The sequence below is a fragment of the Drosophila innubila genome (genome assembly GCF_004354385.1).
Source record: "Drosophila innubila isolate TH190305 chromosome 2R unlocalized genomic scaffold, UK_Dinn_1.0 1_C_2R, whole genome shotgun sequence".
In the NCBI taxonomy this organism is placed as follows: domain Eukaryota; kingdom Metazoa; phylum Arthropoda; class Insecta; order Diptera; family Drosophilidae; genus Drosophila; species Drosophila innubila.
Window position 1 is genome coordinate 21,093,326 of NW_022995374.1, and position 71,574 is coordinate 21,164,899.

At 37.5% G+C, this 71,574-nt stretch overlaps 7 protein-coding genes across 9 annotated transcripts; 4 read left to right on the top strand and 3 right to left on the bottom strand.

The window, feature by feature from the left end:
* Nucleotides 1-333: 333 nt before the first annotated feature.
* LOC117784208 lies at nt 334-21,214 on the top strand. Its single transcript, XM_034621875.1, has 8 exons — nt 334-426; nt 632-703; nt 15,987-16,530; nt 16,588-16,691; nt 17,524-17,655; nt 17,720-18,050; nt 18,110-19,793; nt 19,854-21,214. Exons 3-8 carry the CDS (start codon nt 16,003-16,005, stop codon nt 20,171-20,173), a joined length of 3,099 nt encoding a protein of 1,032 aa, XP_034477766.1. The 5' UTR covers nt 334-426; nt 632-703; nt 15,987-16,002; the 3' UTR covers nt 20,174-21,214.
* A 144-nt stretch (nt 21,215-21,358) lies between these two features.
* LOC117784211 (mitogen-activated protein kinase kinase kinase 7-like) lies at nt 21,359-24,415 on the bottom strand. 3 transcript variants are annotated; one of them, XM_034621883.1, is made up of 9 exons: nt 24,280-24,415; nt 23,852-24,163; nt 23,606-23,776; nt 23,475-23,540; nt 22,863-23,143; nt 22,476-22,796; nt 22,244-22,414; nt 22,038-22,174; nt 21,359-21,988 (listed from the first exon to the last, which is right to left on the bottom strand). In XM_034621883.1, the coding sequence occupies exons 5-9, from the start codon at nt 23,127-23,129 to the stop codon at nt 21,847-21,849; spliced, it is 1,038 nt and encodes a 345-aa protein (XP_034477774.1). In that variant the 5' UTR covers nt 23,130-23,143; nt 23,475-23,540; nt 23,606-23,776; nt 23,852-24,163; nt 24,280-24,415; the 3' UTR covers nt 21,359-21,846. The 3 variants fall into 3 exon arrangements, with proteins under 3 accessions (XP_034477774.1, XP_034477773.1, XP_034477771.1); XM_034621882.1 differs by having other exon boundaries at nt 21,359-21,992; nt 22,042-22,174; nt 23,399-23,540; XM_034621880.1 differs by having other exon boundaries at nt 23,399-23,540.
* A 755-nt stretch (nt 24,416-25,170) lies between these two features.
* On the top strand, nt 25,171-27,832 carry LOC117783203. Its single transcript, XM_034620473.1, has 2 exons — nt 25,171-25,338; nt 27,106-27,832. The coding sequence occupies exon 2, from the start codon at nt 27,118-27,120 to the stop codon at nt 27,325-27,327; it is 210 nt and encodes a 69-aa protein (XP_034476364.1). The 5' UTR covers nt 25,171-25,338; nt 27,106-27,117; the 3' UTR covers nt 27,328-27,832.
* Nucleotides 25,198-27,039, bottom strand: LOC117783201 (probable hydroxyacid-oxoacid transhydrogenase, mitochondrial). Its single transcript, XM_034620471.1, has 5 exons — nt 26,929-27,039; nt 26,787-26,868; nt 26,352-26,726; nt 26,155-26,296; nt 25,198-26,099 (listed from the first exon to the last, which is right to left on the bottom strand). The coding sequence occupies exons 1-5, from the start codon at nt 26,976-26,978 to the stop codon at nt 25,357-25,359; spliced, it is 1,392 nt and encodes a 463-aa protein (XP_034476362.1). The 5' UTR covers nt 26,979-27,039; the 3' UTR covers nt 25,198-25,356.
* Nucleotides 27,833-28,075: 243 nt separating the features above from the next.
* Nucleotides 28,076-28,481, top strand: LOC117783204. The gene has a single exon (XM_034620474.1). It carries the CDS (start codon nt 28,154-28,156, stop codon nt 28,316-28,318), a length of 165 nt encoding a protein of 54 aa, XP_034476365.1. The 5' UTR covers nt 28,076-28,153; the 3' UTR covers nt 28,319-28,481.
* A 121-nt stretch (nt 28,482-28,602) lies between these two features.
* On the bottom strand, nt 28,603-44,477 carry LOC117783200 (kazrin). Its single transcript, XM_034620470.1, has 11 exons — nt 44,394-44,477; nt 43,599-44,090; nt 42,522-43,035; nt 37,605-38,498; nt 37,478-37,538; nt 36,728-37,413; nt 35,627-35,788; nt 35,331-35,475; nt 31,640-31,751; nt 30,282-30,305; nt 28,603-30,217 (listed from the first exon to the last, which is right to left on the bottom strand). The coding sequence occupies exons 2-11, from the start codon at nt 43,710-43,712 to the stop codon at nt 29,780-29,782; spliced, it is 3,150 nt and encodes a 1,049-aa protein (XP_034476361.1). The 5' UTR covers nt 43,713-44,090; nt 44,394-44,477; the 3' UTR covers nt 28,603-29,779.
* Nucleotides 44,478-46,543: 2,066 nt separating this feature from the next.
* LOC117783202 lies at nt 46,544-47,312 on the top strand. The gene has a single exon (XM_034620472.1). The coding sequence runs from the start codon at nt 46,582-46,584 to the stop codon at nt 47,119-47,121; it is 540 nt and encodes a 179-aa protein (XP_034476363.1). The 5' UTR covers nt 46,544-46,581; the 3' UTR covers nt 47,122-47,312.
* Nucleotides 47,313-71,574: the final 24,262 nt, after the last annotated feature.

Below are 71,574 nucleotides of genomic sequence, written 5' to 3' on the forward strand. Positions count from 1 at the left end.
GACAAAGCTTCATTTGAACTTCGATTTATTCGTATATTAAATAAGTCCATAATTAATGAGTGCACTAAACGCGTTAAGCAAAATGTTATGATTATCGTAAAAATAACTCTATTTTATCGTTGCGACGGCGCACTTAATTTAAAAGTAAAATGAAGGTATTTTCTTAATCTAGTTGCAAAATTATGAAAAAAAAAAAAATGATAATTTTTGGAAAAGGTACTGAAATGAAAAATGGTACAGATCATATTTCAACGCTGCCAGACGCTCCAATTAACGTATATTTCTGCAGCCAGGTGGCAACGTCTAGTGTGTATTTTCTTTCTTCTTTTGAATTTTCAAAGCGATCAGTCGTGTTTGAACTTCAACAGGTGTTAAAACGATTTCGTTCCGAGAGAAGCGGTTACTTCTGCCGTAAACGAGATATCGGTAACGGATTCGTTTGAGTAATTTTATCAGTTAATATAAAATACTTACTTAAGTTTTTAAAAACGTGACAAAATATAAATTTAATTAAAAATATCGAGCAAATATTGCTTACACAAAATATAAATATATGCACATACGTATGTGCAGTGCAAGATAAAACCTTTTGCTTAAGTTTGTGTTTGTTTTCGTTTTGTGTTTATTTTAGCGATCATTTCAAATTTTGGATTACTTCGCTTCAATCGAGAGCTACGCATTTTCCGCTGCCTACAAACGCACGGTAAGTGTATCTTTAGGTATATACCCAGCTCCTGCGATAGAGATGCAAAATTGGTGGCAAGTGCAGTTTCTGGCTCAAACCAGACATTGAATTTGAATGAAAATTGAGGGATGAGATTTCGTCATTTACAAGTAAACTTCAAAAGAGTGAGTGTGACAGTAACAGTCATCGGTCAGAGATCATGCTTCTAGTGTGTGTTCGCTCTAGCGCACGTGCTTTCCAAGCCACTGTCGCATATGCTGGTGTGTTTGTGTGTGTGTATGCGTTCAGTCGTTTGTCGTCTACCTACCTGTGGCTTCTCTTACCTTTGCTGTGCCATATCTAAGGCACAGTCAACAGCTGCAATGTGTGTGTGTGTGCGAGTATTTGTATTGGTGACATATAAATTTTCAACTTAAGTCGGCATTATCTTAACATTTGCTGTTTCAGTACTGCGCCAGTGCTGGCCCAGTTCTCTTCACCAGCAATTTCACAGTATTATCAACATACAGACCAGTCCGAGCATAAAATACAGCCCAACTTTAACTTCAAAGTTATCTTTTGCACACACAACACATGTGTATCTATGTGTACACACTTACACACCTTAAGGCCTTTTAGATGTAGCTCAAACTGCAGCCAACACTCGCATTTCGGATCTGTCTCCGATCTGACTGGATAAATGTGCAAATATAAAGAGTGCGGGAACCGGGGAGAAGAATTGACAAACAGTAGGACAGATAGACAAACAACGGTTACAGGCTGCGTAATAAAACGCGCTTTATATTCACAATAATAATCTCCCTAAGATACTACGAATTGATCAGGCTCTTCCCACTTTAAATTCAAAACTTTATTAAAAGGAAATTTTTAACAGAATACTACAAATTGATCATACTGTTACCATTTTAAATAGTTTAGAACAGAGATGGGAATAGTAAAAGAAAATGGACAGATGATTTATCCTTGAATTCAGTTTATGAACGAGGAAAACAGACTCTCATTTAACAATAAAAAGCTGACTCAGTTCGATAAGTCGACTCTTCATAGACAGCTTTTGTCTGGTTCATGTCAAAGCTGTTTTACCCGCCGCAAGGGTATGTAAAGGTAGATAAGATTACACCTGTGTGTGAGTGCTGGTACGTGTATGAGGAGTAATGTGTGTGTCTGTGTCTCTTTCTCTCTCTGTACATGTACACATACTCCATTGCTCTTTCCTTTAAAATGCGATGCAGAGACTCTCGTTCAGCCGGGTTACTGCAAGTTTGTGGGCAAGGGGTTTGAAACCGATGAGCAGCGAATTGACGACGCTCAGCGGTTGCGGCTGAGCAGAGGGAAGGGGATGAAAAACCGGTAATGCATTCGAAAAGAAGTCACCTTCATATACTTATATATGAAACCCAACTCGAATCGCCAAAGGCACCCAGAGGTGGCAGAGGCAATGCGGAGACGAGTACAATCGTAACGCCCGTCAACCTGAACCCGATTCAATATAGACTTTAACATTTCGCTGACATTCACCAGAAAACGACAAACTGCAGCTGTGCACTTAATAATTAATGCATTCCTCTTGTTTTCGCAAAATGTTTGTTAAAATTTGTCACATTTCGGATAATAGCTCCTTCCTACATCCATTGAAAACAAATTCAATAAATGTACATAAATAATTCAAAACAAGTTGTGTTTATATATTTCTGTATTTATTGGAATTCATACTCGCGGTTAGAATTTTTTATCAATTTCATAGCTGAGTGTAATATAACAAAAAACTACGATACATACGTACATACATGCGTGATCGTACAGAAATGTACATGCTCGTAAAATAATGGGACATTTGCCCCATCAAGAGATATGAATTTATGTGTATGGGGATTAATGTGCATGTATTAGTAGTTTGGACAGTTTCGAGGTGCGACAAAATTACGTTAGGCAGACTGAAAATAGGTGTGTTGCAATTCCATGAAAGCTACGAGTTGATTTCTGTATGCAAATTGATTCGTATACAAGTCAATTAGTCCGGACTCCGGACCGAAAGTCCTCGCAAAATGCGACAACTCTGACTACAAACATTGTTGCTACTCTAACTTAATTTTAATAGGCTTATGATCAGTTGAAAATTCATCAAGGCAGAGACCTTTCCATCATGCCACTGTCGCCAGGCCTATAGGCGACATTATCTAATCTGGACATGTTACCATAAGCCGGCCCGCAGATAAAAAAGACGGCGCAAACATAAGCGAGTATACGAGTAGTAAAAACCCACTCCGACTCCAACGACTCCATCTCCGATTGGCTTTTCGTGTGCCGAGCTAATGAGGTCATAGCGCTCGGCTCTCCGACTTCCACTTCAAGTCGGCTGGGTCTCATGGTCCACGATTACAGCGGTAATTGACTAGATGCCTATGCTGTACTTGTGTCAACAGCTCAGGGAGTTGTTAACAGCAAACATTATACTTAGTTGCCACAGTCCAAGTGCAAGTCGAACTGAAGCTTGTTGAACTCCGTTTTTTTTTTTTTTTTTTTTTGGGAGGGGGAGAGTAAATTATGAACACTGTGCTTAAACTTTATGAGCAGCTTAACGAATTCGTCAAAGTGCCAGACAAACATTTGGCAAAAACTAAATGTTGTTCAACGAGCTGCCAGCAATAACAACAAACAACAGCAATAAAAACGACAACAAAAAAAAAACAACCAAAAACAACAACACCAATTACACATTGTGTGTAGGCAAACTCGAATAGTTGTTTTTGCATTCACAACACAGAAACTTAAGTGTCGGCACATGCGGCGTATGTGTAATGCCAAAAATACCCTGTACAAGCAGGTACAATAGCTATTATACTTTAAGAACATCTTTCAATGCAGATCACGAATATATAAAACCTCTTCATTAGTTTGTTTGCTCCACATCTGGCTTGAATGGGTAAGATCTTAAATTATTTATTTCCATATTGATTTAAGCAATTCCTTTGCATTTTGGAGTTATTTTATACTCTTATCGTCTAGCTTAGAAACTTTCGCAGGGTCTTCGAGTTGGTCAGCGTACTCATTTGTTTATTGCCGCTATTGCCTAGTTAGAAAATCGGCGCATGACTGTCATGCCAAATAAGCGATTCTTTAAATAGCTGAGTACGTACTCGGAGTAATTTTTGAGTGCTTTAAAAATGATGTCATAAAGTCGATAAGCTCGAAAACTTACTCTTATTAAAAGCCCAAAGAGTTTCAGAGTGTGAGTTAAGAGTTCAGAGAGTGAGTCAAAGTCGAATGCACTTCACCAATATACACATATATATATTTTTCTTTATGTCGTATACGATTTTTTCGATTAACGTATGTTTAATTAGCCGTGAAATTTCAAAGCCACAATACGGTCTAGATGAGTAGCTATGAACGAGATATACGTATGTAAACTATGTTTCTGTGACATTTACCTTAACCCTGAGTTTAATCAATCAAGCCTGACTGTGAGAGCGACCGATAAATAAATAGACGAACTCAGATCATTAATCACTTTTGGCAACAGACGAAACCAAATCTGTCAGATGGTCCACACTTGGACTTGGCGCCAAATTGAAACACCATTCTCCACCTCAATCCGATCAAGGCAAGTGACAAACAAGAATTCATATTGCATGCACCATGCATGACGTGTGTGCTGTGGCAGTTGCAGTTGCATTGCCAAGGCATTTGTTAACATACCCATAAGTGAGTGCAGCATAATTGAATTTGAACTGCAACGACTTTAAAATTTAAACTTTCACTGTGTAAATAAATATCGTATCTATTTCTATTTAGCTTAACCTGAACCATAAATTCCGGAAACTACCAACTTTATTGTCTGAATATCGATATGTAAGCGACTTAACAATGAGTCAAATACAATGCACGTCACTTGAATAGGTTCAGGGCATTTCTATATAAGTTGAATAGTAAAAAACTTGTGCATTTTGTTAACCTATTTTTATGACGTGCATTGTATGCTGAACCAGCCTAACAATCTTGACAATTTTTAGATATTTGTGCTTTTACTTTAAGTTTTAAAAGTTTTATAATAAAATAAATGCTTTTGAAACATTGGAAAAATAATAATGAATAAGATTCTATAACAAGTTATATATAATTATAAGAAACAATATTTATTTGTAATAAAAATTTCTAGGTAAAATGGAAACCAATAGAGAATGATTTATAAAATTAAACCAACGAACCTTGGAGGTTTGATGAAAATTGTTGGGAGGTCTCGTGCATTAAAAATTAGCTGTTTTTAAAATTTCCAATTCGAAATGGAAGATCTATGTTAATACTTTCTCAGCGCAGATCATGACAAATGCCCGAACTAATAGATATGGTTTGAGGTCTGTGTCCCCACATGCAATCATAAATAACGTATTAAGTCAATGACAAGCTCTTGGCTGAAATGCTCTTATGACCATAACAGAGCTTGGCTCGGCATATGGTTGTGGTTGTGTGGTTGTGTGTTTGTGGCTAATGAAATGAAGTGAATTTGATTTGCGTCAGACGCGGAGAATTGCCTTCAGCATCGTTGCCTTAAGCCCGAAATGAGTCAGAGGCGTATGAAGAGGGGGATGAACAATGGGGAGAGGGCAGGGGAGAGAGTTACGTTACGTTACGTGCACCGCTAGCCGTCTGTCGATTTGTCCAATTTGGAACCGGCAACTGGTACGTGCGGCGTGGCTGGAATGAGGAATGTGGACGTGGCCAGCAGACAGTGTTGGCTTTGGCTTTGGGCCTGGTTCTGTCTCTGACTCTGATTATGGCCTGTGGTGTACGCCTGCGCTTGCAGCTACAAAATGACATTTAAGATTCCATTTCTGCACTTCATTAATTCAGAGATCGTCGAATTGCAGACTCTTGTTCGGCATTCAACTTCGCAGCATGCCAATGCTAATATGGTAACCAAACAAACCAACAACAACAATCGAAGGGCAGGGTCCATGTAGAGTTTACACGCCTTAGGGTTTTGTTTGAAATAAAGGAAAAAAATTTAAATTTCAACAAAGACTCGCTGATAATGGCAGCAATTTGACAGCAAACTTAATGTCAGTCAATTGGAATAAAATTAAAGATATACATATATGTATAAATTGTCAATGGCGTCAATAAATATTCAGTGCAATGTATTAGCACGTTGACAGTTTCATGAACTCCGTTAAAGCCCCTGCAATCTGCAATCTTATGAAACCTCCTACGTGCTGACAGGCCACTCAGGCATTGAATGATATACCTGGTACTACATAGTAAACCCCTTCAGAAACCCCGATACAAAGGCACTAGGCAACAATGACGATGCCTGTGGAAACCAGAAACTCAGGTGTCAAAGCTCAACCAAGAAATTCACACTGCGGTGATGAAAAATCTAGTTTCTAGGCAAACAATAATAACTATTTTAATATGCATAGTTCAACACAGTGTGACAGCGTGGAAAACGTGAAGAGTGTACTCCTTATGTGGCATACACCACCTGGAGGGGGGCAAAACCCTACTGAATGCCAAGTTCTTCAAGTACACGCTAATGAACCGATCGCCTTAAGGAACTGAAGCCGGTTTTGTACCTCAATTTATGCCTTGTTTCCTGTCAATAAGCAATGTGCATATACTTATAACTATATATGCATATTGCTATAATTAAAACAAAGCCCAATCATTCGTATTTACTTTATATGGAAATATCGATCCAAATTGGAATCGGGAATTACACTGCTGTCCAAAAGTAATGAACATAAATTGTGCATTAAGCTTTCGAAATGTTTTACCCAAACAGACGAAATCAATTAACAATATTGTAATCACTTTCTGGTAACTACCCAAAACCAAAAATATAAAATTAAAAAACAAAAACAAAAAACACCTGAGTTATCCAGGGGAATGGAAAAACCTGTTCGCTCCTTTCTCAGCTCCGATAACAGAATATAATGCACTTTATCAGCAGAAATATTGTGGCAGAAAATGCTGGGCAATCAAAGTTTTAAGCTCAATTAATCACATGTGTCGACAGACATCAAGCAACCATCTATAGTCCAGCAGGCCACGACTTCCAGACCGGGATCATTCAACGATAAGCAAAGACCCCTTCTGTTGACAGCTGCCAGTTGACAGTGTTGGGTTTATAAACAAATGGAGTATGTATAAGTATGTTCTTATATACCTCACAATGTACTCACATTGGTTATGATTTGTCAGCAAAAACAATGGAGCTAGGAGAATGCAATCCTCATGTCTTACAGATCCAAACAAAGACCCCATACATATTTCATCAGCTTGAAAAACAACTTAAATTCCTACGCATATTTATTCGTTTCACAATGCTAGAAATATTTCGGAAATGTTTAACAGCTTTAAACACGAGAGTGACGTGATCTTTCACCATTCGAATAAACATGAAAATAAATATATATTTCAATTCATTACATATTACTATTACGAGCATTAGCTATTCTTTAAGAACTATCAAGTGACCTGCATTGAATCAATTTATTTTTTTGGTTGGAATAAACATAATGGAATACATTTCGTCATTGAATATTAAGTATTATATTCAACACATTCAAAATAAGTTTACTATTGTAATTATCAACCTGAAATCAAGCATGTGTTATTATCCAATTATTTTCTTCATTAGCACATTGAGATCTTTGCAGTATGGATAAAATTATACACTCGGACTCTTTCACAGAAATCCGATTTCGGAGTAGCATTTTTATGGCACTTTAATAATTCAGCACATGACTGCTAACCATCATTATCATCAACAACAACATCATTATGATGAGCAGCAAATAGAAATGTCTCCATAGTTGTGTGTTGCCAAAGTAAATACATAAGGAACGCTTCGGACACTTAAGTTTAGCTTTTACAATGACTGAAATGCCTTTTTTAGGTAGTTTCGTCTTTGCAAAGTAAATTGAAATTGTTTTACCAAGAATTTTCAAACTCAACAATATCATCTTGACTTGGCTCAAACTCAGACTCGGACTCAGACTCGGACTCTGGGTTTGGTTCGGTTTCTTGGCTTTGGGCTCTGGAGGTCTGTGATGTTTTCGTTGCGACAGCGACAGCGACAGCTGCTCGAGAGTTGGCTTCGACTACTGCGGTCACTGTTAACGCTTCGAGTCGCAATTTCCAGCCAAAAACCAGTCTGGCCATCTCTTTAAGCCGCTTTCTTGTTGTTGTCTCGGCAGTTTCCCCCTTTTTGTGTGTGCCAGTCTCTCAGTGTGTGGTGTGCGTGTGTGTGTGTTTGTGTGTAAGAGCTTATGTGTGTGGTCAAATGTCGGCATTTTTTATGTGCACGCCTTGAGCAATTTTTCCATTGTACAAAAAGTCTGTTGCCGTTTTACGCTCCTGCAACTCGCAAACAACTTAAAAGTTAACGTTGCAGAAATTATGACTTGTAGTCGGAAGATGAGCACAGACTACTATATATATATTATATATATTTCAGATCTGTGAGATGAATTTGTTTGACTTACATGCGATACACACTGTTTGTGGCAATGAGTCTCTCAGCTTAATATCGGATTATAAAATATATCACGCTGTCTGGGGCTGCTAATGAACTGTCAATAAACGAGATTAAGTCGTGATCAAGGTGCGGTAAAAACCTGAAAAGCTGATATCTAAACGCGTTGAAACGCTGTTCTATATACTGTCATTAAATTTTTGCTCGATTGCATCCCTGAGATACATATGTATCTTGCAGTGCGGAAGCACTTCCGTTGCAGTTTTTCAATCATCAAGGGAACATTCTGTTTGTGGCCAATTCTTCTACCTGCTTTCGATTATTCGACAACATGCTGAAAGGTGACTCGTTTCTCATTTCACTTCCTGTTTTAAATCGAATACTTACGTCGACCTGGCTATTTTTACCAAGACAACTCAATCGAAACTCAACAACACCTACACACTGATACAACTGTGCGTGTCTGTGTGTGTGCGGGTTTTTCGTATGAACTTGTGAGTTCATATGCCAACATTTAAAATTTGAAATTTGAAATCTTAAGCCAAAGTCAAGGCGAAACTACCTATGTTACCTGAACTACCAAGGACTATTCTTACCAAGTGAACTGAAGAGACCTTGTGATAGAGATCGGTAGAGAGTTGCCGTATGCAGCGGAATATTTAGATAACTGTTGTCGATGCCATTATTAAATCGATCACAACATTGTTTGGGGAACATGCCGCACCCAATTTTGATTTGACAACCGACTGCGCCCAAATTATTGTGATAACTTTCATGGGGCAGTCACCAGCTGCTGCTCCACATGCAGTCACCAGATGACATTTTGTTATTGTCTCCGTTGCCGTCGCCGTTGTTGTTGTTGTTGCTTGTAACATGAAACTCGAGTTGTTGGTGCGGGGGATATACCCGAATGCGGGTACCCTTCCAAAGCCACATGGGAATTGTGTATCGGTCAATGCGACCATCAGACTGCGGTCTGTTGACAAACCCAAGCTGACGCCTAGACTGAGTATCATTTGATCAAATAAATAACTAAATTCGAACTCATCGAACTATCACTGCGGACGGCAGTTCGCGTTAGTGACGAAAGCAGCACGAAGGGTGCGAAAGGCGACTAACTATATATACAGCTAAGTTGGAAAATTTTCTACGACTGTCCGATCAGCTCGAGTTATATATTGATCGAAAGGTTTAGTCTTAACTTACAAAATGGCATACTCAAACTTTTTCAAACCAGCCTGGGTCATGAGATACGGGGATGTAAGTGGGAGGGGAAAAATGTAAATGATTGTAGCTAATGGGGCTGTTGGGGTTTTTTGATAAAATTTTTTATTTTTTAAAAATTTTACTTAAAAATACGCGTCGATTGATACCTCAATCACCCAAATCCGATAACTGGTTCAAAAGATAAATAAATTTGAAAATTTTAGTGGACTTCTCAAAATGAAATGAAAAGTCAGTTTGTTTGTCTATTTGTCTGTTTGTCTGTTTGCATCAAAGCGCTAAAGAAGCTTAAATGTAATGATGGGGATTGATTCCTTTTCGAAAATCTAGAAATGTTTGTTCTACGACTTTTTCAATTTCCCGCTAGTTTGGCGGGAAAACGCTAAATCCCGCTAAAATTAAAACCTTAACAGTTTCCAAACCATAGAAGCTACAGATATGTTCTACATATCATTAGAAAGGTGTGTTTGAGGGCTTTTAGGCGTACCTTAAACTTTTTTTTCTAAAGTACTCAGGTAACATTTTACAGGTGAAATAAAGTTTTTTAGCTTACATTTTGGCGATTTCTGATAAAACGGCTCTAACGATTTCTGTTAAATTTTAATATGTTGTAAAACGTACAATTTCGCGTTTTTTGGTATATGAAACATAAATTTTGGTTGAGGGGTTCGGAAGATATTACCTGTTAAGTGAATAAATACATTTTTCTATCGGTCGAAATCACGTTTTAGTACGAAAAACTTTTTGGTTTTATGAGATATCTCAACCAAACTGATACAATATGCATTTAACTTGGTTTTATATATCCTGACAAAAGTTGGTTTAAATCAGACCACTATATCATACAGCTGTCATAGAACTGCTCTACAAATTATTTAATATTTATCAATTCATAATATATATAATAACTAACGAGCCGCGTATTGGCGAGCGAAGCGAGCAGGAGGCGGAGCCCTTTAGTAAGTTATAAAATGACAGTCGATCAAATCGTATTTTTTCAATATTCATATTGAGATCATTGACAACAATTATTAAATATTCACTTATTTTTTAAACACCATATATTCCTAAAAATAACAGTTCAAAGTGCGCTTAACTTGAATGGAAATAAACAAATACTTTTCTTAGAAAACTGATTTTCTTAGAACAAAATAAACATAACTGGGTTGAAATATTTAATTACTGAGGCAGTTAAGCACATTATTCTTTAAATATTTATTATCTTAAGCTAGATAAAGCTTAATATTGAGAAAACATTGTATAACTTTCGTTTCCTTATAATTTATTCATTAATTACTTTCGAGCATTGGTTTTACTTATCGAAAAGAATTTTGACCCGTATATTTGATCGAGAATAAGTATTTTTATGGGTTGCTCTTATCGAATTGTGGTGTCATTAATTTTTATACTTAATTTTTCGGCGAATATTAAACATCTGTACTGATTGAGAATTGAGCATTTTAATAAATGCAGAAAATGCTAAAAACTATTACATATTCCCTATTGAGTGTAGATTCTGCGGCTTGATAACTTTCCAGTCAAAATTCAGAGTCTGAAGGGGCAGCCAAGTGTGGGCATATAATTCAAAACAATTGTAGCCCTTTGGGACCCACAACAGCGTCCAGACATTAGGCAGAAAACCATTAAGAAAACACGCACAACACTCTGCTGTAGCTGGAGTTATAGCTTGGGTTGGAGCTGAAATTGAAATTGGGACCTCAGCTGGGAATGGGTTAAGTGAGGGGTAAAGTGCTGGTGATAAATGCCAAAAAGCCTCCAAGCGCAACGTCGATAAAGCCGGCGCTGCCTTGGACCATCGTCATCAAGGCTGACTTAGGACTGAAGTCTTGACTGTGGTCTTAGGAACCGACATCGGTGCAGAGCTCGGAGCTGTAAGCTTATCAAAATACGCGACGAATGAGCAAGGAATTTTATTCATGAAATATTTTTCACAACACGCAGTCGGACGTAGAAACAGGTTCAAGTTCTAAAGCACTCAGGTAACATTTTACAGGTGAAATAAAGTTTTTTAGCTTACATTTTGGCGAATTCTGACAAAACGGCTCTAACGATTTCTGCTAAATGTTGTACGTACAATTTCGCGTTTTTTGGTATATGAAACATAAATTTTGGATGAGGGGTTTGGAAGATATTATCTGTTAAGTAAATAAATACATGTTTCTATTGGTCGAAATCACGTTTTAGTACGAAAAACTTTTTGATTTTATGAGATATCTCAACCAAACTGATACAATATGCATTTAACTTGGTTTTATATATCCTGACAAAAGTTGGTTTAAATCAGACCACTATATCATATAGCTGTCATAGGACCGATCGGTCCAATATTAAGTCTTAGTATGAAAAACTTTTTTGTTTTACTAGATATCGTAACCAAACTAATAGAATATGCATTTATTTAAGACTTATATATCCTGAACAAAGTTGGTTCTAATCGGAACCACTATATCATATAGCTGTCATAGGACCGATCGGGTGAAATCCAAGTCTTAGTATGAAAAACTTTTTTTTTCATAGTAAGTACGAGGTCTCCGACAGTAGAGTATGCTCGGCTGTAGCAACGCGAGCAATGCGAGCAGGGGGCGGGGCCCCCTAGTTTTTCTTTATAATTAAGGAAAAAAATTTTTTGAAATATGAAATACGTTCAACAACTAAATTTTTATATTTTACTATTTGCCTCCATTAATGATAAAGTTACAATGTCAAGAGCAAAAGCAATTGCAAAATTTCTGATATCCACAAAACCTCTAAACGAGGTAAAGTCTAGTGACGAGCAATTTCTAGACCAAAATTTCTGATATCAATTTTGTGACGAACAAAATTCAGTTTAATCTAAAATTTTTAATAAAATATAAATTAATATAAAAAAACGAAAATTGGCATTCGGCACTGCGCAAAAAGTTATTTTTATGTACAAAGAAGATCACCCTTTTTACTCACAGTGCACAATGCCAATTTTCGCTTTTTTATATTAATTTATATTTTTATTAAAAATTTTTAGATTAAACTGAATTTTGTTCGTCACAAAATTGGATATCAGAAATTTTGGGTCTAGAAATTGCTTTCGTCACTAGACTTTTACCTCGTTTAGAGGTTTTTTTTGTTATATTTGATTCTTCCGCCTACCACGAACAAAACGTTGTTTTGTCTACAATTTTCTGACACTCGACACTTTTTGAAGTTAACAGTAATTCACAGAAAAATTCCGTTTTTTTCCGAGACTCCTAAAGTTCTTAGCGTAAATCATTACAGAAGTAAGGCGCACCCAGCTAAGCAAAGAAGTAAATATTTTATAGCTCATAAATTATTAACTATATAAATTAATTATTAATACCATATTCAATGCAAGATATTGAATATTAAGACTGTTTTCAACTGGTTTCAATTAATTTAAGAATCATACACACAAGCATTTTCAATCAATTATAAAAAAAATTCATTTCCATAAAGATAATATTTATTTAGCATTAGGAATACTAAACATTAAGAGTATTTTGAACTGGTTTGAGTTGATTTGTGAATCATATGAATACTTATATATATTAACATGAAAACCACTAACATTTTTAATTAATTTAAAAATGTTTATGCCGAGAAAATATTGTATTATGAAGCTGTGATCATGCTTATAAGAAAACGTTATTGTTCTGAACTCGTTAACGATCTGTTGACTTGTGGCCCTGGAGAGTGTTTGTCTATAAATATTAACCGTCTGAACGTTAGGAATGTTTGTGAGCGTGAGCTAATTAAATGCAAAACACAAAAATCCACTTGAATTTATTTATTCATATCATCTAACCATTTAACTCGAAAGTAAACAAATCCGTTGTGGGGAGCACATTGAGACAGATGATCGAATGGAAAAGGTGAAAAGGGGAGGCCTTCAGACAGCTGACTTTGTTTTTGCTATAAGGTTGACAGATATTGCAGATGTAGCGTGTGCCAATGTAGATACATTCAATCGTACACAAAAAGATACACATGATGAATTGCTTGACTCATGATTTCCGACTGAATACTGATTTGCATACACGTTCAAGTATGGCCAGTGGCGGTACCGGTTTTATTATTTTCTAAACTTGAACACGGCAACATCGACATCAAAGCACTGCAATAGCTAACAGCAATGGCAATAGCAATAGCAAATGGAATTAATTATGGTATCGTGTTGACGTCGACGTCCAGCTCCTCCACTGAAAGCAAGCTGGCAAGCTTCAAGTTGGCGACAATGCGACGCAGTTGGACTCTGTCGAAGAGCCAGCCGAATGGAGTTCAAAGCGAGCTTCGTGACTCGACGAAATGCTGGCAATAAGATCGGCTAAGACCCAAAAACCTAAACACGTTTAATGCCGGGTCCAAAGCGCAGTTTTCCCTCGACACTGCCAAAGAGCGCGACTCCAATGGCAAAGAAGGCGCTGTGAGGGGGGAACATCTCAGCTTTGTATCTGTATCTGTGACTTCACATTCATTATGCTATGTGTGTGTGTGTGTGTGTGTGAGACTGAAAGTCATAGCCGTTCGGGCGTTGCATGCATTCGAGTTGACACCCACGAAAATTGTGGCAGACAAACTGGGCAAGACCAAAAGCGATCTCATGGATACACGATAAGTATCTACATCTACGACTGAAAGTATCTAAACGTCTACCTCTAATTAAACGACTCGCTTTTACGTATGTATGTATGTATGTTAGATATGTATGTGCATTATCACCCGATATGGCCATGCATTATAGATAAATGCCATTTTGTCACTGAGGGCGCCGCAAGCAATCTAACTGCGCATTTCCATTTGCGTATAATTCCAGCCAGAAAAACGATTGCCCCACTGAACAAAATACAAAATATATACATAACTTAAAAGCGCATTGTTCACTACATCAAAATATTGTCTACTTTTGTTTTCCGTTTTGTTTTATTTTGTATTATTTAGCTTTGTCCGAAAACAACAACGAGACAATTTCCATAGGGAATTAGAATCAAATTGCACGCAAAGAGAGAAAAAAACACGATCTCAACTGGGTCTGGTATTCGTATTCGTATTGGTATTGGTATTGGTATCGGAATTGCTTTGTACGTCATTTGAAATAATATTTATTTATATTTATTTATTCATTTGTTTATGGCTGTCGTCTACGTGCTAGGCGCCCTTTTGTCAAAGGAGACTCGAGAAAACAAACTTTTTTTGGGCTCAGTTCAGTTCAGTTTTTTCAATAAACTTTAATAGTCTTTGAAAACTGAGGACCTAAATAAATCAGTCTGAGACCCATTAAAACAATTTCAAGTATACAACTTAGTATCACTTCGTTAAGATTAGGTAAATGGCGAAAACAGGAAAAATAAATAGTGTCTAACCTCGCGACTATTTAACAAACAAAACGATTGATTTATGCACTCTCTTCCGATATTGTTGATCAAGTACTACAAATTGTTGATTAATTGCAATAATACAATGAAAGTATATAATAACAAAGCGACTTATAAATAAATGAAGTTGTTGTAAAAAATGTACAATAATATAAATATTGATAGGTAATGATAGTATATAAATATTGATTCTGTTCTTGATAAATTACAAATGTGCTTTTTCTTCTTTTGCAAAAGCTTATCATACCCTTTAAGCTCTGAGTACCGGGTATAAAGAGTCGATGGACTTTTTTAAAATTCCAGTTTAAAACTGGTGCAAATTGTGGTTTTTTACGATTTCGTTGACTTCGTTCTACCTTAACTTAGATTAGCATTGTCGATAAATATCTCACTAAAAAGGGGAAGTACCTGGCGTACTTACACTAATAAAAAAAATGTTAAGAGTTTAGATTTTTGTTTTTAAAGTAAGAATTCTTTTAAGAATGATTTAAGAAACCTTTTTTTTTCAGTGTATGCCTCGAACACTAACTAGTTTGCACTTGCAACATCACAGTGAAAAGAAAGTAATTGATTGTTTGTTAACTTTTGCCGAATTCTGACTAACAAATTAACACAAAAACAACCCGAAACTGTTGATAAGCAAACATATGAAAATACTAGTAAAAAAGATGGCACTGAGCGAAAATCCCCATGGGTCTATCAGGATTGTAGCTTATGTGCCAATGAGATTAACATTCTCATTTAAATTCAGTGATGTCAACTCTTTCGCATCAAGAGGCGCTAATTGCGCGCATCAACAGTTAAACTTACCAAGTAACAAGTATATAACATATATCTATAATATGAGTATATCAATATATGAATAAGTAGCTATCCATTAGTCAAGTGCTGAAATTAAAGAGATATATTTCAATACTTCCAACCGGATCCATTTAACACTGAAGTTCCAAATAGGTATGAGCAAGAGTTGTTCGTTATGACTGATTAAATAAACGTAATTTCCCTTATCTCGTGTGTGCTATGAGATAAGATAAACTTTCGAAATGCCTGAAATTGTATTCTTGGTATCGAAATGAATAGTTTCATAAGTATTTAACCTGGAAGTCGCAGAGTTTTTCTATAATTTTTTTCATATTTTGGTAAAAAGGTGATCTCGATTTGTAAACATAATCCTACATTCGGCTTATCTAAGTGTTTATTCTTTTCGTTTCAGCATACGATCGATAAGAATGGGTCGCCAGCTAAGACTGGTGTTGCTGCTGGTCATCTCCCTGGTTGGACTCCATCTGAGCCAATCCAGCGCCCTGCAGCCAGCTGCTGCATCTAAACTATTGAAAGATGATGTCTTGAGCAATGAACTGAATTCAGACGAGCTGTTTGACGTTAAAAATGCCAAGTCAAACAAAACGAATGTCTCAAGCGCTAAGAAGGTCAGTGATGAGACTCTGGAGGACCTGAAAGAGGCAGCCAAACACAGTGTTGCCTTGGCTGAGGATCCTCGATTCAACAAAATGCTGCCCCATCGCGTGAATGTGGAGAATGCCACAAGCAGCAAGAATAGTACCGAGGATAATTATGAGTACGATGACAATTATGATTATGATGTGGATAACTACGATAGTTCCGATGAAGATGATTCTGACTTTGATAATGATGTAAAGGAAACGACCACAGCGCGTTCCAAAAAGAACAAAACCACCAAGACAACCACCCCCAAGTTGCATCCCATTGAGGAGAGCACTTCTGTCAAGCCAAAGGTAGGTACTCCTGATCCGAGGCAATAGAATCCCAAAATCACTCAAATTCAATTACAGGCTAAGACTGGCAAGGATACCAAGGCCGACACTAAGGAAAATGACATTGATAGCGACTATGAGGAATACAGTGATGACGATGATGACGACGACGACGAAGACGAGTAAGTTTCATGGAAAAACAACACTTACTAGTGATGTAAATCCAAATTTTAGATCGAGTTTTATAACAAAATAGAAAATCGCCAAAAAAAAAAAAAAAGTATCGAGTTGTCGGTATATCGGAAAATAGTAGATCAAGTTAAAAATATCGAGTTTTCTAAAAAAAAAATTTTTTTAAATTCGAAAACGCAATTGTAATCATAAAAACACGCGTTTTTTTATACAAATATTATTTTCCTTGTATCATTTTCATGCTTTATTCAAACTTTGGCAATTCTGCAGGTTATTTATTACGGTCGTTCATCAAAAATTTAACGATCAAACTCAATTCTACAAATTAACTACGATGAATAATCCCCAATGAGTTGTTGATTTTTTATTTTGGAAGTCAATTTAATCAAATCATTTAGTTGAGGGACTCGATAATCGCATCCCCGAAAATTACTCTATTACTCTATTTATATATTCTATATATATATTTTTCATCACGATCTCGGTAACGATCTGAGTTATTAAATTAAGAAAAAGATCTGTCTCTCTATCTCAAAGCAAACAATTCTTGTAGCATTGGGGCTGTTGATAAGACTTGTCCCTGATGTCTGTTTTCAGTTTGTACGATTGTGTACAATGTCAGATAATTGCATAATAGATAAGTTTGTCTCTATGTAATTTGCGAAACAGATGAGCATTTAAAGGAAAACCTTAACAAAAAGATGTTTATGATAACAATAAATTTATTGAATAGAATTTAATGTATGTCAAATAACCAAATCGTTTGTGAGGAATCAAATCAGATGGGAGTTAAAAATGTTATAATTAACGTTACATTTGTAGCTCCGATGACGACGACGAGGCGGACAAGATGTTGGATGAGGAGGAGGTCGTGTTTAGCGAAAATGAGCCGTGTCCCAGATACTGCACTTGTAGTCGTAACATCAACAGCTACCTGGTGGCAACTTGCAGCAGGTTTGTGGATTTATATTGACAATTTAGTGCTATGGATTGAAATTGGAATTTTCTTGATTTTCAGACTGGACCCTGGCACACAGAAGTTCGGCTTGGATATCACCGATCTGGTGGTCACTAATGTCGGTCCAAAATATCCCATTTTGTTGGGACCCAAGTTCTTCAAGCAGCTGGGACTGAAGTCAGTTGCCTCCATCAAGATCGCCAATTGCACAATTGAATATATGCACCCGGAGGCATTCGTTGGCTTGGATGAGCTTTACGCCGTGAACATGTCCGACGTTGGCATGGCCGTTTTTAATCCAGATACCTTTGTCCATAACAAGAAGCTTCGTATGCTCACGATCTCTGGCAATGACTTCAGTGCCATTTCCAGCCTTCAATATTTGCTCAAGGTAAGCTTGGATTATTGAAATAGATTTCCAAATTTATACATAAAAAAATCTCTCTGCAGTCTTCCACCATTGAGGAACTGGACTTGTCGCGCAATAATCTAATGGAGTTAAGTCCCACCGCCTTTTCGCAACTCTCCAGCATTGTGTACATTAATCTGTCGCTGAACACCTTGCAGAAGATCCCCGAGAAAATATTCGACACAGTGAAGAATATCGAGGAGCTGGACCTGTCCTACAATAGTCTTACAGAACTGCCGGCTACCATATTCAACGGCACGACTCTCTCGATTCTTCATCTGAAATATAACAGTTTCACTGGAGACTTGCACTTCGGTGTTAAGGATCTGCTGCAGCTGGATTTGAGCTTCAATTCCATTATCCATGTGCATCACAGCATGTTTGACAAGATGCCCGGCTTAACAAATCTGAATCTTAAGGGTAATGGCATTACCAAAATTCAGCCCGATTCCTTCCTTACACTGAAGAACCTGCGTCACATTGATTTGTCCATGAACGAACTGGATCAGGTGTCCAGTATGCTGTTCTTCAAGAACTCCGAGCTGGATGTTATTCGTCTGAATGATAATCCCCGATTGAGCCAGCTGCCAACCGATGGTTTCCTCAGCTACAACGGCTACTTCACCGTCTACTACTTGGATCTTTCCAATTGCGCAGTTGGTGCTCTGGGACACAAGACCTTCTCGACAATGCCACACCTGACCATTCTGAAACTGGCCTGGAACAACATCAATAATCTGCCTCGTGACACGTTCGCCAGTCTCACCAAGCTTATTGACTTGGACTTGAGCAACAATCTGATTGCCAAGTTGGATGATATGGTCTTTAAGGAGAACAGCGAATTGACAAAGCTCTATTTGGGCGGTAACCCCATTACCAGCTTGTCTATGGATCTCTTTATGCCTCTGCAGCAACTTCGCTATTTGGATGTTAACGATTGCGAACTGACATCGCTCTTCAGATATAAGGGATTGGACAAGAACCTTAAGTTCTTCGATACACTTCGGGGAGTGAATGCTTCCGGCAATCTGATTAAATACATTTCGCCCGAAGACATTAAGAGCTTCAAGTCTCTGCGCTCTTTGGACCTGTTCCATAATCCACTGTCCTGCGATGATGGCTTCCAGAACTTTATCAGCTATGTCTCACTGCACAAAGTACAATCAAAGAGATTCCCAGTGCTGGCCAACTTGAATGATGAGTATCAGATTAAAATTTCGAACCAGCTTGGTTGGACTCAGTTGGCCCAAGAAGTGTGCCATGGCGTCTTCAGCGATGAGGAATATGATCTTGAGAAGCGCATTCAGGAGACCCAGAAGAAACTGAATGATGATGAAAATAAACTACTCAGCGTTCTGGACAAGAGCGTCCTGGATAAGAGCAAGTTGAGCAGTATGCAGAAGATAATGAAGGGATCTTCCAATGCTGAGGCAGACAAGGATAAGGACTCGGAGCTGTTCGACAGCTCAGAGGAGGACTCAAACAATGGTGGCGAGGATAAGGACGATGACACTGACAATGCCAGCGAGTACGAGGAGGACAGCCAATACGAGGACGATAGCGACAGTGATGAGGATACGATTGTTAAGAAGAATGACAAGAAGAAGATTGAGAATGCTTTCAAAAAGTATATTGAATCCGAACTGAAGCCCAAATTGAAGGATGACGGCCTTAAGGCTGACGAAATTGATTTGTCCAAGGAAACACATGATAAGTTCTTGCTAGGTGTGTATTATAAATATATAGACAGTATCTACATATAATAATTATCCCATTAATTTCTAGATAAACTTGGATCGGATAGCGACGAGTTGAACAGCGACGAAGAGGAGATCTTCATTCAGCGCGGTCACATCTACTACCAGGGCTACAACTATATAGTGCCAACAATAATTGTAGTCTCCTGCTTGGTGGTGATTCTTCTCGGTCTCGTTAAGTTTGTTGCTATGATTCTACACAAACGGGGTGAGCGATACCGCATGGCAATCTTGGCCTCGAAGAACTCCTTCGTGTACCAGAAACTTACCGAGGATATCGTGAAGCCGGCTAGCAAGGAACCAAAACAACCAAAGGTGCACCGATACGCGCCGATCAATCAGGTCTAAGTCCGTACCGCACAGTAAGAGCAGCTCCGAGAACTTCGTCGAGTGCGGAGCGCGGAAGTCGCGGGAGTGTGTTGCGCTGTTTTTTTAATTTATAAGTTAATTCATAGTTAAACACGTGAAAAAATTGCAAAACAACAGGTCATGAAATACAAAAGAAAACTACAATTAGAAAACCCATTGCATAAGGCGGTTCGACTTGACTACAAACCCAACTCGAGTTTGCATTGACAAGGAAACATAGACAGAAGCGTGAGATGAAAAAGTATTAGCAAAAACTGAAAGAAAATACTGAGGATGCCTTCTCCTCCCCCGCAAAATATACATACATTTATACATACTATCAATATAGCAATTAGTTGTTGTTGTACTTAACTCGGTTGCAGCGACTGCACCGATGGCACTACGCAGAGGCAGAGATCGCGAGCGAACAGTTTAGCAACCGTTTCGGGAGCAACGGACTTAAAACTGATTGAATCGCCGTACTCTTCATAACATATCTTCTTCACATCGTAATAAATGTGTGCCAGGAGATTTAATTTGTATACTTTTCATTTGGAACGGAACGACTTGAGGATTTAGTGCCATTTTGCCGAAATTTTATAATATCGAGATATAATTATTTTAAAACACATTAAACTGGCAATCAGTCATATTGAAACGGTTGGGCAAAGTGTGGATATGTAGCTGTCGATCTGAACCTGTAAAACCCTTAATTTTTATATATTTTAAATCTGGGCAAGAGATGATGACGCAAAGCATATTAATTACTACATTAAGTCTTTTTTACTATCCTTTCAATTAAATCAAGTAAATGTTGGACTTTGAACACATGTTTCAAAATCAATAAATTATTTTAACCAAATTGAACATATTCTTTATATAATAGAAATATATACATACATATATGCATATTTTAATGTGTTAAATACAATAAAATATACTTATTTATGAATTGGCCATCGGTATATTGGGTACTTTGATATAATACTTACTTTTCTTTGTCTTTTATAACACTAATAAATTTTTATCTTTTAAATCTAACGCAAATATAAATCAATTTTACATGCAAATTCTCTAGATATATTAAAAAACATGAAAGTTTATGCAGTAAAAATGAAAATTTTATATCCTTACCAGTTCAAATCGGTTAACTATATCATATAGCTGCCATTGAAACAAGTAGTCGAAATGGAATACAGCGCTCTGCAATGGCGTTAACAAACCCAAATAATTTTTTTTAAGAACTGCCGAAAACATGTTTCCACAAAAAGTGATAAACATAAATATAAAAATAATAAATAAATAATTTTTATAAACATAAATATATTTTTAATAAGTAAATACATTCGAAATACCTTTGGAATTATTTGATCATTTTGACCGCTGTGCAGCGATGCGAATGTGTTTACTCTATAAGAAGATAACAACAACTGACTAATGTTTTATTATCCTAACAAAAATAACAACCTGCTCGATAACGAACTTGCGATTGAGATTATAAAATTGATAATTTTGCAATAGTTAACTTGAGAGTCCGGAAGTTGTGGTCATAAAATTCGACATATTGTTTTGTGCTTTGAAGAAACTTGATTATCTTTAAGAAAAGTACGGTGAACACATCGCTAAACCTACTTATACAATCTTATGAATTCGGTTATTCTTATGTCCCTATATTAAATCCCGTTGCCAAGAGACACAGTTAAGTCATTCATAGTAGGTCTCTCCTGTGGATCTGAATTCCAGCACTTGGAAATCAAATTTTTGATGGAAATGGAATTTTTATCAAAAATGTTGGCATCATTCAGATCAGGACGACTACCTGCAAAAAAATGTTATAAAACAGTTTGATACTTATTTGGCTTACTCACCTTCCAAAACAAGATTATGAATGTGTACATTGCCTTTATTTTCAAATGGTCTTTTTCTTGACATGACCTCCCAGAGTATGATTCCAAAGCTATAGACATCGCACTTCTTCGTGAATGTCTGACCATTAAAAACCTACTCAATTAAAGAACTCATTTATTTATGGTAAATTTATCTATACATGAAAGTTGAAAAATAACTAACCTCTGGGGCCATATAAACGGCAATATCAGTTGCAAAAGTCATCTGAGTAGAGACTTCAGTCATGCAGCTGGAGCTACAAATTTTTACTGTTCGAAAATTGTGGACAAATAGCAGTTTTGATGGTTTCAAATTACGATGAACAATATTCCTGTCATGCATGTAAGCCATTCCCTATAAATTATATATTGAATTTAAGACAATGTAATTAATAAAGGTGATATCTGGAATTTACCTTGACTAATTGATGCATCCAATTTAACGCTTCAATATATGAGTAATCCAAAATTTCTTTATTGCCATGCAGCAAATTGTCAAGTGATCCACAATTCGCATACTCATATAATAAAAGAACTCTATAATCATTATCCACACTGATGCCATGTATTGTTATAATATTCTCGTGGTTTAGACTCGATATGTATTTGAGCTCTCTCTCTAAGTAACTATCTACATTACCAAGGTATCTATATCTTTTGGCGGCAATTCTTTTTTCGTCGTCTACAGTTCTCCACTTGGCTTTGTGGACGTCGCCAAACGCTCCAATTCCAATATACTAAATTATACAGAAACCAAAATTGAAAAAACTTCTGACCAAATGTGATTTACTTAAAGTTAATACCTTTCCCTCTAAAATAATGTCTTGCCGAGGAATTTTTTTAATCGTGCTTGGTACTTGCAATATTAAGTCTTTCACTTTCAAGCTGTCATTCGTTTCCAATATCTCTACATTAAAGAGATCGTCTTCGAATTCAATATATCCATATGAAGTCTTCAGTTTTTTGAGTACTTGTTGTATTGTCGGTCGATTCATTGATTCCATATGCCAACATTTTTCTATCAATTCTTCTATCCCTTCCAAATTTCTTAAATTCTGGATGTCATTCATGGGTGGACGAATTCCTGAAATGGTAAAAATTCAATTAAACTATTTTTGTATTGCATTTGTCATTAGAATTTAAATACAATTTTAAACACATTTATAAGGTACACAATTTTCAAAATTTAATTCTTGCACAAAACTAATCATAATTCTAATAAAAGTGAGATTTTTTTGAGGTAAAATTAAAATTTTAATTATTTTCCTTCTACAATTACAATTACAATTAAAAATTCGGAAAAAGAAAATTATAAGTTTTCTTTAAGAAATGTTCTTACCCTCAGCGACTTTTTTTTGAAGTGCCACTGGATGAATGTCTCCCAAGTGGTAAAAAGGCTTTTGCCTTGACATTACCTCCCAGAAAATAATTCCGAAACTATAAACATCGCATTTTGTGTCGTATTTTTCACCATTTGCAACCTAATAAAATAAATTCTTTACTTGAAGATCATTCTGCTCTACTTATAGAACTTAGAAATACAAACTTCTGGTGCCATATAATTTGGAGTCCCAGTATTTCCTGTATTGTTTGATGCAATTTCTTTCACTGTGCCAAAATCACACAATTTTAGTGTACGAAACTTGTTAAAAAGCAAAATATTTTCTGTTTTTAGATCCCGATGGATTATATTTCTCTCATGCAAGTATGCAATACCCTGTAAAAGAGAACGGAATGCCAATTTTTTATCAGTATATATACTATAGATCAGTACAAGGGTTATAAATCAAACCTTGGCACATTGAAGCATCCAAAATGGTCTACAAATATCTAAAACAGTATATTGTTCATTGTGCAATAAATTGTAAAGAGATCCACACTCTGAATACTCTAAGAGAATGTGAAATCTGTTCGCTTGATCTTTAGAGATACCGTATAATGTGACAATATTCGGATGTTTTAAACGCGATAAAATAATAAGCTCCCGTTCCAGATATTTGATAGAATCTTGTGAGTGCCTAAGCTTTTTGACTGCAATTATCTTGTATCCAAATTTAGTGGGACAGTTTGCAGTATATACATCGCCAAACGAGCCGAAGCCAATCTAAAAGATAATAAATATAATTACCAGTATACGTATATTATATCAGTCGGCTACTAAAGATAATAGAAGTGCAAGAGACTCCGAATATAAACACAATTAAATAAAACTATTCTTACATTTTCCAACAATATTAATTCTTTAATGTCTACGTTAATATCCACCTCGTAACTCATGTTTGATCTACACAACTGAATTTAATAAACTAAAATATTGCTCGTCAATTGCAGTCTACATTTGTCGAGTGAACAAATATGACTATCTGATAAGAAATGAGTGATTGGACAAAAAAGAGTTGCTTACTGAAGTGAGCAAATGAACATGTTCCTTCCAAGTTGTTCATTACTGATTACTTGCGCTTTTTTGCACACTAGCTCTTTCTTGATCACTTGTTCTCTCTTGCGACTAAGCAAATAGCCTATAGAGAAGTCACCCCATACAATCCCATACAACTGAAAGTGTCTCAGCTAACATCATGACATTGCGTCCACTGGGAAATTTTTTGGTGGAGGGAAATTATTTATGGTTTCGATTCAGTTGGCTGGCAGAGCTCGTTGCTGGCACAGCAAGCGAAACACAAAGCATGCACGGAATAAAATACTCTTTACCTATAAAAATTTATTGTCTTTAATATTTAATTAGGAAAAAATACAGTAAATTTAATAGATTTATAAATTTAGATAATAAAAAAAAGCGATGTGTTGTTTTCATAATATTAAATATTTATTAATGCTAGAAATTTCTTTATTAAAAAATGTATTTGTACAGAATATTAGAGCTTACATACAAAACTTATTTGATTAGTGGCTCTATCAGTAGTACTTGTATTCAATAACAGCAAATCACTTGCTCATTGCAGTGTTGATCAAATTTGGTCATCAAAACGAGATAGATTATTAAAAACAGGCAATAAAAAAATTTAAAAATATAAAACAAAAGAGAAAAGCTTTAAATTTTCAAACTTCAAAGGAAGATATATGGTTTGAATTCTTTTTCTCTAATATAAAAAAATTTTAATTGACAAACAGGACATATTAGCAATGGTTTAATGTTCGCAGTGGAACTGGTTTATATGATACCTAAGGAAGCCCTGAAATCTTTTTGCAATGCAGCCAACTTCATTGATAAAAAGATCCGTTATTCAGTTTTACATTGTGCTTCAGCGAAAAACTTAAAAGGTATGCAAATATTTCAGATTAATAAACGTGCATAGAGTTCTCAAAGAGTTTGGCCAAATCCTCGCTTGATTGCTCCCGAGGCGACATTTTTATAATGCGTTCTTGGGACAAGGTTCCCTCGACTAGAGATGGAATATCACCGCTGGAAAAGCCAAGTTCACGAAGGCCATTTTCAATGCCAGCACGCTGCATGTAACTACGCACAGTGTCTGCCAAAAGACGTCCAGCATCAGCATTTTTCACTCCGGCTGTGTCAGCGCCCAGGATCTGAGCTGCTTCGAGATGTCGCTCTGGACATGCGGCAGCTGTAAACTCAAAGACAGCAGGTGCACTGATCACCACTGACAGACCGTGTGGAATAAGAGCATGGTCACCGGAGTAACCCGATGGCCTGTAGTCTCGCACATGTCCGGAGATTGGATATGAGAGACCATGACAAAGGTGCACGCCAGCATTGCCAAAGCCCACTCCCGCCATGGTGGATGCGAGATGCATGCGAGATCGCGCCTCTAGATTATCGGGCTGATATATGGCGTCCAAGAAGTTTGTGCGTATGACGTCGAGAGCAAAACGCGCCCAGACATCTGAAATGGGATTTCTGCCTTGGTACGTTGGACGAAGACTGGGATTAGATGGCGCTGGACCACGTTCGCGATAATCGACAGCCGTAAAGCTTTCTAGGGCATGACAAAAGACATCGAATCCTGCGAATGCCATCACCCGTTCCGGCTGTGTGAGTGTGTGCAAGGGATCGACAATAGCTGCGAGAAGGAAAACAAGTCAACAAAGTGCCATTTTTTCAGAGAGTGTGCTCACCCAGAGTTGGCTTTAGATGCTTGCTGGAGATGCCCGTCTTGGCGTGCAGTCTCTTGTAGTCAAAGATGGCTACTCCAGTGGTTTCCGAGCCAGTGCCAGATGTGGTTGGAACTGCGATTAGTGGCTTCAGCTTAACGGAAATCTACGAGAAATTGAGTTATCACCTTGAAAGGATTTACTGTCCATTACATTCTTGCCTCTTTAGCTCTGCCAATGGGCGCGTTGACGTAGTCTAGCAGATCAGCTTCCGGATCACTGCAGAATAGATTAGCCGCTTTGGCGGTGTCCATGGATGATCCCCCGCCAATGGCCACAAATGCATCAAATTGTTTACGGCGTGCAAACTGAGCAGCCTGCCAGAAGCTTTCATCCGTCGGCTCCACTCGCGTATCGTCGTACACCTCATAGTTGATTCCATGTCGGGCCAATGAATCGAGAGCAACTCGTACCGAGGGCAACTTGGCCACATTCTTGTCCGTTACCAGACAAACATTCTTGGCTCCCAAGTTAAGCAAATCTGCTCCCAGCTCTTTGCTTACTCCTGGTCCAAAGCGCACCGTCGATGCTGACATCTGTGACCAGATAAATTTTATTCTCGAAGATTAGCTGGACTTTGCCCGGCGGAGACTTACCTCAAAAGCGTATTCTTTCTGTCCCGTTTGCGTTGTTGTTGCTGCCGATCCATAGTTGTGTGAGTGAGCGGGACACTTGCAACTGAAAATGTACATTAATAATCAAAACTAAAGCTGTTAAAAATGAATCTATATCACCTACGAGTTTGCAACGATCGTGTTGATCAAATTTAAAACCTGCTTTCGCGACATCTTCCTTCAACAGCTGTTCCTTTACCTGTTGATAATGTTGATAACAGCAATCGTTGGAGGGCTGCCCACTTTTCGATATCACTATTATCGATAATGTTGATTAACCGATTTCTTTCCTTTCTTTCAGTTATATTTCAAAATGTGTGATTACGAGCACGAATACAGCTTCTCCTTTGAAGACAGCGTCTATGAGACTGAAAAAAGCAGCCGCCAGTGGGACTGTGGCTTTGAAAGCATGTGGCAGCAGATTGGGGAGGAGCTGCGACGCGAACAGGAAAACAACGAATTTGATCAATTTTTTCAGGAGAAGTTAATACTGCAATGCCTATCACACAAGGGATCTGCATAGTTTTAATTATATTTAGTTGTAATGTCATTGTTAACAGTTATTAGCATTTTTGATAGATGCATCATTAATTAAGATTTCGTTTGTAAATGACAGTCGTTGCTCATAAGTTACTTAGTACTTGAGAATTCATCGAATTAGAATTAACTTTTCATAAGTTGCGAGTATTTCATAAATGTTCCTGTTAATATTGTATTGTATACTCTATCGTATTAGATCAACTAGTTTTTGATGTACGCCCAAAAGTTTTTGGGTAAGATGTATGTTGAAAATCAAGTTAAGCATTTAGTTTTTACATTGTAAGATATCGAAAAAAATTGTCTCGCAGAGGCGTTCAATCTTGGTGATATAACTCTTTGTATAATGTTTATATTTATTTTATTATTTATGTAATTTCGCTTAAGAAAATTCTAATGTTACTTTTTCAAGCTTACATGATCAAACTATTCGAATTAATGAGAAAATATCCAAAATATAAATACAGTAAATTTTGAGCCAGAGTTAACAATAAGTCAGCTTAAAATGTCAAGCTGTCTAGAGATGTCTCTTCTAGAGAATCCCACGCTGCGGCACAATTGTCATTCGTTGGCAATGTGAACAATTCAGCAAACAATTGTTCAATGTTGTTGAAGTCAATTACCTAAATGTATGTCCGCCCATTTTTATCGCTAGATCTTCGAACATAAACTAAACGCTCTTGATAGGTTTTCTCAGCGACATTTACATAAGCATAAGAACTTCGGGTAATAAAAGGGGCGTTTTGTAGAATCAGTCATCAGTTGACGAACAAGTGACGCCAACAAAGCTTCAAACGGTTAACAATTTCAATATGAAGTGGTTTAATCTCTTCCTCATATTCGGTGTCTTGGCCCTCATTGGCGGCATTGGCACTTTGGCAGCCGCCGAACCGCTGCCCCAGCCAGGACCAGAGCCTAAGGGTCGACCACTTACCACTCGCCGTCCCAGGAATGAGAACGACGAGGATCGACGCTAGCAAATCCAGCAGCCTCCGCCGGTTAGATGTTATCAACAGGAGCAAAGACGTGATGCACAAACTAAAATTATCTTGGTGAAGGTGAAATGCTTTGGATTAGAAAGAATGCAATTTGTTGAAGTTTTACTTGTGTAGCGTTTTGAATAAACACAGTTAAACAATATTTTACTTGCGATTTTAAATGAAATTTTTAAATCACAAAAAAACATAATCGTACCAAATTCTCTGTAACTTTTATAAATGCTTTGTATACAAGTTCAAACAAAGTTCAAAGCGAACATATATACAGTTTAGTTTTGTTTATTTGGTTTTGTTTATTCGTTAGTTTTACCGGTTTGTAATGCTAGAATTAAATTGGTCTGCTTAAACATAAACATCTCTTATTATTGATACAATATATATCTTAGGAATTGCAATGGTAGGAAGGACAATGATACAGGATGTCAGTTGTTGGTTGGATCTACAGGATTAATACTTTAACTATTGTGGAATGCGGATATTGCGTATCATTTCGTTAATCTCAATTGATTTGATTTGCGGTGTGGAAAGTACATATGCATTATTTAATTTCAATTAAATCTATATTTATTTAGGTATGTCTGTATAAATTACGATCAAACTTATTTTTATAGCCATTTACAATTTGCACAATTCTGCAGTTTATTTAATTTTAATATTCGTCGGGGTTCATTTGTTTAGCTACATTTATTGATTCGGTTAGGATAGGTTAGGCTTTGGTAAGGGTAGAAGGGTAGCTTACAAAATAATTTCAATTTATCTAAATTGCAGTTGCAATGCATTTATATTATTTCAAATCCAATTCAATCCAATCTGCGCAATTTAAAATTTATTACATTCACACACAACAATTTGTTTTTCGATTGTGTGCATTTACATTTCCATTATCATCAAATACATATATAAGTATAATTAAATCAATAAAATTAAATTTCTTCTTATTAGGCTAATAAAGTTCAATTGTTTTCAGTTGCAACTCCGTTGGCTCTGTGCCAAATTAATTTAATTAATTAATTGCCTGCTCTTAATTGCATGCATACGATTCGAACTTAGCCTATTTACAGATATTAGATATTCATGAATATTAATATTAAGTTTATTCTCTGCAATAGTTTCATCTGATTTAATCAAATATGTTTAGTAGATGTTGCACTTGTTGTTGTCGTGTAATTGTATCTGTATCTTGACATATGTATCTTTTGAATGCACAAGTATTTCGCTCATCATGTCTTTAAGGTGGGTCTTATGTTGAATGTAATTGAATCCAGTTTATTATACAATTGCTAATCAGTAGTTATTATATATCTCTTAACTTATCACTTTGGTTGGAATTCAAGCTCAGATGAAGGGAATGAAGATACAAGTACGTGTAATCTGAAATTTCTCACCTATCTATCTATTACTAGGAGACTCTTTAATCTAATTTCTTCAATCATTTGTTGTTCATTCGGGCGAGTCAGAAGATGCAGATATGCCACCTAGACTACATGCTCCCATGCTGCCGCTGCTTGCCACACCGATGTCGCTGATGCTCTTCACTCGTCGACTGTTCTGCTCGTAGAGCAGATGAGCATCTGGTCCGTTGGGATCCAGGACATTGCCGACGGGCGGGGCGCTTACACGATGTCCGGCTGGAGGTGGGCCATAGTTGGAGCTGCCAGTGATGGGTGGTGGTGGCGGTGCGGTTGTGGGTGGTGGTAGGAAGTGGTGAGGTGGATGATGAAGCGACTGCAGCTGGTGTGGACCTATGGTAGCGTATATTCCTCCGCCGCCCTCGCTGCTGCTGTACGATGGCGTTGGGGAGGTGGAGTTTCCGAAGGAGCTGCGATCGCCGGCCCGATTGGATTTTGTGTTGAAGCGAAAGGCTTTTGAAAGAGAACTCTGGAAATAATCAAATCTTAATAGAATACGATCTTGCAATATGAATTCTTATAAAATTCATTACCTGAGATCCTTTCCATGCCGAAATCTGTAAAATTCAAAAGAGGAAGGAAATAAGACAGAATAGAAATGGAAAAATTAGTTTTATTCAATTTTTATTTGAAATCCACCCACTCAATCGATTTAGTGTTAACTGTCCAAAACTCTGTATTATCTTGGATTTGTCGTGAAACTTCTGGTGTCGTTGGTCAAGTAAAATATTATTAAGACCCTTGATCAAATAAAATATCCACATTTGAACAGTTTACATTTAGTTTAATAAGTTTTCCATAGTTGGTGCATTTTACAAAATGCTCTTTATTTGTTACTTACTTGTAAGTAGTATATTTATTTATATTATATATTCCCTATACATACTCGTATTTGTATTTGATTATATATGTAAATTTATATATCTGCATAAACAAAGAAATTTAAAGTGCTTAAATTAAATATATATTTCACGGTTTTCCACACTGAATTAACACATTATTTGCTAGCCCCAAACTACATTTGTTATTTGACTTAAGCACCCTAAATAATTGAACTAGCTAATTAAGAATAATTGTAAATTTATATTTCTCTCTTTCATTATATTTTGCATTTTTTCTTGGCAAAAAGTGTGTTGCAAAAAAAACTTAAAATTCTAAAAACACCATTACCAGTTTATTGAAAACTGAAGTATCTTTTGGAATATCTATTGATGTTTAATGTGTGAGTATGTTTTGAGTACTGAAGAAGTCTTGGATCCACAGAAAGTATCTTCGATAAACATGCCAAAGTATAAAAAGGATATGCATAATAGTAGATTAAATATAAAGGATACTGATCTATGAAATATATATTTTTATTTGTACTTATCCTTAGACTTTTACATGATCGTATTGGACCGTATCGTATTCTGAAGATGCTTATAGAAATATTAATACTAAGTACTCTAAGTGTTGAAACATCGTTGTACTGTGTGCTCAAAGTACTTGCTTGAGATATTATCCATTTTGGTAGGTTTTATGAAGAAATTAAGAGTAAAAAAAACTAATACGAATACGAATACGAATAGTATGATCCTTGACATTCTACACAAGTATTGAAAGCGATAAGTTTACGAGTAATAATAGAGGCATAGACACAGAGAGACAACAAAAGCTTCACGTCAAACCAGGCTAAGATAAGTACAGAGGCAGAAACTTGATTACAGAGATTGTACGAGTAAGTATGTGATATAAGGATATTAGATTCATTTATCATTTCAGGAAAATATTGAATTTATCGCGTAGGCAACCAATTGAGTTGAGAGTTTCACTTGAGATATGTGTGCAGACAATATAGTAGCTAGATATACAAATATATATAGAGATAGGTGTAGGTTTAGTTGAAACTTACCCGCAAGTTGCCACTCGATCGTCGATCTGTTGTGGCATAGTGCTGTAGTCCGCCGGGTCCTGTTAGGGGCACTATGCCGCAACCGGAACGTATGCCTTGACCCAAAGTTGCTCTACACAACAAACATTGCAATACAACCGGATTGTTTATCGTTTAGATGTGTGTGTGTGTGTGGGTGTGTGTGAGGTATGGAGAGAGTTTGTGTATTTATTTTATGTTTGTGCATGTTGACAATTTTGTTGTTGCACACATAATGGGGCAGGCAGAGGCAGAGGCAGAGATAGAGACAAAGGCAGAGGCAGGCAAGCGCACACACACACACAGTTGTCGTTGTATTTGTTGTTGTTGTTGATAGTGGTGTTGTTGTTGTGTTGTATTATGCATTATTGTAAACAATCAAGACAAGGATAGCAACAACAAGCCGTTGATTTTGTATACAATTGAATTGAGGAATACCAAAAATGGAAAGGAAGATGTCAAAACATAGAAAATAGAAAGTAGAAAAGAAACGGGACAAAGACAAAAACGGTTAATAATATTACGGAAATTAATGTGTATCGATAGTATTTATTTTCTTTGCATTTTCAATTGCATAATTGACTACTTGTAGCGTAAACAACAAAATCATTTATTACTATAATAATTTAATCTATGTATTTATTTATGTGTGAGATGAAATGCGGCCCCAAAAATTGCATATATATGTACATGAGTAAATATATTTCTTAAGTGTAGAATTCACAACAAAAATGTTGATAGGTAATTAGACACTAAATAAACATACATAAAGACATAATGGTTACATAATATATTTAGGCAAAGTGTGCTACTTTTTACTCAAAATCACTCGAATGTTACTTACAATTGACATTGTTTTTCATTCTGAACAACTGACTTAATCAAGGCCAGGTTATTGTATGGGATTTGGGAATTGGTGGGGAGAGTTGAAAAAACAAAAGAAAAATCACAAAAGTAAAGAAAAGCTAACACAACGCAACTGCCAGTTTGAAGGCATTTTTGAAACGCACAAAAGTATGCAACATCTAGAACAAAACAAGCTAATTTATGGCTGGGCTGTATGTGTGTATGTAAGTATGTAAGAATGTTTTGGTGTTGATGTAATATATGTATATTTATGTGTGTTTATATATGGTTTATCTTATGGATTACTTTGCAGTTTCTTTGTGGTAATAAACTCAATTCGTATGTGTTTGTATGTTTCATAATGTATCTGTATCTGTATCTGCAGCTGTAAATGTATCTGTATCTGTATCACAATGGACGGCTGTCCACATTAGTTACAAAGCCAAGTTTCGTATTTTCACAATTATTTCAAGTGGCTTCAAGAATATTTTGCTGCACTTGAAATATGTATCCAGTTATTTAAAGTATGCAAAGCAAAATTCTCTGCATCTGTAATTTGCATAACAATTTCGACTATATTTAAATACATATATACGTACATACGAGTTTGTCTATATATAAATAGTGTAAATGAATCTTGTTTGCTATTTATGAATTTCTACCCAAAAAGATGCTGGCCCACTCTACCTAAGTATTTGTATCTGCTGTCATATCCGTATCCGTATCTCAATTCTTCTAAATATTAATTGATATACTTAAGCTATGAATGCAATTAAACATTGATCCAAGTTTATTTTTCGTCTATTGTGTCGCGTTTTCGTTTGTTAGCGGCTTTTCGTATTTGGTGTTTGGCTTAAATGCAAAAATTTTCAGTTTTTATCGTTGAGTTTCTCGTTTGCTTTAAATGCGGTTTCGAGCGATGCAACCGACATTAACATTTGATTTGCTATAAGATTTGTATATAATATGGACATATCGATAATGCAAAGCTCTTTAGAATTGCGATATGTGCTAAGTAATTACTTATTTACGTACTAAGTTCTCGATTTGTATTTCACTCATTTTCTTTAAGTGGGTTGTGGGTTCGGGTTTTGTTAATGTATATTATGATTCGTTTTGATTAGATCCTTAAGCACTTATATCGAATTTCTTTGCTATACTACGAGTATTACGAGTAATAATGATTTGATTTGATTAGCGCTGTGCTCCAATTATTGTTCTCTTTCTAGAATTACCAATCAGCTTAGCTAAACACAATTGAATATTGAATCCCATCGAGTTTTGATTAAAAATACATATATCTTGCCACACATATTACGTTGATAATTTTTTGTGGTTTTAAATTAATTCTGTATTTTTTTGTTTTGAGATTTAATGGCCCTGCAATTTGGCCAATTGTCGGGAGTTTTCCATTTGAAATTCTTCCATTTGACAGTAAATAATGTATCTGCATTGGGCAAAATAGAAAATATGTTGATATCGAGATGTTGGAAGAGAAAAGAAATAAAGAGAGAGAGAGAAAAAAATGAGGCACAAGCCAATTAGTGCGTTTTGACGGCATTTCAGACATGCTCTAAAACACGCACACAAAAACACGGCATGTATATATACTGATACGTATGTGTTTCGCTATATGATGGTACGATACGATATAGATTTATTTGTTTATTCTAAATAGTTGTAGTCACAAATACATACAAAGGTACTTTTCAATATGTACGAGAAGACAGATAGATGATGAACAATTACATATACAGATTTACGATATACGAGTACGATTTACGATATACGATGTAAAAACGCATGATAATAGACGGAATGAGAATGAGTACTCGTATCATCAGTCAGTCAACAACTATAGGAATAATCTCTTTTACTATTCAAGCCCGAGCTCTGTTGTTTGTTAAAGAGATAAATAGATTGTTGATAGACTTATCTAAGTATTTTAGATTAAAGTTATGCAAAGCAGAATTTGAAATCAAGAAAAGCATTTTACACAAATGTTTGCATGTTTCGAATGATGTGAATAATGAATGAGTGTGTGAGTGTGTTATGTTTGTAAATACTGTCCAGCACAATGAATAATTTTTACGGTATCCGTATAATTTAACCAACTTTCTCTTTTCTTCTTTAAAATGAATACAAATTCGTTTTCTACAGCCTCCCATACCATAATCTATGTTTCTGTAATCTGAACTGAACTGTCAGCATATGAATACTTTATCTTCGCTGTTGTCTAATTGTTATCGAATTAGGATAAATAAACATAAGTGCATTGTATTCGGGGGATTCCCATAAAAATTGGAAAGCATCAGAGACAAGTAAGAACTTATCTGTAATTCACTAAACTAGCAATGTTTTTTGTCTTTAAAATGTAGAGACAATAGATTTGATCTTAAATGAGTGAATATGAATAAATGTGAATGTGGAGTGAATAAGGATGATAACGATGAGGAGCGTGCAGGAATTATGTTACTCAAAGAACCAAACCATATAAGCAATAAAGCATAATAGCAATAATAAACAAAATCGAATCAAATTACAAACATGTACGATATGATTTTGTAACTAACAATGGATGTGTGAGAGAGAGTGAGAGAGAGTGAGTGAGAGCGAGTGAGAGTAGGCAAAATACAAATACCTAATTAAATATGAACGAAACAAAGGGAGTTCTAATCAAAAGGCTGTTTTACGCTACATATAATACGTATACGATATGTATAGATTGGATAGACCAGGGGGTGGGTTACACAACGGGAAACACGCGCACACATGATGTGGCTGGTGGAAGAGGGTGTTGGATGGTGGGAGAGACAGGGACACTCACCTTGCAGGCAGGATAAGGGCATCGAATTCCGTGTTCAGATGGCGACGTATTATGTTCTTCGATGGAGGAATGCCCAGAGCCGTGGCCATGGTATCGCCCGAAAATGATGGCTCCAACACCACAAGTCCGCCATGGACGCCGCTGTCTGTGAAAGTGAATGGACAGATAGTCGAGGTCATTGAAATTAAATACACCGAGAAGTGGCTTATCATCATAATTATCATCATCATCATAAGCGTTGTGCAATTGATATGCACTTGAGGTGAGACAGTTTCACAATATGATGGATTACTCACCCTTGAGATTATCTGCATACTCGCCCAGGTCAATGGAGCGCACCCAGCGAATGAACCGTTGGTTCGTCCAAACAATAGGATCCGTGTCCACAGTTTCCGACTGCACTCGCCTCATGGCCAGGGTCTGACGGTCATACTTGACGATTCGCAGAACATGGATGCCTAAGAGCAGGAAGAGAAGGTAGTGTTTAGTAGTTAGGAACTTCAGAACCCAAGTTTCTCGTTTGAAAATAAAAATATTTTATATTTTGAAGAGTTTTCTATTTTTCAAAACTTCTTAGGTCTATAAAATTATATGATAAACAAGTTCTTAACTTTTTTAGAAATCTAAAAAAAAAGAAAGGCTAAAGTCGAGATCCCGATCCCGACCATAGAATACCCGTTACTTGTTTCAATATAAATAAAAGTACTTTATAGAATAAACTATTTAATAAAAGATATTAATAAAAATAGAATAATTAAAAAAACAATAAAAAATTAAAAAAAATAAAATAAAAGCTTCTGCATACTTTAGGATGCTTGTATTGCCTAAATTTTTGTTAACTTTGGTAAGCTATTACTGCTGTTCTACTTCTCCGATCTTGCTGCAATTAATTGGGATAATAGATATCTTAAAATCTGAGGGTGTGGTGGTTTTTCGCGATTTGATCTGCTTGGGGTTTATAGAAATTGGTTGCTCTGTCTATTATAGTCTCTGAGATCGTTTTATTCTTACGGACGGACGGAGAGTCACACATGGCTATATCGACTCGGCTGTGGGTACTGAAGATACTTTATAGGGTCGGAGATGCCTCCTTCTCCCTGTTACATACATTCCTACCGTTATCTATTAATATTATCTATAATATAACTTGACCGCAGCAAGATCGGACAAGTAGAACGGGAGTAATAGCTAACCAAATTTATTATTTCAATACAATCCCCAAAGGTAAGCAGTAATTTCTTTAAATTACTTTTATATATATTGAAATAAGTAACGGGTATTCTATGGTCGGGATATCGACTATAGCCTTTCCCACTTGTTTCAATTTTAAGTCGAACTAAAATAAAACTATAAAATATATAAAAATGTTTTTGAATAATTATCAATCGAAAACCTACCATGCACTATGCTGGCCTGATGGAACTTGCGCGTCACGCCGAGAAACTTCTCCAGCTCCTTCTTGGAGAGCGTGTCCAGCATGCGGGCATCGACCAGCGATTGCAGGAAGGGCTCCGCATACTGTGGCAACCCAATGTCCGGCAACCACTCGGAAGCCACCCAGGTGTGGCCCAGTTGAGTGATCAGTGGATATCGCACCAGCTCCGGACGTCGCTGCTCCTCGATGGCCAGACGCAGCTTTTTGCGGTGCATCGGATGCGCTAGGCCCAATCCTGCCTCCAGTTCCACGTCGTTCAGCTCGAGCAGCACTTTGCCACTCTTCACATTCTCCGCACAGCGTGCACTGTATTGTGGCATGCCCAGGGCAACCTCCAGCCAGGCCAGCACCTGCGTCGCCCGCCAGCGCTCGATGGGCAACTGGGATGCCTCTCGCAGGAGTCGCAGTTTCTCAGCATATCCCTCCTCGGACAGGGGATTCCACGAGTAGTCACTGTACTCGCTCACGCCATCAGTGGACAGCGCCTTACTCTTGTTCCGGGAGCGTGCAAAGACCCGAGAGATGCTGCCCCAGGTGCCTCCGCGTCCGTTCCGTGCACCCAGCGGTCCACCTTTGTTGCCAAACTTACGGGTTATGGCGCCAGCACCGCCGGGTCCCTCAGCATCCGGTGAGAGCTGTTCCACAGATCTGTTGGGAATATTATATATTTATATTTTTATTCAGTGGATGCAGTGCATCTTTAGTTGCTTACCTGGAATAGGCGCCGGAATTCAGAGGAGAGAGTGTAGGACTGCGTTCCTTGGGTGTGCCAACTGCATTGTGAGAGAAAGATGTCATCAGATTAGTTGGGTTAACCAGGTGGACATCTGTATACTCACATTGGTACATGTTCTGGCTAGAGACTAGAGAAATGCTGTCGGGATCGACGGTGATGCAGGGTCCGTTATCGCAAGTGCCGTCGTTAAAGTTGAGCTCTCCTCCGACGCTATCGCGATCGCTGCTGTTGCGCAGTCCGGAATCATTGGAGCAGGAGTTGCGATCTCCGACGGTGGCACCGGAGCCGCCGCTTAGACTACCGCTGAAGGCAGACAAGGAGTTGGAGTTGCCTCTCGCGCTGTCATCGGCTGTGCGGAGTCCACTCAAGCCGCTGACCACACACGATCCTCCGGCTAAGCCGAGCAAACCGGAGGCAGCCGAGGGAGGCGTCAGTGGCGCAAAGGAGTGCAGACTCTCCTGGTCGGAGAGGCATCCACTTAGCTGGCGACGCGCTTCTTGGAGTTGCTCCTGGAGGCGCTGCAGCTGCAGATCGCGGGCCGAGAGCTGCTGGGCCAGAGCCAGTGATCTTTCGGCCTCGTCCCGCGCCTGCTTCAGCAGTTGGAAGCGTTCCCGATCGCGATCACCCGACAGCTTGGCGTTGGTGGACTCAGTCTCTCTCACCCGATCCTGATAGTTGCGAATGAAGTCGCGTAGTTCTTGCTCCTTCTCCTGGAGGGAGGCACACAGCTGCTTCACCTGGCCCAGGAGATCGGATTTGTCTGTGCGCAGTTTCTTTCGCTCCAGCCGCATGGTCAGCAGCTGGTTCTTGACGCTGCGCAGTTCCGTCTCCAGGCGTTCGATACGCTCCTGTGAAGCCACAGGCTGCACTGCGTCCACATCCAGGCCGGGCTCAACTCCACCCACAGCACCATCCGTCGAGTGCTCGAGCAGACGTCGCAGACGCAGAAGTTCCGCATTCAGACGATCGTTCTCATCACGTAGCTTCATGGCCGACTCTGGAAGAGATCACAGTAAGGGAATAAGTGGATGCCGGCACTGTCAGCTGGCCAGGAGAGTGCGGCGCTAAGCTCAAGCCGGTGGAAAAGCGGTGACGTTGTCAATTCTACGCGTTCTTTTTAGCAGCTAGCCCCAAGTCTTAGAGCTTCCCAGGGGATTCCCCTTAGCCCATATTACTCTACCCCCCTTGGAATACTTCCAGCAGTCAATTGGCCACTTTGCATGCCAATTTCTAGCGCAACTACGATTAAAACTAAACACAAACGAGCAAAACTCAAAGTGCAGAAAGGAAAAGTTTAAAGCAGGAAGCTAAAAACTAAACGAAACGAAACTTGAATAGGAAATCTGAACAAATTCAAGTGCAACTAGTTGGGATTGGAACATGCGGGTTAAATGTTAATGCAAGTGCTGAAAGAGACGGACAGCATCTCAGTCTTTGTCTCGTCTCAATCTCTGTGCTGTGCTCCAATTAAAAATAGAGAGCGGAAATGGCAGATGAAGAGTAAGTTGAATGCAAGATTGAAAAATGCCAAATGGCTTTAGTTTGAGGATGGTGAAATAGGGAGTTGGAGGAGACTATGATGAGACTCAATCGACTTACCTGGACGAAACGTGAACTTTGACTCATCATTACGATGGCGATTGCGATTGCCATCAGAAATGTTGCCCATTGTCGTGGTTGCCGCCTCCAGCATCAAGAGAGCAGCTGATGCAGCGGATGTCGGAGACGTGGGTGGTGCGACGTGGGTGTCCAGTGCCATTGGAGCAAGCTTGCAGGATGTCGGGGATGGCACTGGGATTGCCACTGCCAGTGCTGATGGCGTTGTGTATGTGGATGTGGATTTAATTTTCATTGTCTTCGATATGGTTGGTAATGAGGTTGCGCCCGCTGTGACCAGCTCTGGTTCCATTAATTTCACAATCGAGCAAACATCATTGGCATTTCTCTTGTCCACTGTATTTATATTGTTGATGTTGTGTTGTAGTTGTAGTTGTAGTTGCAGTATTGTTGTATTTATATTGCGATTTTTCGCATTTCCCCCAGCAACACACACACACACACACATACACCAACACACACGCATGCAGACATAAACCGAGGGATTTCAATCGAATTCGTGATTTGCGTTGATGAGCATGATGTTGAGTGGAGTCCAGGTTGAGGGTTGGGTTGTGATGTGATGTGAGTGTTAACAAAATAAACAACAACAGTAATGACGAGAAAAAACAACAACAACACCAACAAGGATTTAAGCACATCATCGTAATGACAATAACAATAATGATAATAACAATAACGATAATGATGAATGGCAAAGATGAATTTGTAGAAATGTCAAAAGAGTGGGTGTGTGTGAATGTGTGGGTGTGTTTGTGTCTGGATTGATTGGTTCACTTGCATAACACAGTCACACACCTACACATACACACACACACACACACACACACTCACAGATTGGCATAAAACGTGCAGGAGAAGGGGAACAATGACAAAATCAAATGGCATCAGGAGTATAAATTGAGTACAAAGGATACGCAAAAACGACTAAACAACAAACAGAAACAACAACAATTATTATTATTATTTTAATGCATGTACGAGTTGAAGTTGTCTTTTAGAAATTGTACAATAAATATTGATTTATCAAGAGTATAGTTTATAATTATGGTTCAACATTTAAATAAATAAATTCCCATTGGTTGCCATAGAATTTCAATATTTTATCTCGACTTTTGCACAAATAACACATATAATAAAATCACCCATGAGTACACTTTGTGTTTACACTTGACTCATTTTTGGATTTCGATTCAATTTGCACATGTTTCATAGTAATTATATTACTGATTGAATGCATCACTCTTATAAATCAAAATATTCAATTGAAAGGCACAAATATAATAAATTTATTAATTTACACATTTGTGAAGGTCAAAGTTGGGTATGATAAACAAAATGTCTGTGGTAAAATGTAAATTAAATTAATCTATCTACGCCTGTCTAGTTATATTTTCCTAATTAATAGACAACGCATTGAAATATAGTTGATTTATTTTTTTCATATTTCTACACTGACATTTTCAAATCGGTCGCATATTAAATATTAAAGTTATACCAGAATATGTGCATAACCATATTGTTAAGAAGAAGTGCAGAGTATCTACAAGTCGAATACTCTTTGACGAACCATTTTAATTGTGTCATATTGAATTACTTAAAACGAAAGCGAGTAAATAAACACAAAGAACATAAAGTTGATGAATACTAAAGGCTGATTGACTTTTTATTGAATTCTTTTATATCCCAAAATATATATATACAAGTAAATATATGAATTGTATCTGGAACTCTCTCTCTAGGAAACCATGTTCATTAGCATGCATCTCATCATTCGATTGCATTCTGACAACGAGTACCATTTGTATCTGATGCTGATGACAGATCCGTGTTGTTTCCACCTATACTCGTATTCATCATAGCCATCATCTGTTGGCTGGTAGGCCATTAAAGCGATTGGCAATGGCATAAGCAACGAAAGCATGAATGAATGGGAAATGGCCAACAGATGCCATCCATTTCGAGCATTTTCCGTGCAAGGAAAATACCATTTCCCATGTGCATCGCACACAAACTGCACTTTGAAACCATTTTACTTGCAGGCACATTTGCAGTCACATTTCCAGGCCCCAGAATGAGCCCGAAAGATGCACTTCCTAATGCGAATAAGGGGACGACAGAGGAAAGCCGCAGATTTGCGTTTTTCATACTTCGCATGCGGTTGCCACATTTTGTGGTCGCTTGTAAATGTCGAGGCTTGTCAGGGACAGATCTCACTGTTATGGTCCATCGTTGCAGGACGATTTTAATTTTACTCACAGAGGCTTTAACTGATGGAGCTACGGCTTTTTATACCCTGATCCCATTGAAAATGGGCAAAAAAGGGTATATTGTGTTTAGCAGAATGTATGTAACAGGCAGAAGGGGCGTGGCAGACCCCATAAAGTATACATATCTAGCCCTGTCCGTCTGTTCGTTTGTCCGTCTGTCCGACCATAAGAGCTAGAGACTTCAAACTTGGTAAGTAGGTTCCTGAATACCGTACGCAGATCAAGTTTGTTTTTAGTTTTAGATCGGGCTCCTATACAAAGTACCTGGGCACAGGGTATCCTACTGTCGAGCGTGCTCGACTATAGCCGCCCAATTGCTCAGTCTCCATTCAAGTAAGTTTAATTGAAAAACAGTTGTTGAAGTTGCCAATGCAAGTTCACAAAATGAAAGTATCTTAAAGTTACTTACAGATGTGCCTTTTACCTTTACTTAAACGACCATCTAACTAAGATGAAGGAATGGAAAAAGTGAGGTGAGGTAAAGCAATTAAAGCAGAAAAAGAAACAGAAAGCCTATCTTTCATTGACAGAATATCAAAGTAGATTTTGTGCTATGCTCATACTATTAATCGGTATTTTCACTCCCAACACAAATATATTTAGTTGGGAGTTTTTAAATTCCCTAAATATTTAGAATTGACTAAATTATTAATTCGTAAGTATCATTAACTACAGTTAAACATTAAAGTATCAAACTCTCTGCCTTTCTATCCACCAAAAAGAACATGTCGACAGGTGTGACTTGTAGTCCTGATTACCATAAAGGTAATGAAATAATGTAACTGTAGAGGAAACGCGGCTTTCGGATGTTAATAAATTATGCAAATGTTTAAATATTGTACTTTGGTCTGGTTAATAATAAAATGACATTTAATTGGCAGACAATCCCATCCCGATGTCGCTTTGGATTATTGCCTCTTTACTCAATGAAAATAATGAAAATAAAAACATATATATTCTCGTACACCTCCCATGCAGTTGCAGCTGAGCTAATTGCGCCCACTCATGTGTCCCACATGCCACATTCCCAGCATTCCCATTCCACAGGAACAGGAACAGCAAATGCAGATGCAATTGCCTCTGATGAGGAGCAGGAAGATAGAGAGAGAGAAAGAGAGGGATTCGTCACTTACCGGCACTGAGTTGTGTGCTGCTTGGTGAGACCTGGGCCAAGTGACCAGTTGAAATCAAATTGGAATTATTGGCATGGATCATGGCTGCTGTGGAGATGGAGACGGCGCTGCTGCCATTCACTAATTGCGACTGCGGTATCCCAATAACTTGGGCTTGAGATTGCCCCAATGTGTCGCCCTTGGCGGCCAGTCGGTTCTGGTTGTCGATGGTCATGGGTGGCGTTAGTGTCTGATTGCTTCCATTCGAGCTCGCTGGGGAGCTGCTGTCGGAGGCGGAGGGCGTCAAGTCCCGTTTGTTGGCCAGCAGTGTGGGCGGTTTCACAGGTGGAGTCGTTCCCGTTCCTGTTCCGGATCCCGCTCCTGTTGCTGATGCCGTTGAGGTGGAAGATGAGACAGCTGCCACGCCCACCTGGCTGCTGCTGTCAAGGGAAAGCAGCGGCTTCACGGGCTTGTTGTTGTTGACGGACTTCTCTTTGAGCCCAATTCCACTCGAGTCCAGCGACTTGACAATTTTCTGCAAAGTTAGACAAGCGTTTAGTGGATGGATGCACTTCAATCAGCTTCAGCAGCAAACTATGCATAAGTAGGATAGCAGATATGTCGAAAGAGAGAGACGAAAAAATGTGAATAGAGTGAGACAGATAGAGAGACAGGCAAACGGAATACCATGGATCTATTTGAAAGCGAGTATCAAGTCAATTAGTCAATGAAAATGTGTGTGAGGAAAGTGGAAATGGTATGGAAATGTGCCGAAAACTAGTGAGCAAATAGGTACGAGCATAAGCATGTGAAAGTGGAACAGCTCCGAGAACGAGAATGGCGAGTGGCATGCAAATTGTATGTTGAACCCTTTTGTACCCTCCCGTTTCAGAGCCCTTACCCCAGCGGCGCTAACAAGCAAATGAATGAGGCCCAATTAGGTTAAACATCAAGTGAATGAGGGGAATTCAATTTTTTTTATGTTTGGAATTTTTTTTTGTGGTTGCTGCGGGGTTGCTGGGGCATGCGGGTTGTTTGGGCACTTGGAGGCGGGGTTGGGGTTGTTGTTGTTGTTGTTGTTGTACTTGGTGTACTTACGGATTCGCCGAGCTTGTGCAGAGAGGCATTTATGCGATCCGGATTGCGTGGCGGCGGCTCTGGTGGCTCTGATGCGGCCATGGTTGGTCCGGCAGCAAGACCGTTTATTTGCATACCTCACACAACTGAAGCACCGCTCCCTCCCTGTGACCTGTGACCTCTGACCTCCCTCTGACCGTGTCTGTCGCTCACTGCTAGTTGCCCAGATATTCTATGTATGCTTCTATGTACATATGTATATACGACCGACCACCGAGTATTTCAACTGCCACAATTTGCACCATGCGCAGCCCGCTCTAACATTCTGACTACCATACAAAAGGACCGAGGTAATACGTACACAGAGACACGCCCGATAAGCCGCAAGTTGGCGTCGATTCCGGTGTCCTGCCCTCAGTTGAGTTCTATTCCTTGTCGTCTCCACTTAAGCCTTTAATTGCTCAACCTTATCGTTTAACGTTCCCTGCTTTCCATCGGCAATTTCAAATGCGTCTGCAAATAAATTAAAAAGAAAATCTTTATTCAACGAAACTGGCAGATAAAGATACACTTATAGATACAGATACAAATACAGATACAGTTTTTATAATAAATTTAACTCTTAGTTATTATTAAAGTACTTTGTAAATAAATTCAAAAGTCAAATTTCACTAGACCCAAAAATGTGCAAGTAGATATTAATAGAGATGAGTTCAATTGGAATCTAGCGACTTATCGACATATCGGAGTTCTCTTTTTATTCGCAAAAGCTTTGTTGAAGTAATCGAAATAATCAAAAAAAAAAAATATACAGACATGTTTTACAAAATTCTTAGGGTTGCAGCCCTAAAACAGCGGAACAGCATTTGATTCTTGTTACCAACTTTTAAATATTAAAATTTTGGTGAGAGACTTAATAAATTTTAATGCATTCATTTAAATGAAATTCGTTATTAAATTGTATAGAATTTTTAATGAATTTTAACATATACCAATAGTTTATAAATTTATTGAAATTTTAAGCAAACTAAGGGCAGTCAATTTTTGTGACTCCAAAATTGTTTCATAAATTGAAATCCATGACATTTTTTTTACGGGTTGTTATTTTTTTTAATTCTCATCCGAATCACTAAAGATTTAATTAACATACTTGATTATCGATTATTGATTTTTATTTTGTCAAAATAAATCTAATTTTCCTAAAATTAAATTCTTCAGTTGCCGTGTTGTCGAGGACTATCATAGTAAACATATTTTACTGCAGAAATATAACATGTTTTGGCGGAAATCTAATTCCGTCTCACGATTCCAATTTTACTGTTGGCAGTAAAAGCTGTAAACTAGTTTTTGCTGTTGGCATGTGAGCTACATACACATGCACACATACGTATACATATGTAAGTAGTCAACCAGCCATGGCTTCAATTTAGGGTCATTTCGTCGTTTCTTGCGTGCCAGGAATGGGTTTGACTGCACTGCGCCTGGTCAGCAGTAAACCTAAAACCAGAAAGCTCATAATGGAAATGAAAATGGGCATGGAAAAGTGGTCGTTACAGTGGCGGAAAACTTGGCTGAACTGGGTACGTTAAAGTGTTGATTTTACTATTAGTACATGCTCATGAAAAATTATGTTTCATAAATCATTGACGGCTGTTAATGTTAGCTTTATGTAATTACGAATTCCAAATCTGAAAGAAACATTACAAAATTGACAATTTTTAACTGAATAAGTTAATATACGGTTACCCCGTGGCTCTCTGGTAAAAGTAGCCGACCTGCCACAATTGGAAAAATAACTGGGTTCGATTTCCCACCCTGTCATGTTAAAGAAAATTCATAAAGAACTTTTATAAATGTTTACTGATTGTCGCTCAAGGACAGATTTTAAATCTAATATGTAATTAATTAACATACATATTTTCAAAATCAGAAAAACAAGAAATGTTAGAAATGTTTCAATAATTTACAAAGAATTTTTCGTGTCTTTGTAACCACTTTAAAAAAAATCATTTTACTTTAACAAATTTCCAATGTTTGCTTATTTTGATCTTTGGCCAAATTGTAATCCGTAATAAAGAGTTGTTTTACTAAAGTTTAATTTATGGTAAAATAAATAAATATTTTGGTAATTTTTGATTTCAATTGGTGAAACTTTTACGTTGCTTACATATGTGCGTGTTTGTACAAATATACATATCTATGTGTGGTGACGTTTATATTTGTTACTTCACAACAGTTTTGAATTCAGTTTTTAATCCGATTTAGGCGAAGGTACAAAAGCTGACCATCAAAGATGCTCCAGGTGTTTTTGTTGGTTTTTCATCTATCTTATTTTCTTGTTTCCTTTTTTTTTTTGGGGTGAACATTGGTCAGACAAATAATACCATAAATACCAGGCTTAAGCAGCGCGCTCATGGTCCAGCTTTAGTAGTAAATGCAGCAGTTGTTTCCCAGCGGGCGGACAGGAGTCTTATGAAAAGCCAACCTGACTGCACCTTGACTCCAAACCACAAACATATGTATGCGGCATAGATATGAGTACAACATGACCACAGCCACATAGAATATGGAGCACAGTTGCATGTGAACTTAAGCCGGGGAATCCCCCAGCCTCAAATGGGACTAATAGTAATGTGTTTTATGGTGGGGACCCACTCAAACTTTGCTGTGTGGTAAGGGGTTGTCTGTGCCACAAACCGTAACTTTAATCATAATAATAACACACAACTTTTGTGTTAAATCCGTGTAGATGCTCGGTGCATGAACTAATCTGCGCTGGGAAAATGTGTATCTACAATTTGCGGATGGGTTGAATGCCTTTTTAATGCAACAAACTTTTCAAATGGGAAACGTACGAGAACTTGTAATACAAAGAGAAAAAAGAATATTTTATAGATGGACAGTCGATTATTTTGACAATAAGAATACTATCATATCAAGCCAATCGATTTGTTAACCTTCAAAATTTGCTTTTTGGAAAACTTGATCAAATTTGAATATTGAAATGAACTTTAGGGAACATTTTGAGTACCCAGAAGTCTATTCGACTCCAACGACTCCATTGTCCCACAGATATCAGACTGTTCCACAGCCAAGAATAGCAGTCGTACAGCCCAGTGAGTCCTTCTATGTGCACTGCCAGGATGCGCCACAAGATCAGCCCCCAAGATGTGTTCGGGACTATCGACGCAAGTTTTGTGCAAGGATTGCAAAGTTAAATCAACAAAGGGTCAAAGAACGTCGTAAGATCATATTAAAAGACCGCGTGGATTGTCTCTCAGAGAGAATGGAGAGGGTGAGGATAGTGAACGCTGACTACCATAAAAAGCGGAATCAGAACTGGCGGAAGATCTGCGAACACATTGCTAATGATATGCAGAAGCATCTACAAAGACGGGAGCGCCAGCTGATTGAGAGAGTCGAGAATCTGCGAATGCACAACGGACAGGTGAAGAATCGATGTGAGCTTTTGAGGTACGGAAATTATCTACGACGGATTGCACGACAGCATGAGGAGAGACGGAAACGAAGGAGTATCTTTTAGTTGAAAATACATCCAGTTGAGACATATCTGGGCATATTTCCGACTAAGTCTTACTGGCAGTTTCTGCTCCTGTCACCTCAATTTCAATACTCAAACTTTGAGTATGAGAAATGTTTGTATTCATTCCGTGTCGGGCTCAAAAAGTTGCATCAAAGTTAAAGGGCGTTTCAATGCGTCAAAAGTTTCCACATTAACTAGTTTTTCAAGTGGGTGGGGCAACAAATATAAATGGCGTATAGAAGTGAAATCGCTTGTCAACTTCAGAACTGACGTGTTCCTTTGTGGTTAACCATCTAAGACAGGCTTTAACCTCCTCTAATACGAGTATAAGCGAATAACATGCCGTGACTCGCTGAATAAGTGAAGCAAGATAAGAGGAAAGGGGCAACAAGGAACTGACCTGAAAGGAACTAAATGCAGGTCAGGGTATTTTCGTTAATTACGCGAGGGCTTCTGGGCCAAGTTTTGTGGCAAAAAGTAGTCTGAAATTGATGTCAAAGCTGCTTGTATAAGCTTGTATAATTAGCTGAGTTTCAATGGAACACAGTGCTGTGATTACATTCTCTTACCTAGAGGCGATTGTGGCTCTGAGCTGTCCTCAAAGGCCAGCACATCAAAGACAGCACTTCAAAGATGTGCACTCAACCTGCAATTGCATATGCAGCTCAAGAATTTGCCCAACTCCTTTGAGCTGCTTTTCAACTCGGATGCAAAAGTAACCAAGAGATATGTGTATGTGTTATATATGAGTATGTGTGATAGTTTTCCTTTGCCTTTGGCATGTGCCAAGTTCAACTTTAATACTTGACCCATTTGAGAACGTATTTGAACTGTGGCCTGCTTGGGTCTTCCTGTTATTTAATTAAACACTAGACCCTTGAGCTTTTCAAGTGAACTTAGTGTTTGTTTAACATCATCCCTCTTTCTGTTATTTGTTTATTTATTTATTTTCCACTCATATTCAACTTCAACCAGGGGCTTTATTTTTTTTATATTTTCACAAAGTTGATAGACAGACTAATTTTGTCTTTATAAACTCTGCATAAAGATGACGAGAGTAAAAAAACCTGAAAATTTATGAATTTCGCTGCGAGCAACTGTCAACAATCTCAGCGCAGACAATAACGCAACACACACTCGCAAATGTATCTGTATCTAGTTTGTATCTAAATACATGCAAATTCAAATGCTCCAACGTTGTGTGCATCTGTCAGTCAGTCTGTCTGTTGGATTTTGTGGTGCTATGAAGCTCGGCGAAGTTTGCATTCAAATGGCGCAGAAAACAAATTTACAAATTTGTTGTTGAAATGTGCGAGTTTACAAATGGGGCAGCTAAAAGCCAACGAGGCAGCATTAAGTGGCCCTTTCCCTTTCCCTTTTCCTGTCCTCATTCATCCTCTTTCCATGCTCTTCCTTTGTTGTCGTGCAATTGATGCTGACGTGGAAATTAATTACAAATTAATATGTAAAGTAAACGCATTGAGAGAACACAAAATAACAAAACTGTCGAACAGCATTATTGTAATCAAACAATTTCAAATGATGTTTTAGGTCAACTGACAGTACAAAAAAAAAACAATTGATGTGCATTGATTTAACTTGGCTTAGTCATATATTCTAGTTGAGTTACCTCTGACTCATAAATTCGTTTCGACCATCAATGATGACTCACTTTTCAGTTTTGGGATTAATTTCCTGTTGACTGCTTACTTCTGCTCGATTATCCTTATCGGGGTTGGGCAATCTAAAAACGCAGAGCAAAAAGTTGACGTACTTTGATTGGTTATTCGAAGCCGGTCAAAGCCAGACCAACAGCAACAAGAACATCATCAACATGCTAAAATATTGTTAGGCCGACGGTAGAACAGCATTGAAATGCAAATTATTCTGCAGACTGAGGCCGATTTCTTGACTACGACATTATTCCCTGTCTCGTTTACTCTCCCAGTTTCCCTTTATGTTTGACCTATTCTGAATGTCTTGTAATTAACATATTTGTTGCCTTTTTGTTCAATGAACAAATTGTTGCTTTCTCATAATCATGTGGAACTGAAACTTTACATATTTATTACTGCTTATTTATTGAGCTTAATCAATTCTGCTTCCCCGAGAAGAATGTGAAGAAAGATAAAAGATAAATACAAATAATACGTATATGCATTGTGTTCGCAGGTTGAATTAACAAATAATATTATTTATACCCAAATTGGCTAACTTGTACAGTAATAATTGGAAGAAATGTCAACAAGAAATTAAAATAATGAAAGCGAAAAGGAGAAAAATTTAAATCAAAAATATTTTATTAAAAATACAGAAACACTCTAAAATTGACTAGTAAAACTAGAAAATTTGGAGTACCCTTTTACTTAGAACGAACGCACAATGAAATAAAAATGTAAATTTACTTTGATAATAGATTTTCACTGGTGTCGAAGAAATCTAAGCAACCTTTTCCTAATGTTAATGAGCTAGATTTTGTCCTAATATTTTATATTCAGATTTTCTTATTTCCATTTGTAGTTTTTGCTTCCGATTTTGTCTATCCGTCTTATTTTGGTTTAATTCTTAGTGCTTATATAGTATTTCTTACTTTGCTGCTTTTAGTGAAGGGAAACTTGATTATAATTAATACAGTAGTTACAGAATAACTGATAGTTGTAAATTATTATTAAGTCGTGTATTGGCTGCAATCTGTTTAACAGGCCTGCTGCGTGTAGATATGTTTAAAAAGAAACCCAAAACTGTAGGTAAAGTTTGAGGGGAGCAACTCATTTAGTTTGCAATTAATTTGTGGCAGCAGCAAGTGGCAAAAGCAACAGCAGCTGCAAATGAGAATAAAGAGAAGTTTGTGTTTTTCATTAAACTAAATAGATGTGGCTTTAGCTTCCCTCTTATTCTTCTTCCTCTTGTTTTCCCCCCATCAGCAAGTTTGGCAAGCGGTTTCCGGTTTCATTTCTGGTTGTGTTTCTGCTTCAACTTTTGGCTTAGAGGTGTGTTTAGGGTGTGTAACTGCTTTATACTCTGGAACGCTGACTAAATATTTTTACCAGGCGCGAAATGAAAATGCTTGACCCAATTGGCAGCGAGCCTGGCAAAAAAACATGCAAAATATTTATCCCCTCCTTCTCGAACTTTAATGGGGGCATGTGGCAGGATGATGGGGCCGCCACTAATGCTGTGTAATCTAGGGTCAGTAAATGATTTTCCCATTAAAATGTCTGTGAAAATGTGTGTGCGAGATAAGTAAAAGTTTCTTGTTTCTTGCGGCAGATGTGCGAGAATTCAGTGCAACAACTTGGTGGCAGCCCCTAGAGTCCTAACCCTGTGCTTACACAAATTGATAACCTACTTTCGGGGTTGCTGTTGATGATGCTGCCACTGTTGTAGCATGCAACGTCTTTGGGCTGGCAACATTAAAAATTTACACACAATGACATTGAGGCACATTTTAAGCAGCGCTGGAAGAAGCAAGTAAAGGAAGAAAAGGACTCAGCAAGGCGCGAGAGACAAGCGACAAGCGACAAAAGGAAAGCGGTGCACTCATGTCCTTGAGCTTATGTTTTTGTTTGGCATTAAAAACATGTCAAGTCACCCAGAGGCAGAGAGAGACAGAGACAGAGAGAGAGAGAGAGAGAGAGAGAGAGAGAGAGAGAGAGAGAGAAGAAGGGCCAAAGACACAGCAAGGTGCGTGGCATCACACTGTGTAGCCTACGAACTAAGTCTGCGTTTTGTTTTTATACCTTAGCAAAGGGTATAATCATTTCGTCACGAACTGTATAACACGATGCACGATGTCTCGACTATTGTAGAATCTACAGGGTTAGCCAAAACTAAAGCACCTCCCATTTATTTGTAAATAATTTTTTTTTTAATGAAATTTAAGTTCTTCATTAATTTTTTTTAAGTTTTTTATTTATTTATATCTTTTTTTTATTGTACTTTAAAATTTATACGCACTTAATTTACACTTAAAAAAACATTTTATGTCGCAAAACTAAGTGGACAAAACTAAAGCACCCTTTTTCTCATTTAAAAAATATATATATTTAAATTAATATTTTGTTGCGAATCCTTTATTTCGGATTCGTTTAAGCATAGAGATTATTAAATAATTAATTAGCTATAGGCTGAAAATAAACCTTTAGATTGAAAAGATTTCTTCTTTCTTAAGATATCTGCTTCTGTATCTGGTACTATACTATACTTTCTTTTTTTGCAAGTGTATCAAATCATCGCTGTGACAAAGATAACCATTCATTCTTGTGTTTTTGTTTCTTGTGGCAGGAACAGGAAGCGGAACTCGGCACGGCAAGCGGCGGATGTGTGAGCCTTTGCCTTGCAAGTTGTGTTCAGTGTTCAGTATTCAGTGTTCGCTTGGCTATCTCCTTATGGGCGTGGCGACAATCCCCAAATGGGCGCAGTGCGCACAGCTTGCCACTTGGGAAATACTTTAAGTCCTTCTTCTTAATAGCCTTGCCTTGCCAGTATTCCCCTACGTTGATGGTGTTTTCATTCCTTTGGTTTTTCTCCTGTTGTTTTCTTGGTGTTGTTGTTGTTGGTGTTGTTGTCACTGCTGGCCGGGTGAATTATTGTCAAGCGATTTATTACGCGCAACGGGCAACTCTCTGCTGCTGCCGCTGCCGCTGTTCCACATGGCGTATGCGTAACAATAATTGTAATAAAATGCACGCAATATTTCGCTATTGCCTTGAATGTGGCATGTCTCTGTCAGCCGAGAAATGCGAAGCACACATGTTCCCTCTTTGACGAGCATAAAACATTCACATGCATATTCTTGTCGAGGATTTTATAACATGGCCATTAAATGCTTTGCAGCACCTTTAAAGTCCTTTAAGCACACATACACACATCAGCTATGTATTCTTGATCAAATCATATTCATATTTTGTCTACTTATAGGGTATATTAAGTATAACTGCTTCCGCGATTATGTTCATTGGAATCACCTTTTGACATGCCTGACAACTGCCATTTAGACAGGTGAGAACAACACATGGCCTGATTGGCATCAACAAATCACTAAATGAAACTTTAATGCGTGTCAACAAAATACGAATAATTAGCGTTAATATAGGTGTTGTGATTATATTAAGCATAGTTTTGGTCTACCAAAGTTATGACTTTTATCTGAACAATTTACATCACAAGTTCGACAAGTAATTGGCAATTAATTGATTGTATTGCTTTGACACATTCCAAATAAACTCAAAGTACTGTGATTTAATTTTGTTTGTTTTCCATTACATTTTTTTTTTACTCAATAGTAAAAAGAGAACAGAGAACAGAAATATTAAATTTAATTTTGTTTAATATCATTTTGAGCATTGCTAATAAATATTAATTCCTATGTTGAATTAAATATAAGTAAATGTGATTTTCATATTGATTGACTTTATTTATATTTATTTCTATTTTTATACAGACAGAAAAAGCAATATGCAATTTAATTATAAAATAAGAAACAAAATGTAATTCAATATTCAAAATCATTTATCAAATTCGATTTTTAAATTGCTTTCTGCATTCTGAACTCGTCATAAATTATTTAGAAGTGACTAATTTAAATAATAATAGGCTTTATGATTGCTTGTCATTCTCTTTTGGCTTTTCTCCCTTTGCTTTTGGCCAGGCTCAAACAGAAACGCGTTGCGTCGCAATTTATGTTGACACAGATTCCTGCCAATGCAAAAGGCTGCTGAAAATTTTCCCTTTTTTATTGTAGTCAGTAGACACACACACACACAAAGACTAAAACACTCACAGACAGACGGACGGACAGACACAAATATTGACCGAATTTCGGCGAATTTGGCCGTGTTTTCGTGTTGGTCGCCCTTTTGTCGTCATGCGGTTGTTGGCCATGTTTTTGTGTGTGGCCTTTGTCGCTGTTTTCATTGTCTGCGGCATTTGCCTAAAAGCGAGTGCGTAAATAACGCATGAGAGCCAAACGCAATAAGAAGCAGACGCAAACACACACACACACACAGACACACACACACACACATACATACATATATATAAATAAAAACGCTTGCGAGAATTTACCTTTAAATTGAACCATGAATTGGGGAGAAGGACCACAAATGTTTCCTGTTGGTTTCGCAATTGCAACGCTAATTGTTAGTTTTGTTTGTATTTGTATTTGTTGTTGTTATCGTTGTTATTGTTGTTGTTGTTGTTGTTGGTATTGTGCTGACTGGCAGCTTCGATGGTTGGCAAACTTGTTTGTTTTATTGACGCTCAAAAGCATCCACTTTCACACACACACACACACACACACAGAAATACACCCACGCACACGTGTGAATTGTAATATATATATATATATATATATAGATGTTCATATATATGTATATATTTATGTTGGCTACGTTTCCACTGGGCACACGTCTCACTTGGCGAATGTCTCGAATGGCACTGAGCGCCAGCAGCCGTATTTGCCGAGTGGAAATGTCTGAGTCCGTGTGAGAGTCCTTGGCATTTAGCGAGTCCTCTTTTCGTGGGCAGGGGGAGGGGGCGACGAGCTGACGTCACCCACAAAGCTTTTCGCCTGCAGCCGAGTGCAACACGCGAGTGCGAGAATCTGCCACAAAATGCGCGTGCGTCGGCACTGAAAGCTTTTACGAGCGAGCGCCTCGGGTGCTGCCTATCTCGCTCCCTCCTATTGCATCTGCCCTCCGCTTGCACCTATTGGCCAAGTGTTTGTTTACGTTTTTACTGATTTTGTTGGCCGGGCTGCCAGATTCGTCTCAAAGCCGAAGGCCACATTCGGATGCCCAGCATCGCTAACATCATCAGCGAGCCGACTTTAAATGGCAATGCAAAAGAAATTAAGCCCTCGCTGAGTCAAGTGCCAGTTTGAGTTGATGCCTCAAGCAGCTTCAAATAGACTAGTAAATAAATCCGACTAAAACGAAGACTCACAAGCTCATAAACTACATTGCCATGACAACAAATTGAAAATAACTGTAGAGCAGATTCTTAGATAAACAGCAAAAACAATCTCAATTGGAGTCTAATGAAATGCTTGCACTTTATAAAAGTTTCATCATCAGACAACAAAAATTATGTTGTGGCTAGAAGAACTTCAAAATATTTATTAACAATTTTGTTTTTACCAGCAATTTTTGGGATTATACCTTAAGTTAAGTTTTAAAGTTTTGTGTCTGTTTATCTGTGGTTTTCTTGTTTATCATTCCGATAATTCTGAAAGCATTGTTTGTGTTCTTCTTCAGCAACTGTATCTTTATCAACAGAGTTGCGAACACAATAACACTGCTGTCATTGTTGCCGCCTCTTTGTCCGCTGACATGGGCAACCACAAGTCCACAAGTGATTGTGGCCGTGTTACGTTGAGCATGTGCACATAGATTGAATAACAATACACATTCAAACGAATACTCATATACAATTCAAACTGTAGACTCTCAGCTTGTCAACTTAAAAGTAATGCTCAATTGTTTCGAAACTAATGCACACATTTTCAGGAATTTAGACAATTTTCAGGAAATAGTTTTACATACTATAAAAGATAATATCTTCTATTTTGAAATTTCTACTAAAAGTGTTAACTTTTTCTTTTATTCATTTCTTTGTTAGTGGAAGAGCTCTAAAAATTGCATTTTATATAAAGGTTTTAAGCTAATTTGACTGAAATCAAAAATTATTGTATTTATTATAATTGTAAAGCAAATTATTGCTGCGCAGTTTTTACAGAGTCCTTCACAGAAAAAATAAATCGAGATTCCGGCTAAAATTAATCCAATGCGGTATCAGAAGTACGGTAATCCCGAATTCTTTTAAACCGAGTACAATATACTTAAATCAGGCCTGATTTTTCACAAAATATTTTTATTTTTAAAGTTCTTTAAGTTTTGATTTTAGTTAGATCAAATATTTTAGGCTACTTTGACCTTTTTAATGTTAAGTTTTTAATATCGTTGCCATTTTATGTTGGTATTATTTTAATTTAATTAAGATGTTAATTATATCCTGAATGCATACTTAAAAAATTCAAGCTAAAATCAATGGATTTTCTTTGTTCTGTGCTACGGATGTTATTTTCTACATAGATTCTTTTTCAGTTTATTTCCTCTGTTTGCTAATAGATAATTCAAAATAAACTTGAAGATACACTTTTTTTTCTCGTTGGAATGGAACTTTCTCTATAGAGTTATATCTCTTCTACATCTACTTTATTAAGTTTCTACTAACTTCTTAAGTAAAGAAAGCTTTGTTAATCAGCCCATTGCTATTTCAGGCGTTTGTCTTTAAGTTAGAATTGATACTAACTTGTAGACGCATTGGTGCAATTTGACTATGATGTAAGTTGAACAAACTAATTTGATTTGTTGGCCAAGATACAAGTAATTAGTTGCTCGGCTTAAGCAAAGAGTGACTCGAAGATAGGCAAATACACATATGTGCTCGCATATAGAACTATCTCTCGATATTCACCGCATAGTTACCCCCTGGCTGGTTCTCATTATCATAGTTGTAGCTGTATTGTAACAAGTATGTATATTTTGCGGACAGTTTGTGCTTGATTGGTGTCCATAATCCGAGCTTACCTGACGTATTATCTGAGTGTGTGTGCGTGTGTGTGTGTGTGTGTGTGTGTGTGTGTGTGTGGTAGAGTGACATTCATTGTACTGTCAGGACATATCATTCGTGCATCCATGCGACAGACCCAAACTCGTAACACGATGCTTATGAAATGTTATCAAATGATTGTCAAACTTCTTCTGCCCATTGTCATGCTCTTGGCACAAACGGCTAATAAAACTTTATCAGCATGAACCGGCATCATCCTGATGCCGCAAAACGTGAAAACATAAAACACAACTTTAACACACACACACACACACATATATGCACACATATGCACAGAGTTTTATCGAGACAAGGCAGCAGCATAAAATGAACTCTACATAAACAATGTATACACATATACGTACATACATATGTATGTGTTATCAATCGATTGCCAGCTTCATACGTACAGAGATAGTTGGAGGGTTCATTCATCTCGATAGACTACGAATACTTCTATATTGAGGTTGACAATGAGCATGCAAATACATATGTATGTATCTGTGTCTGTATCTGCATATGCACAACATATACATACTACACATATACCTAACATACACAATTTAGCAAATATCGGTACTATTCATCAAAGTTGGCAACATTTTTTGCAATACAATTTACGGCTTTGTCGTGAGTCAAATGCTACGAGGCAGCAAGTGTTCCCCTCTATAACTCAAACAAAGACGTGAAAAGCGTTTCTCAATTCAATTTCAACAAAGTTGAAGTGCAGAGTTAAGTGTAATGAACTGACAGATGTCCTGTACTAGACCAAGTTAATAAGAAAATAAAGATAGCAAGGATATTAAAATTTAACTTGCTTTTATTTTTATAAAAAATTTAGGAATAATTAAAGATGACCACATCTATTTATTAAGTCAAAAGTTCACTCCAAAATCAAATGTGAGCCAGCCACGAAGATAATTTCGTTGTGTGTTAATTTTACACTGTAAAAATTTCATATTAAAAATGTATGTAAATGTTTTTCTTCTTTATTATAATCTAAGATTATTTTCGTTGAATTATAATTATGAGAAAGTCTTTGATGAAATGGAAATTGTGCCTAGCACAGTTATTTATAAGTTGAGCTGGTAAATAAATTATAAAAAAAAACCTAAACAAGTTAGAGTCTTAAAAAAAATGTTAAGGCTTAAGGCCGATCTGATCGGACATTAGTAGCAAATTTTCCATTATTCCTGTATGAATTGCTATTCGCCTTTTGCACTAGCGTGTACTACCGTATACTATGATAAACGGAATAAGCATTTTGATTTGGATACTATAACTCATATGGCTTAAAAGGCCCCTTAATTTACCATTTATAGGGTATAACAAAGATAGCACATACGTGACACGAAGAACTCCACACTTGCACATATATGGAGTTGCATCTGTGAGTATCTGTGTGTAAGCCTTTTCAACGATCTGATGCGTTACCAGGCAACCGCATCATCACCATCAACATCATCATTATCGTCATTCTCCGCCTATTCCTTGTGACCCTCCAACTGCTAGAAACTCGCAGCTACTCGCCTGTGCCTTCTGATGCAGAATGGGCATGTTTATCAATGTTGTACGTTTATCGCCGACAACTGACAGCCGACATTTCAAGACGGAAACAGGCAGCCCACTACAAGGGGGTGTCACGGGGAAGGGGGCGGAAAGGGGAGTTAGGTAAAGCTGGCATTAGGTTGACAACTTATTTCACCATCTTGTTGTTATCCGTCGTGCGCTTCCTATTTTCATTTATTGGCAAAACTTTTCGCCCAGATGTGCGAAAACAAGTACAAGGTATTGTGTCTGTGTGTGCGTGTTTAGCTGTCGGCAAAGTTTTGTCATTGTTCAAAGAACCCATACATAAATGAGCATGAATACAAAGCAAAAACGTGAATTCACATCAAATACAATAAAAAAATATACCTTTATTATTCGAAATACATATAAAATAGTTGCTGTTGTTATGGCTTTCATTATATTGTTGTTGTTGCTGTTAAACTCCATGGAAACTGCATTCAAATGCTGCAAGAAGATTATATTCAACAGTTGCTCGAGTCACATCGATGTCATAAGTTTCCTTTTAAGACGACAACTTCGATCTGCCTTCTGATAAAAGTCAAATGTATTTCTGTATCCTTTGGCAAGTGCAATTTGATAATAGGATTATGTACTTAGCACAAATGTTGCCGAATTTAGTGTCAGAACTTATCAGTTAACAACAGCTGATAATCTGTCGAAAGAGTAAATTTCAATAAGGAATTTTTAATATGAACGTTGATGTCGGTTTGTCATTTGGCAACATAATTAGATACTTAAATCAATTGAATGAAATACATTTTAATTGGTGAATGTATCTGTATAAGTTTCAGTTTTTTAATAGGCTCCAAATTGTATTTATTATAATACTCGATTAAGATCAAATTAAAAATAAATCATAGTTTGTAATTACTCGACTAGATAGTAAGGCGAACAATTGCTTTGATATATGGATGTAGTGACAATTCCCTATTGCAAAGGAAAGAAGAAAACTAAGAAAACAAATCGACAACTAAAAGTAAAACTGCAATTATTTGTATTACGTGTACATAGTTTAGTTGGCTCTCTTGTGTGTTTTGTCCGGATATTGCTAAACGGTTTATCGCACTTGGTAGTCGAGGTCGTTGGGGCCCAGACCGGAAGCAGATACATTATTAATGACTAGAGGCTAAGGCAGAGCAGCGGGCACAACAGCACCGCAGCGAGGCCACTCGAAACTGCGCACAATGCGGCGTATGCGCAATATTTTCGCTTTTATATTTTATTACTGTTGCCCAGCGAATGGTACACATAAACATTCGGGTCCATTGAAATGCTTGGCGCCACATTTGTAAAATCGAAATATTTCGGTCGTGTTGCCTTATGGCCATATTCACGGTCCTGCTTTTGCTCCTGATCCTTGTACATTCCCCTTTGAGCGCTTATTGTAAAGCGCCTTAATAAGATTTTATTGCGCCGAGTCACGGCTGGGGATGAGAAGAAGGCTGTTCCAGTTCCAGGACATGCGGACAGACGGAGGGACAAACAGACGTACGTGTTTGTGTACAACTGACGCAGATAATAAGTTCCATTCATGACACGGAAGGACGCTTCATCCGTTGCTTGGTTTCTGTCCGAGCTCTTTTGTGCCTTGACTCTGACCCCGCCCTGGCCATCAGTCGACCCGCCTCCGCCTCCCGCCCAGTATAATGACTGGCCATTCTGAACACCTACACCAATTTCGGACACAGCCGGGGAATTGGCTATTTGGGATTTCGTTCATTCTGTATGCCGACTGTGGTTATGTTTGCGGCTATTAGAGTCAAGTAATTAATATACCCTCGACCATTTAGGCCCGAAATTGAATTGCGTGCGGTAAATGCGTGAAAATATTCAAATATAACCCGAATAATTCGATAAATACGAATATACAGTCAAAACTTTAAATTTGCTAAACGACGTAGAAATTTAATACTTTTTAATATATCAACTACAGACAAAGTTCCCTTTAGAATTATCTACGCCTTCCTGGCAACTTATTTCTCTTCTGACGACATACAGTATGAGAAAGAATATGAAATGAAAAATGGAAGGGACAACTACAATTTTGTGAATTCTTTTTGAAAGCATTTTTCATATATTATTGCGGAAACTTTTTGCGAAAACACAACGAACGTGCGTTGGCAGTTTATAAGCTGGCATATGTTTGTCAAAGTATATAAAATACTCGTCATATAGAAATACATACTAGCAATCGAGGGCTGTTTTATGAGTACTCAAAATGGTTTCAATATACTAGCATAGTTACTTGGTAAGTGATGTTGAATCCAACCTCGTAAATTCATCGATATAAGCGACAAATTGACTTCGTTTCAAGTTAAAAATGCGAAGCTGCTGCAGAAAGCCTTTAAGCTACTTAGCAATATTTCAGAAAGGAAACTATATTTCGAAGTAAGCCCATAAATACGATATTGAAAAAACAAACGAAAAAAAACGTTGCATTTTTATTGCTATTTCTCAAGATAACAGACAAAAATAGAAAATGACTGGAAATTAATCAGCTAATGGAGATGATAAACTTTAAGAATATTCTGAAACAAAATGAGTAAAAAATTTAGAAATTCAATAAATAAATATATCTATAATACTTATTTATTACGGTTTATTTATTCTATGATGAATTCTTGTTAAATTGAGAACTGAGTGAACAAGAGGGATTCCTAAAATAGTTTGTATGTTCATTTAATGAAATTGACTAGAAATGAAGTCCTAAGCAGTTCCATTTAAATATGATTTCATTTTTCGATTTAATGTAATATTATGAGTATTACGTCTGTGACAGGAATTTGGTTCATGGCTGAAAACAATAAAAATAAATAATGCATTACCGGGTTTATTATGAACATTTACGACTTTCTACAACTGCGAGGATGAATGTATGTGTGCGTGCGTGTGTGTGTGTGAGTGTGTGCGAGTTTAGGGGTCTGTGGAATAACTTTTGCCATGCTTGACAGACTTTGCGCCTGGCACGTATGAGAATATCCTTAAAATTAATGTACAGCCTCCTGAATGGCGTGTTATGCATGGCGTAAAAGCTTTGCGGATATAGTTTTTCATAAATCTGTTCAGGATTTCCGCGCTCCCGTGTTTGTTCTTTGGCGCGTAAAACCACAATGTGAGCTTTTAGTCGACTATGGGTGGGTGCGGGTGGTGCTGGTGGTGCTGCGGTTCGTCGACCCACATGAGCTTACCCAAATTAATAAAAATGCCCGTAAAAAGCAACAACTTCTCTATATGACATTGTAGAGCGAATTCATTTTAGTTTTTTTACTTTGTCTGGTTAAATGTGGCTATAAATGCAACATACATGGCCGGGATTCCCCTTTGGGACGCTGCGGCCAATGCACTTAAGATGTCACATGAATGCAGCCGCAGTCACAGCCGCAGAGCCGCTCCAGGCTGCCACATGTGGCACTCAACCTGTGCCGGCAGCTTCTCCATTTTACTTCCATTTTCTCTTGTTCTCCTTTTAGTGTCCAATAACTTTTCTGTTCACGCTTAGGTTCCCTGCTGTGGTCCATACTGCGGCAGTTTTACTTTTATGCTTGCCACCGATTAGTTCTTGGCTCGACACTTTATGGCCAAACTGTAGATACTCCTATAGATACCAGGGCTAAGTTCTCAGGGCAGCCGTAAAGAGCACAACGGATTTCAAGGCATCCCAGCTTCCCATAAAATGGAAGATGCACTGCACCACACAAAATGCAGCCTGCTCTTAAAGCCGCAGACAATGTTGATCTTACTCTCTTTAAAATGTGACTTTAAAGTCGAGAGGTCCCTGAGATTGTGATAAACATTTCCAACATTGTTTTTTCCTTGGCTGAATTTATATGGCTCGAGGCGTGTTGACTTGGTCAAAACATCGATCTAAACTCGGTCAACAAGTGAATTATGTATGCCAGAAAATGGAAAGTAAACCAAGTGGAGCGAGTGTACCAAGTGGTGCAAGTGTTGCAAGTGGCATATCTAGTATGCACCACAGCACACAGTTGTACCACGTTCTCATTGATTTGCTTTTGGCCGAGAAACGCTGACATAAATTACGAGTGTGCGTATTAAAAGGCGAAGTCAAGCCAATCACATAAACACACACACACACACACACAAACACTGCTTTGCTCCACTGTGCCACATACTTAAGTATGTTTGTAAGTGTGTGAGTCCAAGTGCGAGTGTGTGTATGAGTAAGTACGAGTACTCAGTTCTTTGACTGAGGCTTCGTTTGTTTTTTAATCCTTTGGCAACACCACAAAAGTAGAACTTTGTCGTCAAATGTATGCATGTATACTTAAATGCTTTTCTATACCCTACAATTTATGCAAATGTCTACAAATTTATACATTTTATTTAAAGTGCAATTTACATTTGATAACTTAAACATACATAGATACTTTGACGTAAAATGTTTAGAAAAAAATGTGAAATTTGAAATATCTACTTGATCAAATTTAAGGTGACAACAAAAAACCGGCCTTATGAATATTAAGATTTTAATAACTAGAAAAAGAGCATAAGGCATGTAAATTTTATCGTATTTAAATAATAGTTTTATATTAAATTCTAAAATCTTTATAATCTTAGATAATCGATAAATATTTTATTTTTGGTTAAATGAGTAAATGGTATTTTCAAGTCGAGTACTTTAGACCAAAGCTTTTTCTCCTGATTGTGGCTGGTTTAAGGCCTAAGCCTTGTTGTGGCACATCTGTAACCACATTAGAAAAAGCCACAGCAATCACAAAAGATTCATTAGAAATAACTCCAATGTTTGAGTTAAACTGATTTTATTAAAAGTTTGTTTTTTGGCAAAGACATTGTCAAGATTAGGCACACAGAATACTTTAAGAATAATGTCGACAAAAGTGATTACATTTGTATTTGATTTGAGTAAAAGCTCTTCTACTTCACTTAAGATTGTGATTACACTTAAAAGTGAAATTGCTCAAAGTGCATTTCACACACTGTGGAAAGGTTTTGTTAGTTTGAGGGAATAAAATGAAATTGTAGAAATACTTGAACCGTAGAGTCGTACAATAACTGGGAAATAGTCTCACGTACTTGTGTTGTAACTGTGACGATTGCCATAAAAATTGCGCTGAGCTGTTGGCAACCCTTTTTTGGGCAACCCATCGAGGATGTCGTGACTGAAATACCAACGGAAATGTTCAGACTTACCGCTCTGGAAATGTGGTCTCGTGGTTTAATAGTTTAGAATGTACATCTGCAAATAATAATAAATAAATGGAAAATAATTAAAAAACAGTTTGCAGCTTTTTGATTAGTTTTATTATTTTCCATTTTGTTTGGTTTTGTTTTAGTTTTGAGTCTTGGTCTCAGTTTAGCTCGCACTGCAAATCCAATCAAATGTGAGCGCTGCACTTTTTCATTGCATACCCCCAGGCGCAGTTCTGTCGCTGGCAATGAAAAACGGAAAACGAGAAAAGCCTGAGCCAGAGCCTGAGCCTGAGCCTGAGCCTGAGCCGGAGAACAGCTGCTGTGAGGCAGCAACAACAAGATTTAACTTGTCTTGTGCTCAGCGTAAACAGAATTATTTCCAGATGCCTTGTTCTTGCTTTGTGCTGAACTTAATTGGGTTTTCTGCCATATTAGATTTTCATTTTTAGCCCCTCGGGTCTACGCACTATCTTTCTCTCTCTGTATATATATATATGCCGGCTGCACAAATGCGAATGCAAATAAGCAATTGAGTTTGAGTGCAACCACACACTCATACCAAACTCATGCGAGTAGTTTCTGTTATTCGCATTGAACTGAAAGATGCAAGTCTACACTGATAAAAAAAATGTTGTAAAATCAAAATTTTGGTCTCAAAACTAAAAATGTTGGTCTAAAAAATGCATCAAGAACATAAAATTCTTAAAATAAGAAAACACATTTTGGTTTTAAGAACATTAGGAAAAAGACCAAGATCTTATTTTAAGAATAAATGTTCTTAAGACTTAAGTCAAAAAATTTAAAAATTTGAAATGATTTTTAAATCTATAGTTTTTTTATTTATGTGCTTGCACTTTTTTTCAGTGTATGCACTGCAGATATACTGCATTTATGAATCTCTGTATTATTTCGAAACAGTAAAGTCATACTCTATGTAAAATTCAGAACCTTTCAAGTATAATGAAAAGACAGCAGGAGCAATGCAGGCGAGCGGAAAAAATACAAATGCAACTACCGAAGGGCGTAAAACAATTCTCTTAATGCAAATTTTATGAGCCGGCAACGCTATGGCAAGAGAACAACAAATTGGTCGAAAGCTTGACTACAAAATACCCAGTAGTTTGTAGTAGTAGCACAAAATTTAAAGATACAAATTAAGCTTTAAATAAATTTATTTATTATAATATTAACGAAAAACTTCTTCTTAAAATAAAAATTAAAAAATATTAACACTTAAATTAGGAGTAACCATTTCCACAGCCCCTTTTTTAATGGACTGTTCAATTTTCCAATGAAATTACACTCTTAACAAACTCGTTAGATGAAAAACGATGTACACCTGGCGTTATTCAGAACAGGGTATTGAAAACGTTAAAGCCACATTTCCGCATCGATCCGATTTCAGATGCGTGTGCTGAATGCCAGGTTAACCTCACATCAGGCACACACACACACACATACACACAATTGATACTTATGTATGTGTATGTGAACGGAGCACGTAACTCTGATTTTTCAGGTATTCAGCTGGCGATGCCAAAACTTTGGCCTGGCCCTTTTGTTCGCCTCTTAACTGGAAGCTGTCAGTGGGCCTGTCAAGTTGCTGCCTTTTGCAATTGTCAAGCTCTCCTCTCCTCTCCTCTCCTCACCCGCTTACCTCATCTGGCAGCTCTGGCAACTGTTCGCTTCGACTGTCAGCAGGTTGTAACTCTATTTGCCAGCTGCCGTTGGAGGAGGATTTAATAAGTTGGCCGCATCATCATTACCATTATCACTATCATTATCATTAAGTTTACCTTTGCTGCTTTTCTTCAACTTCAGCAGCTTCTCTCTCTCTCTCTCTCTCTCTCTCTCTCTTTATCTGCTGTCTCTGTCTGGCATTCAGTCGTTCTGTCATTCTGTCGGTTTTTCATGTGCACCATTTTGTAAGTGGGTTATTTAGCGTAAGTAATGCAATAAGTCTGTTAGCTTTCATATTTCCTGCCGTCTGCCGTAGTTTGTCCTTTGCAGCTGCATCTGCGTGTAGTCCACGACTATCCAGGACTTGACTGCCAAAAAAGGATGCAAAAGGAAACACACAAACTGAAAGATGATACGGCAAAACTGAATTAGCGCGGCACGAATGTGTCCTCCTCTCCTGATCCCTCTCACTCCATCCTCCCACTACTCCTGCTCTTGCTGCTGGAGCATCCTGACTAAGGATAGATGGCTAACTGGCTGCCTGGCAAGTTTTTATATCTTGAGCTCAACTCGAGCGCTTTAATTCATTTGCCAAGAATTTTAATTCATTTGCTGGAAATTTACTCAGAGCTGATTAGCAAAGTTAAAGCTAACATTGCACGCGAATCCTAATGGTCAATTAACTAAGTGCAGCTGCTCTTCAATTTAAACTTTAACAGCATAAACTTAGTAAAACTACTTTCTTCATTCCATCTATCCGTCTTTCTTTGCTTCTTTGTATGCTTTATCAGTCCTTTGGGTATATATGCTTTGGTCTCACTGTCTGTCTGATTTAATTGCATCGTAACTACGAATTGCTGAGCTATGCAGATGTCATAGCATTTCCCACACAGTCTGCAAACCAACTTGTCATCAGAAATTGAGCTTAACAGATTGAAATGCGGATTATACTCGCAGATCGTTAAATTTGGATAAGATTCAAGTTAAATCCTACAATGTTAGAGATATTTCTGTTAATGAAGCATAAAAGTTTAGTTTATTACATATGAATATTGTTATTTCAATAATTTATTATACCCGTTACTTAAAAAATAAGTTAAAGAATGTATTGTGTTCGTTCGAATGTATGAAACAGGGAGAAGGAGGCATCTCCGACCCTATTAAGTATATTCTTGATCAGCATCAACAGCCGAGTCGATATAGCCATGTGGGTCTGTCCGTCTGTCCGTCTATCCGTCTGTCCGTCCATGTGAGCGCCTCGATCTCAGAGACTATAAGAGATAGAGATACCAAACTTTCACACCTTCCCCCCTTCCGACCCCGCAAATCGCGAAAAACAGTCTGTTCACCCTTATAAACAAAAGGATCTCAGAGCCGAAAAGAGATAGAGCAACCAAATTTGACACATAAGCCACGCAGATCAAGTTTGTTTTAAATTTAAGCCACTCCACCCTCCTCTAATACGATTTTTATGAAAATTAACATTATATATTAACATTATCTATTAGCTCACTTAGCCGCAGCAAGATCGGACAAATAGAATGGCAGTAAAAGCTAACCAATGTTATTAATAATTAATTCAATACAATCACCTAAAAGTATGGAGTAGTTTTTATTGGGTAGTAATTTCTATAAAGTACTTTAATATGTATTGAAATAAGTAACGGGTGTCCTATGGTCGGGATCTCGACTATAGCCTTTCCGACTTCTTATTTTAGCGTTCGTCGAGTTTATAGTTGAAAGCTATCAGTACTCGAGCTGGTTGACAAAATATTCGGGAATTTTAATAAAAATTATACAAAAATTAGATAAAAGTTATAATGATGAAGCAAAATTCATAATAAATAAAATAAATTCTTTTTTTTTATATGACATATTTACTTTAATATAGTTATTTAAAAAAAAAGCACAGCTCAAATCATTAGAAAAAATTAAATATAGTTTTTAGCGACTTCTTAATTATTTCAAAATCAAATTTAACTATACTATGTTCTGCAACACCCTGTTTGTAAAAAATCGAATTATATTATATCTATAAAAAAACAAAAAATAAAATAACAATCATAATTAAACTTGTTATATGTTAGTTACTACTTTGTTTGTGACACCCTGTGTGTAAGCAAAACTTATTAATATTAGATATAAAGAGAGAGAATAAAAAATTACGAACTACCCGTGGTATTGTTGAGGTGAACTGCGATGTCTGGGCATGACCTTATATGGCGGAAGTCAATAGAAATAATTTTGGATGAAAACCAGCAGCGACCTACCATAAAGAGAAACTACGAAACTGCGAAATGAACGCGTACGTGACAATAAAATGAAATGTGTAAAAGCTGTCCGTAGTGAACTGGAGCGAAGAGAAGAGCGGTGCGAAGGGAGGGAAAAGAGGAGGAGGACACGAATGTGGACGTGAGACCAGAGTCATATTTGCTGTGTTGTCGCTTGTTTGTGGCAGCAGCCAACTCTCAATTCACAACTTGCAACTCCCCAACTCTGAACTCCAAACTCGCAGCTTGGAGTTACATAAGCGCCAATGGTGAGCGAAAGAGAGAGGGGAAAAAGAGATAGAGAGAGAGAGAGAGAGAGAGAGAGCAAAAGAAAAACAGTGAACTGCGAATACAATTTGACAAATTTATTTGCAACGGCTGCAGCATGAGTATGAGTATGAGTATGAGTACGAGTATGAGTACTCGTTTGTAGGTAAGTGCACACACGTTGTACATACTCATATGCCAAGCGGTAACGAAATGAAACTTCTTTAATATTATATGTATGTATGCAACAGCCGCAACCTGCAAGATACATATGAAAAATGAAAGAAATTTGCCAAGTTCCAGTTGAGCGACAATATGCAAATGACTCCTAGAGGGCGCTCTGATAGTGATAGCGATGGTGATGGTGCAGTTGGGTTGTTCGGGTGAAAGGAAGCATGCAAATCGAGTTTATTCTGACAGGCAGCACGATTTTAATAAAAGAACATATAGGAGCACGATTATACACATATAAACGTATGTTATGTTGCTGCTTCAGTCAGCTTAAGGTGCATGCCACCTAACTTGTTGCTGCAACTTCAGATCTTACTTTGTATGTCTGTGAGAAATTCATTTAAAATGGGCGCCATAAGCACGCATTACACACACTCAATTTTCTATTCCATTTTCCACAAACTCCTTCCGGGAATCGACACCGGCAACAGCTACGGCTACGGCTACGGCTACGGCTACGGCTTCGGCTGTGGCAGCATCCACAGTATGTGCCACTTGGAATTCCCATTGCCCCATACTTCTAAGCGTTGGCTCCGTCGGAATTCCATTTGTATATGTACACATATGTATGTATGTCAGCCCCAACCCACAGTGGCTCCATCTGCATCTCTGGTCGCGCAGTTGTGGCAGCTGCTGGAATTAATGCCTCGCTCGAGGGCAGCTGTCGCCCATTTCCCAGTCAACTTTTGTTGAAGGTGTGCATTACACAGCATTCCATTCCATTCTCTCTCTCTCTGCCTCGCTATCTGTCTCTTTCTAGGCTGCACCATATGGCGGCAGTTAAAGCGACAACTGTAAACTTTTATAAAAAAAAATATCTAAGGACTTCATGGCAAGTGGCATGCAACAAATTAACGAGGTAATTAGATTGAATTACTGCAGTAACTAGTCAAGTTACTGTTTAGTTTAAGTGTATGTTTATTTTGAGGTGCTACAAATTGTTGGAGAGTGCATCAGTTGCTGAATCAAGTTGAATTTGTACATGCAACACACGCAACGGACACTGCAAATGTGCCCCAGGAGTGCGTGCCACACGCTGCTTGTATGAGGCTAATAGAATTTTCGGGACAGTGGCAGTCCATTTCCATTAGTGGTCACTGTGTGATACGCGAGTGCTCGGAGACTGTCCCTGGTATCATTTAATTTGGCTGTACGCTGCTCGCAGCGGTACACGAATTCATGCGAGGGTAGGCTGATAAGTCAGTTATTAGAAATCCGGTAGGGAATATTTTTAAAAAAATATAACTAAAGTAATGAAGATGAAATAAGTAATGAGAAAGAAAAAAGATTATAAATATATTACATAGGTCATTTAAATATAAGCAGATAGTCCAAAATATTACAACAAAGAAGAAAAAAAAGAAGATTTAACCAATATTGTAAAAATTTCATTTGTTGATTGATGCATGTTGAAAGTATTGAAAAAGTGTAGAAGAGGTAAGAAAGATTGTTAAATTCATTAACAAAAAGAAAGTTAGACTGTAAAAATAATGTAAAAGTAAAGAAGATTGCACAAAATATTACATAAAGTGATAGGATAGTAAAGACAATGGATAATGGTGATTAAAATTATGAAAAATTAAGAAAAGAAAATTCCAAAAATTGAGGGAGAATTTAAGAAATTGTCGAGAATATTGCAAAAATATAGAAAAATATAGATAGAAGCAATAAAAAGGTTGTCAAATTAATGGTTAGGTAAAGAATTAAGGAACATTTTTAAAATACTGCAAATATGAAAGATATGTAAACAAGATTTAAAATTAAGAAGTACTCAAATAGCAGAAATGTTCAAAGTAGACTTCAACTTGAAATTTAATATGTTAAAGAAATCTGCATAATACATTAAATTATCTTCAAGTTTAAAAAGTTGTATAACATAATATAATATATAACGTAATATTGTCAGAAATTATTAAACTAATTTTCATTTCACATTTAATTTAAAAGTTTTATGTGATAGTAATTTAATTTTATTTTATTTTACTATCTTAAATCCTAGCACTATGAGATATAATTGCCATTTCTTAGTTTTATTGAGTTGCAACCCTGTGACTTTGCGAACTACCCTCGCTTAGGTATATAATATGGTTGTTTATGCGGTTGCTGCATCAGGCATAGTTTATGATGAACTCATTGTTCCAATGAATTAGAGCAGGCACAGGTAATTGTGCTAATAATTCTATTGTGGTTGCTGCTAAGCCAAATTGCAGTTGATGGAAATCAAAGCACAGTTGGACTTGAAATGAACACATAAAGCTGACTTGGAAATATTGGGTTATTATGAAGAGCTAAGCAAACACATCAACTAAAGCAGAAGCAAAATCAAATGAAAACAAGAAAGCAAAATGGAAAAAGAACATACAGGAACTTACTCTACTCGTAGATGCGATACTAGATGCCTCCTGTTTCAGCACTGAGTGGCTGTCTCTCAATTTGGCCATAAAATGCGTCTGTTGGCTAAAGCTACAGCCAAAGCCAACAGAGGCCAAAGTCATATACACATACACAATCCCACACTCCCACTCATACACTCGAATGCGTCTTTATGGCTTTCCAATCGCAGCATCTTCCTGTTCTTTGTCCTGTCAATGTCCAAAAAAAACCTCCTTTAGACTACAGAGATAACGACGATGGAGCGCATCAAATCATTTCGTGCTAATGGAATTGCATTTGATGTTGATGGACTTTTTATTTCCTTATGGAGGAAATATAACGATTTATTTCACCATGTTTTTCAATAAAAGTGCAAAGTACAAAACCAAACACTTAAAACGTTACGGACATTAATTTTTAAATTATTTCAAACGAGCTTAAGCATCTAAATCAGTAAATAGTAAATGCTTAAAGTATGCATTTAAGAATTTATAAAACATAAAACATTAAAAAGGTAAATAAGTTATTGATCTGTAAATATCTATGCACTTTTAGATCAATTCCCACTGTAACCAGAAGTTTTCAAGAGTATCTAAGCCGAAGATCTCACTCTATCTTTCTCTTGATTCGCTTTTAGTTAGCATCCTTTGGATGTTCTGACCAATCTACACTCTAAAAAAAAGCTGCCCAATTTTGGCTTTTAGTCATTCACAATTTTTTTGGCCATCTCTTAGCTTTTATAGCCCTTTATTTGGCTTGCAAGAAGAAGCAGAGAGATTCGGCAGACCGACGCGTCCTGGACAATTGAAGCCCATGATGCGTGGTCCTTTGTTTTGGCCCGGGTTAAGAGCCCATCACAGTGGGAATGATAAACTGGTTTATTGAATTTAAAGCTTTTTGACTGCGGAAATTGCTGTTTGCATTGCAAGTTGTGTAAAATCAAATGGAAATCGCATAAATCTGCATAGAAATGTACCTATAAAATAGTTGATTGCCCTGAAACTCCAAAAGATGTGCAAGTGAACAATGAAATTGATTCGCGCTATCCCCAATTGCTATTGTGTGGGTGGAATTGGGTTTATTTTCGGAGATGGGGATGGACATGGAGATGGAAATGGAGATGGGGGTAGGTGGGTAATACATCAAACAAAATTAAAACGCACTGCGGCAGTCGACGGGTGTCTAGATGAAGGCTGAAGGGTTGGCACAACATTTGCCACTGGCTAAAATAATGAACACCGCGAGTCGTGACAGAGAGGGGGCGGAATGTTCGGAAGGGCTGCCAAGAGCACGTGCACACTCTGCAGGGGTTTGTGAATGCGAGGGGAGACAGAAACGAAACTGTCACTCAACGAAAAGCAAATGAATGTATCAGAAAGCCAGGAACTGCCAGAGCTGCCAACTGGGCCAAAAACAGCGACAACGAAGACTCGAGTAGACTGTTGCTTCTTTGTTGTTGTTGTTGTTGCTCAATTTAGTTCATTGGCTCTAGTTGCCCCGTCGCCAGACAATTGCTCATGGCCAGCTCTGTCTCTGTCTCTGTCCCTGTCCCTGTCTCTGCTCACGCCCATCCCCCAACTACTCGTGGATACGAGCAGTCCAGACATGACGACGCTGGGGTTGAAAGTGCATGACACACAATTGTTTCCCTAACGCCCTCGATTGCGACCATTAACATGCATACTCGCACGTGAACTCCAGCATAACATACATAGTAGAGCAGCCAGGCCACGAAATTGTTTTTGTGGTTACCATCTGGTTTATGGTTACACATTTTCTCCTTTTCTCCCGTTTACCTTTAAGTTTTTGGGTTCGGGTTCGCTTTTATATTGACATCGTTTCTGCATGCAATCTTATAAATGTACAGGTAAACACAGCATGTATGTGTGTGTTTGTGTGTGTGTGTGTGTGTGTGTGTGTGCTATTGTTGGTATAAATGGAACAACTGCAGGTGCTTCAAAAGTAATCGTTTCTCCTGGCATTCTCCAACTCTGAGCTAGATGAATTGCAACTATCACATGTCTGTAATTTATGGTCATAAAATTGAATAGAAATAAAAAATGTTACTATGTTTAAGCCATAATATGCCAATTGATTCATTGTGTAATCAAATTGAGAGCTCGATTTATTCTCGAATATTGCTCAAATATGTATAAGTAGTTAGATTAGGATTATTTACAATTACATAAATATTTATATATCTTTGAGAGATAAAATATAATTTCAGTGATACATTTCTTACGGCAAATAGGCGAAGGTTATCCAATTTACAGAG

Coding starts and splice junctions, on each gene's coding strand:
- LOC117783200 (XM_034620470.1), bottom strand. CDS start 43,712: ATGCAAATAAACGGTCTTGCTGCCGGACCAACCATGGCCGCATCAGAG. Junction 38,499..42,521: donor CAGCACACAACTCAGTGCCG/GTAAGTGACGAA, acceptor GATCTCTTCCAG/AGTCGGCCATGAAGCTACGT. Junction 30,218..30,281: donor CGGCATGGAAAGGATCTCAG/GTAATGAATTTT, acceptor GATTATTTCCAG/AGTTCTCTTTCAAAAGCCTT.
- LOC117783204 (XM_034620474.1), top strand. CDS start 28,154: ATGAAGTGGTTTAATCTCTTCCTCATATTCGGTGTCTTGGCCCTCATT.
- LOC117783203 (XM_034620473.1), top strand. CDS start 27,118: ATGTGTGATTACGAGCACGAATACAGCTTCTCCTTTGAAGACAGCGTC.
- LOC117784211 (XM_034621882.1), bottom strand. CDS start 24,336: ATGAGTTACGAGGTGGATATTAACGTAGACATTAAAGAATTAATATTG. Junction 23,144..23,398: donor TCAAAAAAAAGTCGCTGAGG/GTAAGAACATTT, acceptor TTACCATTTCAG/GAATTCGTCCACCCATGAAT. Junction 22,797..22,862: donor ACATTATTTTAGAGGGAAAG/GTATTAACTTTA, acceptor TGTATAATTTAG/TATATTGGAATTGGAGCGTT.
- LOC117784208 (XM_034621875.1), top strand. CDS start 16,003: ATGGGTCGCCAGCTAAGACTGGTGTTGCTGCTGGTCATCTCCCTGGTT. Junction 16,531..16,587: donor GCACTTCTGTCAAGCCAAAG/GTAGGTACTCCT, acceptor ATTCAATTACAG/GCTAAGACTGGCAAGGATAC. Junction 18,051..18,109: donor GCCTTCAATATTTGCTCAAG/GTAAGCTTGGAT, acceptor ATCTCTCTGCAG/TCTTCCACCATTGAGGAACT.
- LOC117783202 (XM_034620472.1), top strand. CDS start 46,582: ATGAACTTTAGGGAACATTTTGAGTACCCAGAAGTCTATTCGACTCCA.
- LOC117783201 (XM_034620471.1), bottom strand. CDS start 26,978: ATGTCGCGAAAGCAGGTTTTAAATTTGATCAACACGATCGTTGCAAAC. Junction 26,297..26,351: donor CCATTGGCAGAGCTAAAGAG/GCAAGAATGTAA, acceptor AATTTCTCGTAG/ATTTCCGTTAAGCTGAAGCC. Junction 26,100..26,154: donor GCATCTAAAGCCAACTCTGG/GTGAGCACACTC, acceptor TCCTTCTCGCAG/CTATTGTCGATCCCTTGCAC.